This window comes from Saimiri boliviensis, chromosome 3 (genome assembly GCF_048565385.1).
Source record: "Saimiri boliviensis isolate mSaiBol1 chromosome 3, mSaiBol1.pri, whole genome shotgun sequence".
Taxonomy (NCBI): Eukaryota; Metazoa; Chordata; class Mammalia; order Primates; family Cebidae; genus Saimiri; species Saimiri boliviensis.
Genome location: NC_133451.1, coordinates 84,755,018 through 84,827,106, shown reverse-complemented (window position 1 = coordinate 84,827,106; position 72,089 = coordinate 84,755,018).

Sequence of the window (72,089 nt, the reverse complement as noted above, 5' to 3'; positions counted from 1 at the left end):
TTGGGTAAAGGAATACAGAAGTGTATATAAACACTTTTGATCTGAATATGAAGCATCAGTAGTGTATACATTTATTTTATTAAATTGACCATTGAATACATTATTCAAAATTTCCACCTCACTTCCATAATTCTGAGCAAAAAAAACAGATTTCTAATATATTTTCTTACCAAAAAAATTTTCCCTGGACTCCATTATTAAAAATATTTGTAAGTAAATATTTGCTTTGGACCTTTGAAAATAGGCCCAATGAATGAAACATTTTTAGGACTGACCACACAAACTGAATTCATTAGTTTTCTTTAGCTGTGTTAGTAAAACACTTTTAATTCTAGTTTCTTAAAACAAACATTATTTGTTATTTTCCATGTTTCTCTGTGCTGAGTACACAGTTCTGCTGATGTAAGCCAGGCTCTTCTGATCTCAACAGAGCTTGCTTATGCATTTGCAGTCAGCTGCCAAGTAATCTGCAGCTGGTTTATCTAGGATGGCCTCATTCTTACGTCTGGCAATTGGGGGTACATATTATTTGGAATGATGGGAGTGATATGATCATTGCTTTTCATCAGGCAACAGATACCCTGGGGGAAAATATTTCAGTGGCACCAACAAGGGATGAATGTCAATGCACAAGCACTTTTTAAGCCTCTGCTTTTGTCACATTTACTACTTTCCAATTACCAAAGCAAGCCGCATGGAATCTATGCTCAGAATCGGTATGGAGGGGAAATCTGTGAGGGCATAGATAGAGCAGGAATGGACTACATTGTAGCAATCTGTAAGAAATTGTATGCCTTTAAGTAATTTTGATTTCTCCCACAAAGATGTATAATATCGATTTTTTTTTTCAAATGACTAGACTGGTATAAAAAGTAAAGCTGAACAAGGTCTTGATTTGACTACAGAGATAATGAAACTAATAATAAAAAATGAAGCCAATGTTACTGGGTATTGTCCAGGGCTAGTATATGTTTTCCTTCAAAAATTGTCTTCATCTACATTTTGGTCTCAGTGTAAACATTTATAAGCTATTAAGTGCCTGAGTGATTTGAAGTACAAACAGATCTAAAATATCCAGGCCAACAGGCAAGGAAATAACATCTGGCTGATGAGACATGATATGTAGCTAGAGCTAAGCTATGATTTCTGAAAATCCTGTAAACAATTAAAAAAAAAGTTTCAGAATGAAATGGAGCATGTATCCAGATGACATTAGACAATTAATAATGTCATAAATAATTTTTATATTAGGAAAAGGCTTGCTCCAGCCCAACACCACTACTGTTTTCAATAAACAGTAAATCTGAGAATGGTAAATCATAGACCAAATAACACAACAACTCTTTTATGTTTAAATATTCAGACTTTTTCAATTTATTGAAGTTATTTAAATTCTTCATGCATCATTTGTATAATGGAGATATTAAAAGTGACAGGATAATTGCAAGAAATATGTAATGAATATTTTATGACATTTTAAAACTGGAAAATACCACATACCTTCTGTTCCACTGCAGTTGGATTGGTGCATTCTTAAGTAACCATCTATTATCAAATAATATTATAATAAAGTTGTTTTAGTAGAAAAAGAATGTATAGGCATTCTAGAGATATTTTCACCCATTGCTTTAGTAAAGAATGAATAAAACCTATCCACATAATATACCTATGTGGCAAGGTATGACATTTTATTCAACCTAGAATCAGATTTCCAGAAAATTCTCCTTCCAAATTGAATAACGATGAAAGTTTTTAGTGTAATTAAGTTGCATTCCATAATTAGTTGATAATATCATAGCTCAATTTGCATTATAAAGCTATATATATATTCAAAAATACAAATTTAGAAGTAACCACATGAAATGTTTGTTTTTATTACATACCACTAAGAAAAATTTCTGGTGTACAAAACCAGAGAACACAAAATAATATTTCAGAGAACACAAAGTACTCTGTACATCAAATTTCTACAATATGCAATTTACCCTTGTACTAAACCTGCACACGTACATCCTGGACTTAAAACTTGGAAAGGGAAAACAAATTCTAGTAATTGTTCCCAAATATATGCCATAGAACATTATGAGAGCACCCATTTTTGTACATCTACAGAAAAACTTTATATAGATGAAATTTTGTGGTGAACCAAATCTTTAGTTTGTCATCCCTCTGGTTAAAAAACTAAAATGCCTCTAATGGAAATTAGACTATTGGACTTAACTTTTTGTTCTTGTTTTCTCTCTGTAGCTGGCATAAAAGTCCTTGATGATTAATATCTTCAGATTTTTAATTCACATTTTGCCTATTTTTTTCTAGCTGTCCCCTGCAATTAGGTTTGTCTACAACAAATTTCCTTATCATTCTTGGCAGCAAAAACTCTTCTACTCTATTTATACAATAGGAAAAGCATTTAATATTTTAGCCAGGCCACATTTCTCAGTTACCACTAATTCCACTATTGCAAACTTACGTCTAATATCCATGAATGTAATTAAGCCACTGCATCATCTCAGATCCTACTTACAGCAGACAGCAGCAAAAGACTGCAATAAATTATTTGGGGATATTCCTGTGCAAGTTAGAACAGAACTAGGTAGGAAGAGACACACACAGCAGTGCTGGTCTGACATTTGTTAAAGAAGAGAAGGTAGGAACACTGAATAAGAAGTGTCTCAGACTGCAGTGCAGCTCTGAGAATGTCTCGGCCAGAACAATAGGCAGTCTGGGGATTTAGATGACTTATCATAGTAGTCTCAAGATGGGTAGAGAAAGGTCAGCTCTCGGAAGCCCACCATGCTCAGTCACTAGGTGAAAGCTGTTCAGGGAAGAAAAGCATGGCCTTGGCATGAGGACTGCAGCAAATCTAGATGCAGAGGAGGTGGAGGCTCTCGGCTCACTACAATCCTCACAGCAAGTCTCCTCACAGAAGGAAGACCTGAGCAGTGCACTCCTGTGCATGCCACAACCCCTAATTTTACCTGTTTTCTTCTGTTTTACTTTATTTCTCTGTTATATCAGTTTTCTCCTCTAAATAGGTAAAATTAAATCCAGATTTTTAAGATTTATTTAACTATCAAGACAAACATAAATGTCTTATGAAACACTTAGTGGTGTATGCAAATATTAATTACTATGTCACTCCTAAGATATAGTTTCTTATCACAAACATTTATTCCTTTAACAGACAACAAAATAGATAATAAAGTTGAATTTAGAAAGGAAAAATCTGTCTTAATGCATTGATGACATATATCTTAGGATTTTTCTATTAGAAAAAAATAGTACTATTGAAAATAATACATTGCCCAGCACTTTGGGAGGCTGAGGTGGGAGGATCATTTGAGGTCACGAGTTCAAGACCAGCCTAACCAACATGATGAAACCCCATCTCTGCTAAAAATAAAAAAAAAAAAAATTACAAAAATTAATCAGGCATGGAGGTGCATGCCTATAGTCCCAGCTACCCGGGAGGCAGAGGCAGAAGAATTGCTTGAACCCAGGAGACAGAGGTTGCAGGGAGCTGAGATCATTCCACTGCACTCCTGTCTGGGAGACAGAGTGAGATTACATCTCAAACTAATAATAATAATAATAATAGTAATGCAATGATCTAATGTTAATATTATAATGTTACTTGCAAAAGCATCTATATTAGTTATCTTCTCTTTTTTGTCTACTCTAAGCATTCTGTTACCATTTGAATAAAACTTACCCTTGATGCTTATGAGCACTTGACGTCATAAGTTCTTCTTCTGAGTTCCATCTTGATACTAAACCAAATTTTTCACCTTCAACCACAAGTAGTGTACCAGTTACCTCATTACTCTAGTGGATAGGTATCAGTTGAACAGTGTGCATATTTACTATAGCAAAAGAAAAAGAATTTGACACACTGATTAAGAGTTAATTCCAGGTTATGTATTCAGCTATGCTTCACTAACTTTGAATATTATATCTTGGCATCATGTAGCCTTCATAGAATCAATCTTTCAATTGACATGACAAAAATTAGTGTAGGGGGCACATGGCAACATATTCAAGCTTATGCACAAGGCATTTGAGGTCCAAGCATGGAAGAATTCTGAGGCACTGTGCATGTTATTTGTGCATGGGAATAAAATTCTTTGACCCTGAAAACAGGACAGGGAGTGTGGTATGTGGCGTATAAGAAACGATGAAAACAGCCTCCTGATAATGCAGTTTGAGTGTGTACAAGGTCACAGGTGCCTCAGCAACCCACCTCAATTGACCATCTAGTGGATATTTGTAGTTAATGCAAGCCCTTTCAATAAATACTTGATGGATGGTTGCCGGGAGGACTCTCTCGAAGAGCTACCCCCTAGCCCCGCCCAGCTGAACTGTCTGAGTACTGCATTCTTGGCATTCACTGCAAGCTGTAAACTCTGCCACTGGTGATCCCTACATGATCATCTTGAATTTACAAGTGAAGGAGGAGAGCTTATCAATTTTCAAGGAATCTCGGTAAGGAACAGTCCTGACTCTCATCAGGAGGATGGGGCACATGCGTAAAATATCAGGGGCTAGGTTATCATGGGTCATAAAATGATCAAAGAGCAGAAAGCATTTTTTTTTTAAAACAGTGCAACAGCTACTTAAGACTGTCCAGTGCACTGTAGAGCCTGGAGCTCTACACAAGATTGTGCTTTTAATTCAGCAGGAATGTCCTTGGTTTCCTGATCAAAGAATCTTAGATTTAGAGTTATGGGAGCAGGTAGGTTGCTGCCTCAAAAGAGAATATGAGCAAGGTCATTTTACTAATGTCATTATTTTGACCACCTGGGTGCTGGCACGCTCTGCTTTGTATCCTCTTTATCTGCCAGATTGTGTTGAGTCAAACCACCCATCTTCTCCACCTGAAGGGAATTCAGGAGATGTAAAGAAGAAGGAAAAAACAGGAGCCAAGATCAACGCGGGGCGGCGGGGAGGTGGGGTGCTCCTGTCCCCACTTCATTCTTTGCTATGAGGAATAAGGAAGAGATTGTTTTCTAGTGAGAATAATGACAGACAGGAGCCTTTTCCTGCCCCTACAGAAAAGCCATGTTCCTCTTTTCCTCCACCCTTAAAGAGACCTGCATCTGTAGGTCCTGTTCAGCCAACAGCACCTCCCATTCCCCTTGAAGAGATTGGAGGCCGCCAAGGGACAGTTCTTGGATAAGAACCATTCCCCCTGCCCCCGCCACCAGTCAGCAATCACTTCTGCAGTTCAAGGAGCTGCATACCATTGACAAGCTCCCCTGCTGAAGGGGCGCCCCCGGAAGGTAAGGAAAGTGGCTGATTATAATTGTCTTCTGAATATGCAAGTTCTCACATCCTGCTTCTAGACGGCCTTTCTGGCCTTGCTTGTCTTTCTTTTTGTTTCCCTGGAGTATAAGGGCAAGTTGTATGCTGCTTCCTCAGTTTTATCCCAGATAGCTCTGGCTTTCTTGCTGCCCACAGAGGCCTGGGACAGGAGAATTGCTAAGATGCCATAGAGTGCTCATTTAGTCACTGACAGTAGAGGCAAGTTGCCCCTTTCTGGGTTTGTGGTGAGGGAGGGGAGGCCAAGAGGCACAGACCAGGTCCCTGGGGTGGTTGCAGGCTGCTCCAGCCTGCTCCTGAGATTCTTTCTCACCATGGTCGCATGCCTTAGTAACAGTGCCTAGAAAGTGGCCTGCTGCCTGCTGTGCTGCTGCTTTTCCGAATTCTGCCCTTCCCTGCACCCCTCCTATGTCTCAGTTAGCAAACAACTCCTTGTCTTCCCTGGTTCCCTAGGGAAAGGGCTAAGAAACAGTCCATGTGTACCCTGACCTCATTATCCTAAGGTGGGTAGAGGAGTGTGGAGCAGCTTAAGAGTACACAGCTCTGGGGGAAAACCCTGCTAATAAGGGGCACTTTTCCACAGCCACATGTTAAAAGCTAACTAGGCTGAAGTGGATGAGCTCTACCAGCTGCTGTCATCTTCAGAAGATAGATGCAGCAGTAAAGAATGTTTGTTTTGCTTTTTTATAAAATGTTTAAAAACACTGTGGCTGACAAACTTCAAAGCTGCGTGTCCTCTCCTCCCCTGAGCCTCTCTGTGTGGGGGTGGAAAATAATAAAAAGCCCAATATATTTTCAGTACCTTATCTAACAGGGTTGGCTCCAGGCCTAGGCGGCCTGGAAGATAAGGGGAGTGGCCTTCTCCCTGACTGTTACCCTCTTGCCTTCTGCCTCCACACTTAAACACACACGTTACCCCCTGGTCATTTTCTGGCCTCTTGCTGCCACTTGTAGTCTTCCTTCTTTCCTCTTAGGGTAAGGGCAGCAACAGGTGGCTGGCTATTAAAAAGAGAGGCTGCCTAAAGAGCCCAGAGAAAATGGGAAGAAACTGGCCACAGACCTACTTTCATAAGCTCACATCTAAAACATTCCAGCTAAAGGCTAATGTGAGAAAATGGCTAGCGCCTAAGGACATTTAAAAAAAATTTTTTAACCCACTTAAGCTAATTCAACGCAGATTTATTATCCTAGCAACTTGCAGTCACATTCTAATGACTTTCAAAGGCCAGATATTATGGTAAAAATCACTTAAAATGTTCATCCCTTCCATGCCTTAGTTTAACAGGTGGGCTTTATTTTTTGCTATTTCTGTATTTTATGCGCTGTGCACCTGTCTCATAACCCCTCTAAACACATACAAAAGACTACAGATTTTAAAACTTCTCTCCTCATAAAAGAATGCCAATGTTGCGTCCAATTAGCAAGATATAACCTTGCTACTCTTTTCCTACTGTTAAGCAAGGAACAATTTCATACTCTCTTAGCTTTTGATCTTAATTGGCAAATAGCAATGGATGACTGTATTGGTAATATCAACTTCCATTTACCAGAATCTAAGCTCCTAAGCCTTTTACAAACTGTGCCTGCTAAATTTGTATCTATTGTCTCTGAGTCCTTGCTTCACGTCACTAATGTCTTTGCAAATGGTTCAGAAAAAAACTGAAAAGAGAGCTGTATGTAGCAAGATGCCATGCAAAATTGGCAACACAAAATCCAGGAACATTTTAAAACTATGCAACAGGTAGAGTTAGGTGCCCTAATATTGACTTTACAAACTATTCCTCACCAAAACATAAATATAGTTAGTGATTCTGCTTGTGATATATAGTATCACTCATTTAGATCTTGCACATTTGAAGGGTATTACTGATGAATCTCTACTAGCTTTGTTTCTTACAGTGCAAGGGCTCATCTGTGCCCATCATCACTGTCTTTACATCACTCACATTCACTCTCATTCTAGGTTACCTGGTCCCTTATCAGAAGGGAATGCTCAAGCTAATGCTCTGGAATGAACACGTATGTGGTTTACAGACTTTTCTGCTTTCGTGTGAGCTCAAGCTGATCATGCCTTTTATCAACAGAATGCTAGCAGTCTTAAACAACAGTTTCATTTGACACATGCTCAAACTCACATGATTATTAAAACTTGTCTTAATAGCCAATGACATTCTCTCTCTCCTCTTTCCTTAGGGATTGGTGCCAACCCAGGTGGTCTAGTGTGTAATGCTATCTGGCAAACTGATGTTATTTGTGCAAGGAAATGAAAGTCCTTGACCCTGAAAACAGGACAGGGAGTGGATTGTACACAGCAGTTTGAGTGTGTAAAGGTCACAAGTGCCTCAGCAACCCACCTCAAATGACCATCTAGTGGATGTTTGTAGTTAATACAAGCCCTTTTTAAAAAATTTTATTTTATTTTATTTTATTGCATTTTAGGTTTTGGGGTACATGTGAAGAACATGCAAGATTGTTGCATAGGCACACACATGGCAGTGTGATTTGCTGCCTTCCTCCCCATCACCAATATCTGGCATTTCTCCCCATGCTATCTCACCTCAACTCCCCACCCGACACTGTCCCTCCCTTATTTCCCCCCAACAGACCCCAGTGTGTAGTGCTCCCCTCCCTGTGTCCATGTACTCTCATTGTTCAACACCCGCCTATGAGTGAGAACATGTGGTGTTTGATTTTCTGCTCTTATGTCAGTTTGCTGAGAATGATGGTTTCCAGGTTCATCCATGTCCCTACAAAGGACACAAACTCATCGTTTTTGATGGCTGCATAATATTCCATGGTGTATATGTGCCACATTTTCCCTGTCCAGTCTATTATCGATGTGCATTTGGGTTGGTTCCAGGTCTTTGCTCTTGTGAACAGTGCTGCAATGAACATTCATGTGCACGTGTCCTTATAGTAGAACGATTTATAATCCTACAACCCCTTTTAGTAAATACTTGGTGGACAGATGCTAGGGCGGACTCTCTCGGAAGAGCAGCTACCCCATAGACCCAGTCAGCTGAAACTGTCTGAGTACTTCAATTTTGGCATTCACTGCAAGATATAAGCTCTGCAATTACAAATTTGAAAACATCTCTACTTACTCATTATCCTTCCTCTTATAAGGAGTGTTCCTGTAAGCTGATTGCCAAATGTATAAAAGCTGTTAAGCAATACATAATAAATTTCAAATTTAGGTACCAGTGTATTCTTAATAGGTTAGTTAAAAGTATTTTCAAAAAGGTGACTAAATATCAGAAATCCAGATATCCATATTAACAAACTGATTAGTGAGAAAAATGTAATTCTCTTTAAAAGTTCTCTATAGATGATGGCGCGGTGGCTCACGCCTGTAATCCCAGCACTTTGGGAGGCCAAAGTTTGTGGATCATGAGGTCAAGAGATTGAGACCATCCCAGCCAACATGGTGAAACTCCATCTCTACTAAAATACAAAAATTAGCTGGGAGTGGTGGCACGCACCTGTAGTCCCAGCTACTCAGGAGGCTGAGGCAGGAGAATTGCTTGAACCTGGGAGGCAGAGGTTGCAGTGAGCCAAGGTCTCAAAATTGCATTCCAGCCTGGCTCCTGGCGACAGAGCGAGACACTGTCTCAAAAAAAAAAAAGTTCTCTACAGAGTGAAATATTTTGAAAGTCAGCTAGAACATATATTTAATGAATATCCTCTGTTTCCACAAGTGTAGTAAGAGGTGGGGTGGTGTAAAATGTATGTTAAAATTTTTAGCCCACTAGTAATTTATGCTATAAAATATTACCATTCATGAAATTAATGTGGTGAGTCTTTCAAGCACATACTTATATGTATGAATCATTTCTAATGGTATCTTTTTTCTTTCCATTTTGTAAGAGAGATGTGAGTAATATTGATGAACAAAGAAAACGTAAGACATCATGGAAACATGTTGATATAAGTCCTGATCATGGAATGAGTTAAGAAAAAAAGGCTTTTGAGTAATGGTGGTATCACAACAAGAGTAAGTTAAAAGTAACAGGAAGAAAGTAATTGATTTTGGCATAACTAGCTTCTATCAGTAACTGTCTCTAAAACTTGGCCCTAATTTATTACATAAATTCTATTAAAAATGTTCAAATCAGGTATCACCAAACTTTTTACACAGGGGGCCAGTTCACTGTCCTTCAGACCGTTGGAGGGCCGCCACATACTGTGCTCCTCTCACTGACCACCAATGAAAGAGGTGCCCCTTCCTGAAGTGCAGCGGGGGCCTGATAAATGGCCTCAGGGGGCCGCATGCAGCCTGCCGGCCATAGTTTGGGGACACCTGGTTCAAATACTTGGTTATAATCAACTCCCAAACTGCAAAAGAAAGCTTTTCTCCTAGTGGTTTATTATCTAGGTTTCTAGTCTTGTGAGTAAGTTCAAGGGGTATGGAGAGAGCTTCTAAATTGTCAGTACTTTCAACAGCATATGCTGTCTATGTAACTCTGAGACCCTTGATGATATAGTAATTTGTATTAGAAATGTGATCAGATAAAACACCAAGCCAAATAAATAATTTAAAAAATGAAAAAAAGAATCCTACCTTTAGTTATAAGAAAAATATATCACACTTTCAGAGCACTAAAGTATAGTCAGTCTGAATTGTTTCACTCCCAAATATATATAAAATTTTATGGTCCTATTTGATATGTGTGATGTAATTATATAACCTATTATTGATAGTGTTTTTCCTTATCTGGATTTTATATAGCCAAAGCCAAAAATGTTCTTGTGAGTTTGAGTCGGTTAAACAAATAAATTTGACATTGAACTATATTTCTTTCTGGGTGCACAATTCAGTTTATTTAGGGTTAACAACAACTTTAAAATGTAATTGACAACAGTAGCCTTTCACAGAGTAATAGGAATTATGCTGTTATCACCACAGATTTCAGTACTTGACCCTGAACCCTGAAGAGAAGGTTACAACTGACATGGGAAAGTATTATTTAAGTGCTCACAGAGAAGATATATATTGCTAAGAAACAATTTTTGAGTGAGGAGTTTGTATTGTATCTCTTTATAACCTGTACTAAATTCATGATTGTGACTGTCATACTTCTGGAGAGCTAAAATATTGTGGACTGGACTCTGATTACTAATACACTTCAAGTAGAATATATGTAGGTTATAGTAATATTTGTAGTACCATTGTTTTCTTAGAAGAGACTACTTATCATGTAAGGTAGTTATAAAAGAAAATTATAACAATTTGTAGTTTGGAAAATGAAACACAAAATATAATATGCCATCTAAAGTATTTCTAATCAGGCATTTTCCCCTTCTTAAACCATGTGTTTTTATGGTAATAACTGCACAAATTTGCAGACTGCAAGTGAAGCACATCATAACAACAATCAGATTTTCTCTCATTGTCCTTAGCATCTTCTCTCAATCTAATTTCCATTTATGTAAGATGAAAATAAAAGACAGCAATTATAAGGAATGGGAGGTCCACTTTTCTTAGCTTGTACATGTTTGTCTGTGGGTAGCTTGTTTACTATGGGGATGCCTTGCATACAAAGACAGTAGCATAAATCCAGAAAGTACCCATCCATTTTGTTAGCTGTAAAATAAATAATTTCTATACAAGTGAACTTCATTTTATAAGGCTCTGCTAAATTGAAGGAATACTTTCAGAGAACACTTCTTAGAAAGTTACTGGGAAAGCTCATGTCAACTGACAAGAGCTAAGTCAAAGCCAAGGACCCAGGTTTATGACCTAGGCATTATTAAAAAAAGTAATAGTGATGAGATTACTAACTAACACATATTTCATATATTACATATGTTACATAGTTTCCTATATAATTAACATTATCTGAGTGCATACTATGTGGCAAGATCTGTATTAAGCAGCTACCATGTATTTTCTTACTTAATAATCTTAATTATTATATTTGAGTTGTGGTAGTAGCATCTCATATTTTAAGTGAGAATAATAAAACAAAGAAGCAATAAATAATTTACAAAAAGTTGAGTAAGTAGTAGAGCCAAGATTCCCAAAAGCTCATGATACTTTGGGAGGTGATACAGGATTGTCTTACAGTCAGATAGTAATTTTCACAATTTGTATAATAACCATAAATTTGAAAAGTTTCCACTCCCCCCACCTCAATTGACAACTACATGTAAAACTTCAGAAGAATGGGTAAAAACATGTACTGAATATTAGGATTTTATCACAGTGCCCCTTTTTCTCATGAAATTTTTTTCTGAGTACTAGATTCAGAATACTAATAAAACAAGAAAGATTAATAATATCTCATCAATAAAAAGTCTTAGCTAACAATATGGTTATTTCAGAAACAAAAAAAATAGAAACAGCAGCCAATTCTTAGTGGTAAAGGGGTAATGGGGACAGTGACTCTTTTTTCCTTCTTTTTTTTTTCATAATTTCAATCTTATTTTAGATTCAGGGGATACATGTGCGGGTTTGTTACATGGGCATATTGTGTGATGCTAGGTTTGGGAATAGCAAACTGTGTAGGGATATTATGTTGGCTACTTCAGCTATAGAATCATCCCATGCCCCACTTCTCTCCAACTCTAGTAGTCACCAGTATCTATTATTTTCTTATTTATGTCCATATTTACTAGGTGTTCAGCTTCAACTTAAAAGTAAGAACATATCAATATTTGGTTTTATGTTCTTGTATCAATTTATTTAACAAAATGGTCTCCATCTCCATCCATGTTGCTGCAAAGGACATGATTTCTTTATTTTCATGGCTGAATAGTATTCCATGGTATATATGTACCATAATTTCTTTTTCCAGTCCACAATTAATGGGGACCTAGGTTAATTTCATGTCTTCGCTATTGTAAATAGCACTATGATGAACATAGGATTGCATGCCTTTTTGGTAGAACTTTTTTTTTACTTTGAGTATATGCCCAGTAATGGAATTGCCGTTTCAAATGTTAAAATGGTAGCTGTTTTAAACATTCTTTGAGAAATCTCCAAACTACTTTCCATAATGCCTGAACTAATTTACATTCCCAAGAACAGTGTATAAGTGTTCCCTTTTCTCTACAACCTCACCAGTATCTATTACTTTTTGACTTTTTAGTAGTAGCTATTCTAAGTGGTGTGAGATGGTATCTCTGTTTATTCTGTTGATAGTTTATCTGGCTGTGTGGAAGCTCTTTAGTTATGTCTCACTTGTCAATTTTTGTTTTTGCAGCAATTGCTTTTGGGAACTTAGCCAGAAATTATTTGCCAAGGCAAGTGTTGAGAAGGGTATATGCTAGATTTTCTTCTAGCATTTTTGTTAGTTTGAAGTTTTACTTAAATCTTTAACCCACCTTGAATTAATTTTTATATACAGTGAAATGTATGGGGTCTAGGTTAATTTTTCTGCATATGGCCATCCAGTTATCACAGAATCATATATTATACAGAGAGTTCTTCCTATTGCTTGTTTTCTGTTAACTTTGCCAAAAAAATCAAGTGGTTGTAGGTATGCAGCATTAGTTTTGTGTTCTCCATCCTGTTACATTGGTGTGTGTGTACCAGGACCATGGTGTTCTGGTTATTGAAGCCTTATAGTACAGTTTTAAGTCCTTTTTCTTCAATTTTTTGGAATAATTTCAGTAAGATGACTATCTCTTCTTTGTACGTCTGGTATAATTTGGCAGTGAATCCATTTGTGTAGGGCTTTTTATTTTTATTTTGATTTTTTTATTACTGATTCAATTTCAGAACTTATTATTGATCTGTTCAGGTTTTCATTTTTTTTCCTGGTTCAAGCTTTGGAGGTTTTATGTTTCTGTGAATTTATCCTTTTCTTTCATATTTTCTAATCTGTGTGCAAAGAGGTGTTTATAATATATCTGAGTATCTTTTGTATGTCTGTGGGATTGGTTGTAATGGTATCTTTATCAATTCTGATTAAACTTCTTTGAATCTTCTCTTTTTCCTTGTTAGTTTAGCTGATCATCTGTTGAAATTATTTATTCTTTCAGCACCAAACATTTGGTTTCATTGATCTTTTGTATGGATTTTTGCATTCCAATTTCATTTAATTTATCTCTAATTTTAGTTATTGCTTTTTTTCTTCTAGCTTTGGAGTTGATTCTATTAAGTCACTTGGGAAAATGGCCTCCATCTCTATCCATGTTACTGCAAACGACATGATTTCTTTATTTTCTGTTTCCTTTAGGTGCAATGTTAGACTAATTTGAGATCTTTCTAACATCATGCTGAAGGTTATTAGCACCATAACTTTTCATATTGACACTGCTTCATCAGGAACCCAAAGATGTTGGTAAGTGTATGTCTCTCTTTTCTTCAGTTTCAAATAATTTTTTAATTTATGCCTTGATTTCGTTGTTTACCCAAGAGTTTTTCATGTATATTTATGTTGTTTTGAGAGATCTTCTTGAAATAATTTCTATTTTGTTTATACTCTGTTCCAAGGGTGTGCTTGCTATAGTTTCAGGTTTTTTTAAATGAATTGAGATTTACTTTGTAACTGAGTGTGTGGTCAATCTGAAAATATATTCCATGTGTTGATGAAAAGAATATATATTCCTTGGTTATTGGGTGTAGTATTCTGTAAACATCTATCAGGTACAATTGGTAGAGTGAATTTCTTTGTTAGTTTCTCCCTCAGTGATCTGGCTAATACTGTCAGTGGAGTATTGACCTTTACAGCTATTTATTCTGTGATTGCTGACATCTTTCTATAAGTTGAGAACTTTTAAAATAAACTTTGGGGCTCCAATATTGGGGAGATATATATATATATATATATTCCACAAAAATGCTATATATATATATATATATATATATATATATATATATATATATAGCATTTTTCTGCAATTGAAGCCTTTATCATTATATAGTGCCCTTCTTTTTCTTTCTCATTAGATGTTGGTTTAAAGTCTGTTTCATCTGATGTAAACATAATGACTCTTACTTTTTATTTGTTTCCATTCTCTTGGTAGATATGCTTCCATTCCCTTGGTAGATATTTTTCCATCTCTTTACTTTGAGCTTACAGGTGTCATTATATGTGAGATAAGTCTCTTGAAGACAACAGACAGTTGGGTCTTATCTTTTTATCCAGCTTGACAATAAATGCCTTTGAAGTGGCGGCATTGTGACCATTTACATTCAAGGTTATTATTGATATGTGAGATTTTGATTCTGTCATTGGTTTTATAGAGTCAATTTTGTGGTTGCTTTATAGTGTGTGTTGTCTATATGATTAAGCATATTTTTGTGGTAGAAGGTATCATTCTTTCATTTTCATGTTTAGCCCTCTCTTAAGGACCTCTTGTAAAACTGGTCTAATTGTAAAGATTCCCTTATTATTTACTTGCCTGATAAAGATTTTGTTTCCTCTTCACTCACGAGGCTCAGTTTGATGGCATATGACATTCTCAGTTGGAAGTCCTTTTTTTTTTTTAAAGAATGCTGAAAATAGGTCCCCAGTGTCTTCTGGCTTGTGATGTTTCTGCTGAGAAGTCCACAGCTAACCTGATGAGGTTTCCTTTTTACATGACCTGACCCTTCTCTGTAGATTCATTTAAGATATTTTTCTTTTGTGTTGATCTTGGTGAATCTGAGGATGATGTGCCTTGGCGATGGTCACCTTGGATATTATCTCACATGGGTTCTCTGTATTTATTGAATTTGCATGTCATCCCCTCTAGAAAGAATGAGGAAATTTTTATAGATTATATCCCCAGATATGTTTTTCTTGTTGTATACTCTTTCCTCTTCTCTCTCAGGAATACCAGTGATTTATAGATTTGGTCTCTTTACAAAATCCCATATTTTTTGGAGGTTTTGTTCATTTTTTTGAAATTTCTTATTTGCATCTGACTGAGCTGATTTGAATAACTGATCTCTGTGTTCTCAGAGTCTTTCTTCAGCTTGAGCAATTCTGTTGTTAATTATTCCTACTGAATTATGAAATTCTTGTAGTGAACTTTTTAATTCCTGAAGTTCAATTTGGTCCTTTTATTAAAATGATTATTTTGTGTTTCAGCTCTTGCATCAATTTACTGGATTCCTTGAATTGGGTTTTGTTTTTCTCTGAGATAGTAATGAGCTTTCTTGCCATTCAGATTCTGAAGTGTATGTCTTGTTATTTCAGTCATTTCACTCTGGTTAAGAGCCATTGCTGGGGAGCTAGCAAACACTCATTTGGAGGTAAGGGAAAATTTTGGCTTTTACAGTTCCAGAATTTGTGCACTTGTATTTTCTCATCTTTGTGGACTAATATTCCTCTAGCTTTTGAAGTTGCTGTCCTTTGGATGGGGCTTTTAGCTTTTATGTTCTTTATTTCCCTTGAGTGTTTGATTGGGGTATAATTTATGTCTAGTTGATTGGCTTCATTTCTGGATGCTTACAAAGGGATAAGGCTCAGCTTGGCACTTTAGAGCTTAGTACTGGACCCACAGCTTTGTTCTCTGGCTCCTCAAGGTTAAGCACTGTGTGTGCTGGAGAGCAGGGGCTGAGGTGCTCTCTGTCTGCTGGAAGCAGATGGAGTTTCTAACGGAGCACGGGCAAGAGTGCTCCAGGGGTTAGGTAAATACACTCCAGCAAGGTCTTTGAAAGGCTGCAGGCCAAAGTGCTCTGGGAGGGGCCTGTCCACAAAAGTGCTCTGGCAAGGTGGTGGGGGCTGCCAGTGAAAGAGCTCTAGCAGGGGCCACTGGCAACACACTCTGGTGGGGCAGTGGGGGAGTTGTGGGCAAAAGTGCTCCAACAGGGCAGTTGAGGCTAGGCTATAAAGAGGTGTAGCCAGTAAGGAACACAAGGGAAGGCTGGGAGAGAGGGGGGCATGCAGATTAGACTTACATTGATCCCTCAGGTAAGCCATGGCTTACTATGGCTCTCTCTATGTCCAGAAATTAACAAAGGTTAAAGACACCTAGTGGAGTACAGAGAGCCTTGGGAAATGGATGCACACAACCATGTTCCACCGCAGCCACCACCATGCCAAACCCTCTGGGCTTCACACAGATTTCAGTTCTTCTGTCTATGCCTATTTTCCAGGCAGTTCCCCCTGAAACACTTGGAAGCCCTATGCAAGGTTTCCGGTTTCCTTCCACTTCAGCCCTAGTGTCTACATTATCTCTCTGTCCACTCACAATACCTTCTCTTAGAAGTTCTGTTCACAACATGCTGGTCTACTTGGAGTTCTGGTTTGTCTTGGTGGTAGAAGCTCTTCCTGGTTGCATCTAGTCAGCTGTCTTTAGCTTATCTTATGAACTATTTAACTCTACGGCTGCAATGCCAAAAAATATTCATGCAAAGGGATACCTGGTATTAAAAGTTCCGTAATAGTTAACATTATGATGAAACCATTATTAACAATGTCCAAGAAATGGCAACTTAGCCACAATAGTTGCAACATTTTCATGATTATATTAAGCACATGAAGGAATGAACTATAAAGAAATTTTCCCTTTAAAAGCAAAAAGAGGAGTTGCCACAACATGCTCCCAAGACAAACTGATTTGGTGACTCATATTTTGGAAGATAGTGATTGTTTTTCATTGTTATAGTCTAGTTTGCATCATTTCAAGCGGATTTAAAAAGATTTAAAACAATATGAAGAATAATATCATGAATACAGATTACCTTAGCCCACCATTTTCCTCTTTCTTTATGTAATCTCCCACTTATATTTCCATTTCTTTTGGAAGGTATTAAAAATGTCTTCAGACAAAACAAAACAAACAAAACAAAATGATGATGGCCTAAAGTACAGCAATTACTAAATAAATGAAATATATTATTTGTCATATTAATGTGTATTTATGTGACACGTAGACTATAATAAACTTCTAATAATAAGGACACCTCTTAATTGTCAGAAATGGCATAATTAATAAAACTCTCCTTATACATAATGTTGAACTTAAGTATAAATACAAAAATAAGGAATTTGATTTTTTATCTATATAATTGTACTTTCAATGCTGTTTAATTTAATTGCATGTTATATGTTACAGTATAAAATTACTGTGTATTACATGAAATGTTAATCTATAACAATTTTAGTTTTTAAAAAAATGACTAGAGCCAAATGAAATTCACTAAAACTTCTCTTAAATTTTAATTTTTATTCTTTTTTTTTTTTTTTTTTTTTTCTGAGACGGAGTTTCGCTCTTGTTACCCAGGCTGGAGTGCAATGGCATGATCTCGGCTCACCGCAACCTCCGCCCCCTGGGCTCAGGCAATTCTCCTGCCTCAGCCTCCTGAGTAGCTGGGATTACAGGCACGCGCCACCACACCCAGCTAGTTTTTTGTATTTTTAGTAGAGACGGGGTTTCACCATGTTGACCAGGATGATCTCGATCTCTCGGCCTCGTGATCCACCTGCCTTGGCCTCCCAAAGTGCTGGGATTACAGGCTTGAGCCACCGCACCCAGCAAATTTTAATTTTTATTCTTAATTGTTTTCAGAAATTTGTCCCAGCATCTTTATTCAGTCTTCAGGTCTCATAATATTCAAAGATCACACAGTTTGTTAAACACAATTAAGTGCATATTATGTGTTTTAAGGTTATTAATGTTTTAACAACCATAATGCTCAACTAAATTTTTTATTGACACTTACTGTTTTCTCATAAAGATCAGTTTTTCACCATAAATGATATAGTGTTTTATATTACATCACATGAATTGAAATAAAATTGTTTGTAAAGCAATTAATGGAAATCACTAATAAGATTGGAAATAACAGACAAGATATAAAAAGTCAGTATAAAATGTTTGTAAAACAATCTATTTTTAAACTTTTCATGAATCCTTATGTAAATATGTAATATGCTGTGATTAATATAAGAAGATAACAGTTGTTATTGAGGGATGTTTTTCCTAAGAAGAAGACATTGTTTATAAAAAAAGGAAGCACTACCATAAATATATTATTTTAGTTGTTAGGAAACATTAATTATATCAAACAAAGTTTCGAGGCAGGGTGATATTACAGTACACTACAATGCTACAGAAATTTAAAAATTATAGAAAACATGCACACACCATTTTTCTTCCTTCCTTCCTGTCTTCCTTCTTTCCTTCCTCCCTTCCCTTCCTTCTTTCCCACTTCCTCCCTCCTTTCTTCCATCCTTCCCTCCCTCCCTCCCTCCCTCCCTCCCTCCTTTTATTCTTCTTTCCTTTCCTTCATCTTTCTTTCTTCCTTTTTTCTTTCTTCCACTTTCCATTCTTCCTTTCTTTTCTCTCTCTTTCTTTCCTTTCTCTTTTTCTTTCTTTCTTCTCTCTCTCTCTCTCTCTCTTTTTCTATCATTCTTGCCCTTCTATCTTTGTTGTCTTTCTTTCTGTCTTTCTTTTCTTTCCTTTCTTTCTTCTCCTTGAAGAGCAGGGTTACCCCATAGTCAGTGTGCCCAGAATAGCCACACAATTTTATTTCCAAACCTGTATTGTTTGGAAATGTTTAAGTTGGAGAAATACTCCCAAGATTGATGTATTTATTTCATGAACACCCACACTTTTAAAAACATTAGTGTTGCCTATGAATGTATGAATTTATAAATAACACAAATACAGGAAATCCCTTATAAATGGAAAAATTTTATGTGGAAAGAACATAGAATAGGGTTAACAGAAGAAAGGAAAACAGTATCCATTGAAGACACACATTGTTTAATGAGTTGAGAGAATCATTTTAGATTTGTTAACTCATAATCTTTACCATTGGGCAGTGAATTAGCCACTAGTTCATAGTTTAAAGAAAAGAAACATGAAGATGATTTATAAAGAGATGACTGGCAAGTAATATTATTCGGTCTCATGGTTCTCTGCCCATCATTGCCAATACTCTCTTTTTACACCATCGCCTCTATCTTTGCTCCAGAAGACAAGGTACAAGGTGCTTAGAAGGATATAGAGTGTGTGTGTGTGTGTGTGTGTGTATATATATATATATATATATATATATATATATATATATATATATATGACATTAATAGAACCTCAAATAACTAGCATAACTATATGTCAGCATGTGTTGATCTTTTTGTTTAATCCTGTAAAGAACATTATACCATTAATATCCTCATCACACAGATGAGAAAACTGAGGCCTAGGAATGTCAAATAAATGACAGAACCTAGTTACACAATCAGATATTCTTATTCTAGTATATGGGTCTGTCTTCCTTGCCTGTGATCATAGCTTCAGAATGACCACTAACAGAGTGTATTCCAGTTCAGAACTTCTTAAACTTATATTGACGGTTTCTCTGTTAGAACTAGACATAGATCTTTGAGATAATGTAGACATTTAAAATCTCTTACTATAATCTTGGTATCAGTGACGTGATGCATTGCACCCTTTCCAGATAAAAATGCAGCAGTAGCAGCAGCTACTGTGGGTAGCACAAGACTATAGGATCTCTGCCTCTGACTGAGTATATAATCACTGCTATATACAATTGGTACAACATGGCATGAGCCATTCATTTATTTCACTAATTTCTTTTTTCTCATTTATTTGCATTTTAATTTATTAGTAGTATTCTTAAAGGTGAAAATATTTGTAGAAATGGAAGAAAATGAAATTGAAACCCCACATTACATTACACATAATATTTAAATATAAATAGATGAAGGACTAAAATATCTTTATTTAAATGTGAAACAAATTAGTAAAATGTCTAGTGAACAACACTCCTCTGTTTATTGGGGCATTGTAGGAATTTTTTTAAATAATCAAACATTTTCTACTTGATTATATTAAAATTAAGTTTAATAATATTAAAATTAATAAATAACAATAGCTCTTCTTCAAATTATAAATTACAGTAAATGAAAATGAATCCACAAACTGGGAAGATATATTTGAAATAATCTACAAATGATTGGTATTAGTAATACATAAATGACTCATGCAAATCTGCAAAGAAATAATGCAATGGAAAAATTGGTAACTAATATATATTGTCTTCCACCTTTATAGAAAAGACACTATGGCACATTAACACATTAACAGATACTCTCACTTATTAAAAATCAAGAAGATACAAATTAATACCATGGTTAAGGTACCATCTCTAACATCACTGGCCACAATTAGGGAGTCTAAAAAAATATGGATAAACAAAATCTCTTATAAATTGCTATTTGCAAATATAAATTGATATCATTACTTTGGGGAAATAGTTGCTTATAAGATTCAACAGTCAAATTCCCTCTTAACTGACATTGAGTCCCAGGCATATACTCAATAAAATTATTTCACTTATATACTAGGAAACACAAACAAAAATACTTGAAACAACACTATTCACACCAGGAAGATTCCATATATGTGGTACCTTTTAAAATAATTTGAATATAAAGATAGGCATTAAATATAAGATAAAACATTTTTTAAATTAAATAAACTATAATTCCAAATTTGGATTATTTCTGACATGGAGAAGTAAAAGTTGAGATTAGCAGAAGAAGTTATTTTAAGTTATTATCACTGTTCTTTTTTTCCAAGCTTGGTGTAATTTCCAATGTGGCACATCAGCTGTACCTTGCAGAGGTTATTTTAAGATCTTACCAGGTTAGAGTTTCTGGGTGGTGTGCTTACGGATGTGAAGACAGTGTGGCAATTCCTCAAGGACCTAGAAATAGAAATCCCATTTGACCTAGCAATCCCATTACTGGGTATATATCCAAAGGATTATAAATCATTCTACTATAAGGACACATGCACACGAATGTTCATAGCAGCACTGTTTACAGTAGCAAAGACCTAGAACCAACCCAAATGCCCATCAATGATAGACTGGACAGGGAAAATGTGGCACATATACACCATGGAATATTATGCAGCCATCAAAAACGATGAGTTTGTGTCCTTTGTAGGGACATGGATGAACCTGGAAACCATCATTCTCAGCAAGCTGACACAAGAACAGAAAATCAAACAATGCATGTTCTCACTCATAGGCGGGTGTTGAACAATGAGAGCACATGGACACAGGGAGGGGGGCATCACACACTGGGGTCTGTCAGGGAGAAATAGAGGAGGGACAGTGTAGGGTGGGGAGTTGGGGAGAGATAGCATGGGGAGAAATGCCAGATATAGGTGATGGGGAAGAAGGCAGGAAATCACACTGCCATGTGTGTACCTATGCAACAATGTTCTTCACATGTACCCCAAAACCTAAAATGCAATAAAAAAGTTAAATTAAAATAAATTAGTTAATTAAAATAAAGTACAAATGCATTCTTAAGTTGAGTTCTCCCAAAAATAGACCTTGAGTCTAAGATTTGAAAAGACTGTATAGTTCCAGCTACTCAGGAGGCTGAGGCAGGATTATCGTTTGAACCTGGGAGGTGGAGAGGTTGTGGTGAGCCAAGATTGTGCTGCCACTGCACTCCAGCCTGGGCAACAGAGTGAGACTCTGTCTAAAAAAAAAAAAAAAAAAAGAAGATTTAAAAAGACATTGCTACTTAGAAGGTAATCCCAAGAAGCACCAGCAATGGGATTGGGACAGTAGGATAGGGAAGGAAAATTAGCTAAAATTGGTGTATTCATGAATATATTGCCTCTATGGGAAACTGTGTATTAGTCCCACTGTCTACTTCATGGAGTAGACACATCCCAGAGTTGTTCCAAACTGTCCAAATGTGGGCTATACACACATCCGAGAGTTGTTCCGAATTGTCCAAATGTGTGTATAGCCAACACTGGCACAGGATTGCATTTGATACCATTTACTCTAAAATTTGAGCTGCACCACCCACATGTAGCAAATCTTTCTTATGTACCTAGAGAAATCCCTCAGGTAAAGAGTTAGAAGGCCTTGATGTGAGAAGCCATCAGCTTCCAAGAAACAGTGAGTATTGAACATGGGGGAGATATGAGTCACATAGCAGTAACATCTACTATGGTTCACTTCTTGCATCTCTAAAATAGACATGTGCTACACATTAAATTCCTTCTTTTCTCCCTGATTCTTCAAGGTTGTGATCAGTCAAAATTTCTAAATTTTGAATTTGGACAAGCTGTATTCATCACTGTTACACTTGTTTCTGAGGTTATAATTGACAGACATAAACTCTATTCTTTATCATGTATTCTGGAGTTTAGTGAATAGGACAAGTTGGATTCATTACTATTACACTTGTTTCTGAGGTTATAATCCATAGTTATACTCTGTTCTCTATCATGCTTTCTGGAGTCCATTCATCTTTGGTCACCATTTGTGCTAATTTACATTCACTACCTAATGACATAACCTATCGCATCATTGAGGTGTCTAAGCCTTCTGGATACTGTGCTCTTCTCTGGTTGATTACTATAATTACCCATTTGTATTCCTATCATCAGTGATGGAAGTATAAAGAGGAGCCCCAATTAATTTCTTGAGTTTACATCAGACTCTTTCCTGTTTCCATTATATAGCAACCACTCTATTCTCTCATGATAGTCAGGGTCAATTAATCATGCCAGCATAATAAATCTTTTCTTTTCTTGACAATCTACCTTATGAAGAGCTCAAATTGACCAGGCCTGAGTTAGAGTTTTAAGTTTAGAACCCTTTTTATGTTACTTGGAAGAAGTACTGCTCCCATCACTGGAAACCAGGAATTTGAATCATTACAAGCCTAAAGTTTTACAGATTGAAAACACAACTTTCCCAAATGTTGCACTAGTAAAGATAGTACACTTTTACTTCATAGACTAATATATTTATTAACACAGCTATTGCTGTATACTCTTCTTCTTCTTAGAAAGATTCAAACAGCTTTTAATTTGCTTTCTAATATCAATTGAAAATCAAAAGCACTAAGTAGATTCATATCAAGAACTAGGTGCTGCATTACTGATTATTCAAATAAAGAAACCGTGTGCAGCTTTATAGCAGCAATTAGTTACCACTTATTTAAATTTATAGAATTCCACCATAGATTTACATAAGCATTCGATTTTTGCTTCGTCTGCTTAATTAAATGGAAATATAATGAAGATAGAACTAACTTTGTATCATTTGGGTCTTTGAAAGTGGTGTTAATTTCTGTCATTCTACTCAGGATGCTATATTGCATGTTATTTACAATCTTGGCACAAGTTAGGAAACTGTTGTGATAATGCCAGCTATTAGCTATGTCCATCATAATTATTCACTCAAGACACTGAGAAATGGCTGCAGAGTATCTCTATGGACCCATTGGATCTAGGGTAAGATAGACTTTTGCCAGAACTCCATTGTCACCTCACCTCTCACCTGAGGTCATGATGGTGTCTGGTGTCCCCTGGTTCCAGTGTCAGCACACAACCCATACATATCCAATGGCTTTTAAATAATCTGAGTATTCTCCTTTTCCTAATCTGGTAGTTTAAGGATTAGCTGTTGTTTATACACACTATAGCTTTTACCTCCTCTTCTATTGTATGTCTCTGGATCTAAGACAATGCTTAGGCCTGAAAACTCCCTTAGCAACAGTGATTTTCTGAGTGCCACCAGTCATCTGCTCAACTGGTTTTGATTATATTTAGCTATATAAGTCAGGTAATACAACACTTTCATTGACAGTTCATATATGTTATCCCTAATAAACAACATTGTATATTAGCCATTGCCTCAGATCCTTAAGGATCAAGACTACCTTCTTGCTATTACATCATTGCTGCCCACATAGTTATTACATGAACCTTACATGTGATGGTTAAATGTTACCACCTGGCCTCTGTTATTTCAGAATCCTATCATCCATGATTGACAGTAAAGAACCCAATATGATAGCAATACCTCTTAACATTGTATTGCTCTCTAAAAGGCAGTCAATGCTCCATGTCTTAGTGATGTTAGAACCCCACACTAGAATATTTCTTATTAATTTGGTGGACGGAGGTATCTCTTAGACTTCCCAAAGATCATAGCCAGGTGATACTTTCTTTGGTTTCACTTAACTGATCTATTTGAGCATTCCCAATCCTAGAAATTATTTGACCTATTTCTCAATATGCTACCTAGACAGTTACAGTGTCTCAATTTCCTGTAAATCACTGTTTCCAGTTTTTGTAGATCATTCTTCCAGGGTATTAGGACAGCTCCAGGAATTCTTTCTGTAAATGTACACTCAGTCACAAAACAGTACCTCTATATTCCTGAACTTTTCCCTATGTGGTAATGTATTCTGCATTTTTGTCCCAGTTCCCTCAATAACCATTGCCATATGCTCAATCCTGTGAGTACCTTTTAGTCAGATTCTGCAGATCTTTTTGTGAATGAATTATTTCTTCTTTTAGAAGGACCATGTTGATAACTGACCTTAGCTATTCATCTTAGCAGGAAGTGGTGGAGCTGGCAGACATTGAGGAGATCAAGCATGGGCTGTTTTCTTGCAGAAGTAAGAGGACCTCTTTTCCTAAACCAGATTCTTTATAGAGGGACCTGAACGCTCAAAACTGTCAAGTGTTTGCACTCTAGTATTCATTCTGGTCTCAGGATAGTATTATTTCCCAGAGGACCTGGGCTTGTAAATCTGGAGCTGTGATTGTAGTTTCTTTTGTAACTCAGGCACTATTACAATGAAATCTTGTGCCTGAGCTTTAGTAGAGTCTATTTAATTCAAATTCTTTTTAAAGAATTTAAAAAGAATTTGAGCCTATATTTTTCTTCTACTCATCTGAGCCTATATTTTTCTTCTACTATAGCAGTTAACAACAGCCAGTTTATATTCAATTCTTCTAAATATAATTGCCTCCATGTTTTTTTCCAACAGCTAGAGCTACTTGAGTAATCCAGTGCATTCTCTTCCACCAGTACCCTATCCTAGTCCAACACAAATGGAAGTCTTAGTAAGTCTTAGTAATTAAGAAGCTGCAGCTCTCAAGGGTTGTTACAACCCCAGTAATCCTCAGTGAAAGTGTCCTTGTTGAATACGGCTGATGATTCTTACAATTCTGGAATTCCGTCCCATCTACTTCCTGAAACCTTATGTCCAGTAATGACTGTCTTAGTTACATGCTCCTGTACCTTGAGAATACCATCATGCAGAGAGTAACTGATGCTTTCAGAGGCAAGCTATTTACAAGAACTAAAAAGGTCAGTGTTGAGGGATGTAAGTGGGGTGCCTGCAGTGATTGCTACATATGGCTTCAATGACCTTGTATATTTCATGAAGGACTACGTGATCTAATTCTGCAAAATTAAAGTACAAAATAAAAATAGTCTAGAAAATAGCATTTAGATATTTTGTAACAACATTTTTGATGACACTTAAAGATGGGACTAGGGATCAGAACTGTATAGATTGTCAGCTTTCATTTAGCTACTTGGAAAAGATACCAATATTTACTTCAAAAACTGCTGCTTCCACAATGTACATAGCACAGTTAATTCAATGTGAATAAATAGCCAGTTGGAAATTTCAATTTTTCTGAACTTTTATGGGTTCTGTTTAGGTATTTTCTTCCAAAAATTTTAACCACAACATCAAAGAGTTATTCTTTTTCCAGTATATTTAGCCAGCTCAAATGGATTTAAGACTACACTATAAAAAGTAACTGCAATCCAAGAAAAATGTATTTTTCCAGATTCTTGTGTGATCAACACAATTCTTTTAGCATGTTAGGGTATCTGGTGCTTCCAAGCTTTTTGCAATGATCCCTGCAGTAAAAACCTATTTAACAACACAGAAAAGTAGGGGGGAAAATGATGCCCCCTCCAGAAATCCACAATAGGTTTTCAGCATTGTAATTTCACATTGTAATCAAGGCAACATACTTTCCAAACTATAGAAAGATCAGTTGTAAACTGAAGTCATTATTTTTCATGTACTTTTGAAAGAAGAAGGGAGAAAAAGATAGAGCCAGTACATGTGATTCAGATGTTTAAAAATATTTCCTGATCACTGATCCTACATATTACTCTTTTTCTTCTTTTGACCTCAGTTTTTATCTTTGTCTTCAACTTCTCCCCAATTATCTCAATTATATCTATGGTATTACAGAATGATTTACTTTTCTCCCAGATGTATTCTCTCTGTGATTCACTATTTTAATGCCTGAAAATACTGTTGCTAACCAAGCCAGTGGCTAAGAAAGCCTTATAAAAATAGATTCCTCATGTTTTAAAACATTTATTGAGTCTTAACACCACTTTATTGAAACCTAAGGAAATTATAGTTTGTGAATTTAGTTGTAACTCTTTTTAAGAATAAAATTTTGAGTTTAATTTTTTTTTAATTTAGATTGTTGGATTTCTGGTTGGTAAATTTTACCTGTGTATCTTCTTTGTAATGAGAAGACAACTTGTTTTCTGAATACTCTGTTGCTCTGCATAATAAAGTAAAATTTGACACTCATCTAAAGTTATATTTTACTCTCCTTTATAACTGTATCAGTTAGAAGTTTGGAGGCTTCATTACCGATAAACACGTAAAGCTTAAAAATTTATTGATCCATTATGTTACCTAAAAATAATACATTTGCTGATTTTCTATTAAACAAAAGTGTTAGAAGATATTTTGGAATAGTATATTAAATAAAGACCTGGCTTAGAATACTTTTACTGGAGCAACTAAACTAATGATAAACCTCACAGTAGATGATCAGAGTCCTAATTTCGGAGTCTAGAATGAGGCAATACCTCTCATCTGTTAAAATAATTATTTTTAGACAGCTATATTAGTTGCTGACAGTGTAGTGTAAAATTATAAGTGATGTATTTCCTTAGGTCATTTTCTCCATAGAAGACATTGAATGTCTCTTCTAGATCTATCAGGCAACTAGACAACAGTTAGTTAGCAATAGGGTTCCCCCAAACCTTTCTTTTGTAAAAAGAGTAAAACATTAGCAAACTGAAATTTCCTGTGTGGTATAATAATAATTACTTAATCAATTTCTTGATAAAAATTATATTTTGGATGTCTGTCACCTCAATTGTACTACCACCATGATCATTGTAAAGCAGAACTGTCCCATTCTCCCCTGCATATGTATCCAGGAAGATAAATGATATGACTTTGGTAGTAGTAGAAACTTTTTATGAGGAGACCCTAGGTCCTATACCCTTTTATGCATAGTCTCAGGTAATATTCTGGGCCTTTGGCTGTGTTACTAAGTGTCAGCAACAGATGGCAATCGTTTCAGCGGGAATTTATTTGTAGATTAGGAGAATGCTACAGCTTTCAAAATCTTAAAATAAATTGATTATTTAAAATCAACAATATAATTATGTATAGACATCAAAATGACAGGAAATCTTTACAAGAAACAATAGGTGTCCTTTTAACTTGCTTTCTTTCCAATAATTTTTAAAGATACAATAACTCTAGTAAAAGTAATTATTTTTGGGGTTCTCACTATACATTACTTAGAAGTCTAGTAGACCAAGATTTTCACACATGCCTGAAAACTGTCACACGAGATGCTTATTAAAAATGTGGTTTCCTGTGCCTTTTCCGACTATCTGAATTACACTCTCCAGGAGACAATTTTACAATCTCTATTTTTAACAAGGGCACTTGGTATACTTTGTCATCCAGTAATTTTGCAGAATACTGCATTAGACTATATGATTCAAGTGACTAGAGACCATTTTCTGCCCGTAGTAAGTGCTCAATTGTACCTTAGAATGAATATTAAGACATATAGTTCCTTTTCCCAGGCTAATACTGCTTCTAATTAAACACTACCTACATAAGTAGTGATTGGCAACTATAAGCTGCAGTAGAACAATTCTGAATTTTTAGGACTTTTATTCTGTCTATTGGATGATATTTAGATTCTGAGGACATTCAACTGGGCACTAAGCTCTAGTCTTTACCACTACCTCTCCAATATATATTCTCTTTAATTTAACTCTTATTTTAAGTTCAGGACTACATGTGCAGATTTGCTATATAGGTAACCTTGTGTCATGGGGTTTGTTGGACAGACAATTTTATCACCCAGGCATTAAGCCTAACACCCACTGGTTATTTTTCCTGATCCTCTCCGTCCTCTTACACTCAATCCTGTGATGGGACTGTGCACTGCTTCCCTCCTGTGTTCTCACCTTTCGGCTCCCACTTAGAAGGGAGAAAATGTGGTATTCTGTTTTGATTTGCATTTCTCTAAAGACCAGTGATGTTGAGCTTTTTTATACATGATTGTTGACTGCATGTATGTCTTCTTTTGAAAAGTATCTGTTCATGTCCTTTACCCAATTTTTAATGTTTTTTCTTTTCCTTGTAAATTTGTTTAAGCTCCCCTGGGTGTGATGGCTCAGGCCTATAATTCCAGCACTTTGGGAAGCAAAGGTGGGTGGATCACTTGAGTTCAGGAGTTTGAGGCCAGCCTGGCCAACAATGTGAAACTCTGTCTCTACTAAAAATACAAAAATTAGCCAGGTGTGGTGGCACATGCTTATAACCTTAGCTACTGGGGAGGCTGAGGCATGAGAATCACTTGAACCTGGGAGGCAGAGGTTGCAGTGAGCTGAGATCATGCCACTGATCTCCAGCTTGGGCAGCAGAGTGAGACTCCATCTAAAAAAATAAAATAAAATTTGTGTACATTCCTTACAGATTCTAAATATTAGACCTTTGTCAGATGCATAGTTTGCAAAATTTTTCTCGTTCTGTTAGTTGTCTATTTACTCTGTTGATAGTTTCCTTTGCTCTGCAGATGATCTTTAGTTTAATTTGATCCCATTTGTCTCTTTCCACTTTTGTTGCAATTGCTTTTGCTGTCTTTGTTATGAAACGTTTGCCTGTGCCTATGTCTAGAATGGTATTGCATAGGTTATCTTCTAGGGTTTTTATAGTTTTGGGTTTTACATTTAAGTCTTTAATCCATCTTGAGTTAATTTTTATCTATGGTGGGAGGAAAGGGTCCAGTTTCAATCTTCTGAATGTGGCTAGCCAGTTATGCCAGCACCATTTATTGAATATGGTGTCTCATTCCCATTGCTTGTTTTTGTCAGCTTTGTCGAAGATATGATAGTTGTAGGTATGTGGCCTCATTTCTGGGTTGTCTTTTCTGTTCCATTGGTCTGTGTGCCTGTTTTTGCACCAGTACCATGCTCTTTTGGTTAATGTAGCCCTGTAGTATAGGTAGAAGTCACATAGTGTGATGCCTAAAGCTTTTTTCTTTTTGTGTAGGATTGCCTTGGCTACTCAGGCTCTTTCTGGGTTTCACATAAATTTTAAAATAGTTCTTTGTTTCTAGTTCTGTGAAGAATCTCATTGATAGTTTAATAAGAATAGTATTAAATCAATAAATTGCTCTGGGCAGTATGGCCATTTTCATGATGTTGAGTTTTCCTATCCATGACCATAAAATGTTTTTCCATTTGTTTATGTCCACTCTGATTTCTTTGATCAGTGTTTTGTAGTTCTATTTGTAGACATCATTAACCTCCCTGGTTAGCTGTATTCCTAGGTATTTTATTTTTTTGTCTGGCAATTGTGAATGGGATTATATTCCTGATTTGACTCTCACCTTGACTGATATTGGTTTATAAAAGTGCTAGTAATTAAAAACCAATGTATCTTTATTTTACAGTATTGCCTCAAGGTTTTTGTTCATTTATGTTATTTATTTCTCTTATATCCTTAGCTTAGTTTTTTCTGCTTAAGTGAGAAATTCCTGTACTTAATTTAAACACTGAGATAAAGATTAGATAAGATTAAATAATAGCATACATAGTATATGAACTTCAAAAAGTATTCATTCATAAGCTGTTCTTGCAATGAGAATTGCTTACTAATTCTGTCATCTACAAAGTGGCATGACCCTCATCAAATGCTAGGATCTGGGCTATTATTTCACAAGTTTCTTCAAGGAATATTGCTTTTAAAAATATAAGAAAACAATCATAAACAGTTAAACAGTGTAGTGTTCTGTAGAGGATGTCAACTTAAAAAAATTCCAACCCATTCTCAAATAATTTTCATGACAGAACAATATTGTCAGTACCTGATTTGACTTTGAAAAGGTGGATCATCTGCCTCTTAAATCTTCTATATAAGCATAGATAACAACAATAAACGTAGTCTTAGTACAGCACAGCATTTTCTTAGCCATCTGTTATATTTACATAACCAGAGTCCAGGCTGTTCCCAGGTGCTCTACAACTTAATCAAGTACTCTATTTACACAGTCATGTATTCACCAAGAGCTGCCTCTAGTGAGGAAGTTTACTCTGCTAAAATTATCAATTAGTCCTAGATACTAGCCAATCAGTTAAAAAAACTGGAATGCTAGGCCAGAGAGGAACATCTTGAAGTTTCAGTGACTGCCTTAATATATTCTTCTAAAATGCTCAAATTGACTAATTCCTTCATTTGTTATTATTATTTTTTTTCAGTCTCAGAACAATTTGAGTCTATTATAGAGATTCAACCAAAACAGTTGTATACCAAAGTGAAAAGACATTCCCTTCCCTGAGATCATTTAAAACCAATAAAAACCCTAATAAAATTGCTCTTTTTAAATTACCATCGCTAATTCCAAATAATTTTAGTGATTAAATGCTCATTTCCAAAAAACAAAAACATTTGTGATCTAAGTTCTAATTAAAACAATTGCTGTACTTACTGCTGAGTTGATGTATGCATATATGTGTACTTTCATACTTGTATACATATATATTTAATATATTTTATTTCTATAGAATTTATATTAGAGATGTTAATAATTAATATTAATATTATATGTGTTTAATACATATTTGGTATGCATATATATTTCAAAGTAGTACAGCATTAGTACTTATTTCTTAATAAATATTGTATTCTACATGAAAGATATTAGAGAATTCAGTTAAGTACTCCTCCTCCACTCCTATTCCCAGACCTAGATCTGTGTATGTGTTTTCTTGAAGTAGTACATTAAAATTAAAAATGATCGTAAAAACAAAGAACAAAAATTGAGTCACTTCAATTTTATCATTCTATGGTACCACTTGGATTTTTTTAATTAATCAACTTTACTTTTAGAATAATTTTAGATTTGCAGAAAAAAATTGAGCAGATAGTACAGATAGTTCTGATATGAACCACTCCCCTACACAGTCTCCCCTATTATTAATCTGGTATTAGTGTGGTACCTTTGTTATAATTAATGAACAAATATGGACTGATTATTATTAACTAAATTTTATAGTTTCATTAAGTTTCACCCTTTGTGTTATAAAGTTCTACGGGTTTTGGCAGATGCATAACGTCATGTATTAACTGTTACAGTATCAAACAAAATAGTTTTTCTGCTTGCCCTAAAAATCCCTATGTTTCACCTATTAAGGCCAATATCTGTTGCTTGGGCAAGCATTGTTTTTTTTTTAACTTTCTCTATACAACAGTATTATATTTTCTGATTTTTCTATAGTTAGAATCAGACTGTATGTAGCCTTTTCAGACTGCCTTCTTTCACTTACAAATTTTTATTTATGATTCTTCCATCTTTTAATGGCTTCAAGCTCACTTTTTATTGCTGAATAATATTTCATTGCATGGATGTATTACTGTTTGTTTCTCCACTAACCTTTGAAAAGAGTTTTTATTGATTCAGTTTGGGGCAATATTGTAAATAAAGATGCCTTAAACATTCATGCCAGTGTTGTTGTGTGTGTGGTAATAAATTTTCAACTTATTTAGATAAATATCTAGGAGCAAAAGCCTTGGGTCTTATACTAAGACTATGCTTAGCTTAAAAAAAAAAAAAAAAACAAACAAAAAACAAAAAACAAAAAAACAGCTATACTCTCTTCCAATGTGGCTTAGCCATTTGGCATTCTCAACAGCCTTGAAAGGATTCTCTGTGGTTTCTTATCTTCATCAACATTCAATATTTACAGTTCTAATATATTTTTTAAAATTTTTGCCATTTTAAGGGGTGCACAGTGGTATTTCATTGCTGTTTAGTTTGCAATTGCTTAATAACATATGATGTACCTTTTCTTATGCTTATTTGTCATTTTAGATAATAATATTTATAGAGATTTCAGACCTGGGTTGAATGATTGGAAAGTGGGTCTTATAAGTTAGGGAACTGATTGAAATTGGAGAGAGTTTTCAAGACTATAGATCTGCATTGATTTTTGCCATATGGCAGAGGCCTAGAAATGAAGGAAACTGGATGAACAAGAATGTTACAACAGTTTAAAGTTCAAATTTCCAGGGACAAGTATTTTATACTAACAAATATATTGATTTCAGTTAACATAATATATTCTTAAACTTTCATATTTGGAATCTTCTCAGAATTGCCTGACATTCACAGAAACTCTGGAGAGAATCACACAATTTCCCAAGCTAAAATATTTTTCAGTGGGTCTTTTGCTTGAAATAGTATGGCCTCTTGAATTTGCTAAGATCCACGAACAAAACAACACAAGGCAATACAAAACAATTCTTTAAAAAAAATAGAAAATGGGAACAATAGAGGAGTGGTCACAAAAAAAATAATAATATTTTGACAGGAAATTCTTTCTGACACTCCTCACTCTCTTTTCCTCGTTTTGTTAGCATCATTTAAAGAAAAGCAGCGATACATGTGGATACAGTTCAAAGAGGAAAACAGATGAAATAAGAGCCAAGATCACAAATTAAAACATTATCTGTTTGGTAAATGAACAATAGCTTCAAGGAGCCATGCACATAAAAGTTCAGTGACCTTGCCTCACTTAGCAAACCAGGAAATATTTCCTTCACCACAGCTCTCTCTGCATGCCCTAGAGTACTTACTGCTATCTCTAGAATATAGTTGTCTCAATTTTCACAAACTGTCAGACAGACATTGAGATATGCCATTTTCTTTTTATATTTATGGTAGCTTAAATTCCTGAGGGGATGAATTACTCAAGATTATTAAAGATGGTAAGACAAGAAGTAATGGCCCGAAACATGAAGAGAGAATGCTTAACCTAGATAAGTTGAAGAAATTCTTAGTCATGAGGTCAATGAGGCAATCAAATAGGGTACCCAGGGAGTTAGTAAAGAGATCATCACCAAACACTATTCAGACTCAAGGGAAAATTAAAGAGATGGCTCTGGATGGGAGAATAATAAATCATATGATTAGGCAAGGAAGACATAATCTGCTATAAAGAACTCAAGATGCAGCCTTTGAATAGTTAGCCTATGCAAAATGTTAATTCTAATTGGGGTTAAAGTATCACATTTTAAGAACTAATAATACATTTTGAAATGACTTTTAAAGGTTTCAATCCATACTGATTTTACAAATATTCACAAAGTGTATACCAGGTGCAAGGCACTTTTCTAGGCTTATTTAATACATACTCAGAAATTCTCATAGTTATATGAAATATTGGTTTCTGATAGTGTACTGGTAATCTTAGTTGGTGACTTCAATCCACATGCATACACTAAACCCTTCATTTGTTTAGCATCACATAGAAATATGTGTTAGTACTTGATACACATTTTTCTGCAAATGGCATGCTATGTCTTAATTGTTATAAATAGTTCCAATCAAGTTGCCTGATTTTTCCTACTGTTTCATTATGCTGTTCAACAGAGATAATTAATGGTTCATGCTTTATTTGTACATATTAATTTCTATATCCTATAATGATTAAATATAAATACTATATTTTTAAAAAACTACACTGTGCAAGTCATATAAGCAGCATACCACTTATAGATTATATTAAATAAAGTTAAAGTAAAATTTGAATTATAATTGATGGACAAATCATTGCTATTGATTAATTTACACTTCGCTAAATTTTGATATTTACATATACCTTGAAACCATCACTACAGTCAAGATAAGGAGTATATCTTTCACATTCTAAAGTGCTCTTTTGTAATCCCATTCTCCCTCCTTTCCCCAAAATATAGGCAGTGCCAGACAACCATTAGCCTGCTCTCTCTCACTATTGATTGGTTTGAATATTCTGAAATTTTATATACATGGAATCATAAAGTACACATTCTTTCTCTTCTGGCTACTTTCACTCACCATAATTATTTATATGATTCATCTATGCTATTAAGTGTATCCAATAATACTCCATTACATTTTAACATTGAATAGCACTCTATAGTATAGATATGTCATAATTTGCCTGTACATTTACCTACTCATGGATATTTTGGCTGTGTTAGTAGTGTGGGGCTATTGCAAATAAGAATTCTATGAATATGCATGAAAAACTTTTTGTATAGACATATATTTTCACTACTTTGCATAAATACTTTGGACTAGAATTACTGGGACCTATATTTAAAGTTTTAGAAAACAGACAAACCATAACAATTATGGTTTTACATTTCCACCACCCGTGGGACAGTCTTGTATGGAGGCCTTTTTATTTTTACCCCTTTTACTCTGTGTTTAGTGATATCTCACTCTGGTTTTAAATGACCAATGGTGTTGAATATCTCTTATGTGCTTATTAGCAATTTATGCATCATCTTTCATGAAGTCTCTGTTCAAATATTTTGCACTGGTTTAATGATTTATGGGTTGACTAGTGAATTACTTAGACTTGTTTTTACTTTCTTAGTGTCTTTCCAAGAGCAGAATATCTTAATATTAATAAGGTTATATTTTCTATTTTTAAAAATTTCATGGATCATAATTTTGGTATCTAAAAAATTATTAAGCTCAAGGTCATAAAGATATTCTACTATGTGTTATTCTAGAAAGTTTATGTTTTAGATTTTACACTTAAATCTATAATCCATTTGAGTTAATTTTTGTATATTGTAAGATGCATGCTTTCAAGGTTATTTGTTTATTGCATGTGATTTCCAATTCTTCCAGCACCATTTACTTGCTATTTTTTCTTCAAATAGTTGCTGTTGTACTTTATCAAAAATAAATTGACCATCTATGCACGGTTCTATTTTGCAACTAACTATTGTGTTCCATTGATTTGTTTGTCAGTCTTTAGCATAGAACTCACTTTCTTGATATCTGTTGCTTTGCAATAAGTCCACTTGTCAGTATCTTTACAAAGACTACAAGAATTTGAATTGGAATTACACTAAGTAAAAAGAAATCAATATTGAGAGAATTCTCCTTCTAACTATATTGAGTCTTTTGATGCATGAATTCCCTATCTCCAAGTATGTAAATCTTTAATTTATTAAAGCAACAGTTTATGTATTTTAGTGACTATGTCTTTCACAACTTCTACATATTTACTGTTACATACTTCCAATTTTTTCATGCTCTTTTATTTTTTTTTTAACTTTTAAGTTTAGATAGTACATGTGTGGGCTTGTTACGTGGGTAAACTGTGTGTCACTGAGTTTGGGATTAAAATGATCCTGTCAGCCAAGTAGTGAACATAGTACCTGAAAGGTAGATTTTTAACTCCCTTCCTTCTCTCACCTAGGCTTATTTAATACATACTCATAGTTGTATGTGATATTCTGAGTATGTATTAAATATGCCTAGGTGGGAGGGGGAAGGGGGTTAAAAATATCACATAGTTGTATGTGATATTCTGATTGTGAAACATAAACTTTCACCTCTCTTATAGTCCCCAGTTCTATTTTTCTCATCTTTATGTCCATGTGTATTCAATATTTAGTAGGCACTGGTCTCCATTGTTCCAGCTGAGAGATCCTGCCCTCTCCAGTGAAAGGTTCACAGTACAGCTGCCCTACCATCACCTGATAATTTAACTTGCAGCCCAGAGCCCTTCTGAAAACCAAATTTCAACAGGCCTGTGATATTCCCTTGGCCTCCCACCACCTAAATGTTCTGCCTGCCCTTGCCTGAGAGTTTGGCCTGTGACCCAGAGACCAGCCCACCTCTCCTGTCCCAGCCAGCACCTTAATTCTGTGCTAGCCTGACTGTGGTCCAACCCATTCAGGACTCATACACACTGTCCAACATGCCATCTAGGCTCTGAGAACTTAGGAACCACTTACTCTCATTACACCTCTCCTGACACCTCAGTACTTCCCCCAGGGACTGACGTTGGACTGACTCAACCAGCCAACACCACCACAGCCAACCCTCATTCACATGGACCCAAAGGTAGACCCCGCCCTCCGCATTTACAAGAGGGAAGAGTACTGCCATATTAGAGAACAGCTGAGTTTTAAAGTTTTCTGCATTGAACTGAATATCAAGCTTGCATCCTGGAAACTCTCCCCTGGAGAGTTGCAAAACAGGCATTCTCATGACTCTCAACTACACTGTGGTCTGGAGATGAAATTAGGAGTCACAAGTCCTGGAAGAGAAATATGGGAGGAAAATGCATTACATTCTTTCATATTGAGGACAGGGAGCCAGCACACTCCCATAACGGCCTCTGAAGAGACCTCAGCATGCTTCACCAGGAGCACTTTGCAGATACCCTCATCAGGGCTGGTGCCTGAGCTCACCATTGGGGTATTCATGGATAAGCTAGGGGCTCTAGCATTGTCCAGCTGTCTCTTCCCACCCATGCACGACAGCAAGCAGGACACCAGGAATCTCACTGTCCAGCCCTTCACCTGAAAAAACACAAAGCACCTCACAGAAAATAAAAATAAAGTCCATACGTATTTGCTTGAATGGCAGCTGGCTCTTACCTGAAAACACCACCTATTGATGTATAGGTCAAACTGCACAGCCCTTTATAAAAACCTGCTGACAGAAGTGCATAGGACTGTAAAAAACGAAGCCAAACAACCCTACCCAACACAGCCCTCTCCAGATGAGAAGGAACCAGGATAAGAATTCTGTCACCATAAAATATTTGAATGTGGTGACATCACCAAAAGATCACCCTAGCTCTCCAGCAATGGTCCCTAACCACAGCGGAAACTGAAATTACAGATAAAGCATTCAAAACATAGATTGCAAGGAAGCTCAACAAGATCAAAGACAAGATTGAAAGTCAACACAAATAAACTTCTAAAGCAATCCAGAAAATGAGAGAAGAGATAAGCATCTTAAAAAAATTAATCAGAGCTACTGGAACTGAAAAACACACTAAAAAATTTTCAAAATACAATTGAAACCCTTATCAATAGACTAGACCAATCAGAAGAAAAAAGTTTCAGAGCTAGAAGATCTGCCTCTCAAACCAACTCAGTCAGAGAAGAATAAAGAAAAAAGGAATTTAAAGACTAAACATTTTCCAAGAAATATGAGATTATGTGAAGCACCAAAATCTATGATTTATTGGCATTTGTGAAAGAGAAGTAGAAAAATCAAACAACCTGAAAAACATATTTGAGGAAATAAGTCAAAAAATGTTTCTATCTTGCTAGAGAGATAGACATTGAGATACAAAAAACCCAGAGAATGTCTACAAGATACTACACAAAAGGAACATTACTAGGACAGCAGACAGTCTAATTCAGGGGACCCCAATCCCCGTACTGTGAACTGGTACTGGTTTGTGGCCTGTTAGGAGTCAGGCTGTACAGCAGGAGGTGAGCATTGCTATCTGAGCTCCACTTGCTGTCAGATCAGTGGTGGCATTAGATTCTCATAGTAGCATAAACCCTGTTATAAACTATGCATGCAAGGAATCTAGATTAAGTACTTGTTATGAGAATCTAATGTCTAATGATCTGAGATAGAACAGTTTCATCTCAAAACCATCCCCTTCTCCCCAGTTTTTGGAAAAACTGTCTTTCATGAAACCTGTCCCTGATGTCAAAAAGGTTGGGGACCACTGGTCTAAGGCAAATATTGAAGAAAAAAATCTTAAAGGCAGCTGGAGAAAAAGATTAAATCACTTACAGAGGGAACATCATTAAGCTAACCTTGAACTTTTCAGCAGAATTCTTACAAGCCAGAAGAAAATGGGGGACTATTTTTGGTATTCTTAAAGAAAATAAACTCCAAACAAGAATTTCATATTTCACCAAATTAAGCTTTATTAAAAAGGAGAAATAAAATACTTTTCAGACAAACAATCACTAAGAGAATTTATTACCACTAGATCAGCCTAGCAAGAGATCTTACAGGAGTTTTAAACATGCAAATGAAAGAACAATACCTGCCACCACAAAAATAGCACCTAGCCCACAGACCTTTTATATCAACTCCACAGTAGAAACTACAAAAAAAAAAAAAGCTAACAATTTTACAAGAAGATCAAAACTTCACATATCTGCATTAACATTGAATGCAGATGGTCTTAATGACCCATGTAGAAGGTAAAGAATAGCAAGTTGTATAAAAAACAAGACCCTTCCATCTACTGTCTTCAAGAAATCCATCTCATAATGACACTCACAGACTCAATATAAAGGATTGGAGAATCCTGGAAGCAATGGTGCATCCCTGTAATCTTTGGGAGGTAGATGTGTGTAGATCACCTGGGTCCAGGAGTTTGAGACCAGCCTGGGAAACAAAGGCATCTCTATACACAGACACACACACACACACACACACACACACACACACACACACACACAGACAATATACATACATATATATAAAAGCCTGGAATGGTGGTGCATGCCTATAGTCCCAGCTACTCAGAAGGCTGAGGTGGGAGGATTGCTATCCCAGGAAGCAGAGGTTGCAGTAAGCTGTAATTTTACCACTGTACTCCAGCATTCCAACCTGAATGACAGGGTGAAACCCTATCTCAAAAAAGAGGGGGGCAAAGTTGCTTAATGATCTATCACACAAACAGAAATCATACTCTTTTTTAGAAACATTGATTTAATTTCAATTTTGTATTTTTTATTGTTTGTTTTAGAAATCTATAATCTGTTTAAGTTAACTTTTGTATATTATAAGATGTATGCATTCAAGTTTATTTGTTTCTTGTACATCGTTTCCAATTCTAGCACCATTTACTAATTTTTCTTCAAAAATTTGCCATTGTACTTTATCAAAAATAAATTGGTCATTTATGTCAAGACAAAAACTGTAAGAAGAGACAAAGATGATCACTATATAATAATAACAGGATCATTTCAGCAAGAGGACATAACAATTTTAAATATATATACACCCAACATTGGAACACTTAGATATATAAAGAAAATATTATCAGAGCTAAAGAGAGAAGTAGTCCCCAATACAATAATGGCTGGAGACTTCAACATCCACTTTCAGCCCCTGAACAGATTTTCCAAACAGAAAATTAGCAAACAAATATCAGACTTAATGTACACTATGAACCAAATGGATTTAATAGATATTTACAGAACATTTCATCCAAGAGTTGTACAAAACACGTTTTTTTTCCCTCAGCACATGGATCATTCTCAAGTGCAAATCATATGTTAGGTCACCAAACAATTCTTAAATTATTCAAAAAGATTGAAATCATATCACACATCTTCTTCAACCAAAATAGAATAAAACTAGAAATAAATGACAGGAGGAATTCTAGAAACTACACAAATACATGAAGATTAAACAATATGTTCCTTCATTGACCAGTAAGTCAAAGATGAAATTAAGCAAAAAATTGAAAAATTTTATGAAATAAGTGAAAAAAGAAACAACATACAAAAGCCTATGGGATATAACTAAAGCAGTGTTTAGAGAAAATTTTATAACTATTAAGTGCCTACATCAAGAAAGAAAAAAAAATCAAATAATCCAACAGTGCATGTTAAAGAACTAGAAAAATAGGAGCAAAGCAAATCCCAAATTAGTAGAAAAAAGGCAACAAAAAAGATTACAGCATAAATAAAATTGAAATTTAAAAAGACAATACAAAAGTTCAATTAAACAAAAAGTTGGTTTTTTGAACATTTAAACAAAATTGACACACCTTTAGCCAAACTAAGAGAAAGAGAGAATACATAAAAAAATAAAATAAGAAATGAAAAAGGAGACATAACAACTAATATTGTAAAAATTCAAAGGATCATTAGTATCTACTAAGAGCAACTATATGTCAATAAATTTGAAATCTAGAAGAAATGAACAAATTCCTCAACACATACAACCTATCAAGATGAACTGAGAAGATGCAAAAAACCTAAACAGGCCAATAACAAATAATATGACTGAAGTCACAATAAAAAGGCTCTCTGTAAAAAAATGCCTAGGACCTGAAGACTTCACTGTTTAATTCTATCAAATATTTAAAGAACTAATTATACTCAAATCATCCTGAAAAATAGAGATGGAAGGAATACTTCCAAACTCATTCTATGAGACCAGTATAACTCTGATACCAAAAACATAGACACATCAAAAAAAAAAAAAAAAAGAAAAAAAGAAAAGAAAAGAAACTATAGGCCAATACCTCTGATTGATGCAAAAAAAGAAACTACAGACCAATAGCTCTGATTGATGCAAAAATCTTCAACGAAATACTAGAAAACTGGATTCAACATGTATCAGTCCATTTTTGCACTACTAATAAACACATACCGGAGACTGGGTAATTTATAAAGGAAAGAGGTTTAATTGACTCACAGTTCTGCATCGCTGGGGAGGTCTCAGGAAACACAGTCATGAAAAAAAGGGGAAGCAAACATCTTTTTATTCACATGACGGTAGCAAGGAGGCGTGCAGAGTGAAGTGGGGGAAAGCCCCTTATAAAATCATCAGATCTTGCAAAAACTCACTATCATGGGAATAGCATGGAGGTAACTGATCCCAAGTTTCAATTACTCCAACTGTATCCCTCCTACAACATATGGAGACTATGGGAACTACAGTTCAAGATGAGATTTAGGTGAAGACAGAGCCAAATCATATTATTCTGCCCCTGGTGTCTCCCAAATCTCATGTCCTCACATTTCAAAACACAATCATGCTTTCCCAACAGTCTCCCAATGTCCTAATTTATTCCAGCATTAACTAAAAAGCCCAAGTCCAACATTTCATTTGAGACAAAGCAAGTCCCTTGTGCCTACAGGCCTGTAAAATCAACATCAAATTAGTTACTTCCTAGATACAATGGGAGGCACAGGAATTGGGTAAATACAGCCATTTCAAGTGGAAGAAATTGGCCAAAACAAAAGGGTTCCAGGCCCCACACAAGTTCAAAATCCAGTAGGGCCGTCATTAAAACTTAAAGTTCCAAAACCATCTCTTTAATTCTATGTCTCACATCCAGGTTATGCTGATACAAGAGGTGGGCTCCCATGATTGCGGGAAGCTCTGACTCTATGGCTTTTCAGGGTACAGCCCTTCTCCTGGCTGCTTCCATGGTTGGTATTGAGTATCGATGGCTTTTCTAGCTGTATGATGCAAGCTATCTGTGAATCTACAATTCTGGGGTCTGGAGGACTGTGGCCCTCTTCTCACAGCTTTATAGGTAGTGCCCCAGTAAAGACTCTGTGTCAGAGCTTCAACCCTAAATTTCCATCTGCACTGCCCTAGCAGAGGTTCTCCATGAGGGTTCTGCCTGTTACCCAGTTCCAAAGTTGCTTCCACATTTTCAGGCATCTTTACAGCAGCACCCCACTACCTAGTGCAAATTTACTATATTAGTCCATGCTTATGCTGCTAATAATGATATATCTGACATAATTTATAAAAAAATAATTTAATTGACTCACAGCTTAGCATGGCTGGTGAAGCCTCAGGAAACTTAAAATCATGGCAGAAGGGAAAGCAAACATGTCCTTCTTCACATGGTGGTAGCAAGAGGAACTGCAGAGTGAAGTTGAGAAAGCCTCTTACAAAACCAACAGATCTCCTGAGACTTCACTATCATGAGAACTACCCCCATGATTCAATTACCTGCCACTGGGTCCCTCCTATGACACATGGGGATTATGGGAACTACAGTTCAATATGAGATTTGGATGGGGACACAGCCATACCATATCAAACAATATATTAGAAAGATCATCCATTATGATCAAATGGGACTTAATCCTGGGATGCAAGGATGGTTTGGTATACACAAATTAATCAATATAATACATCATATCAACAGAATAGAGGATGAAAACCATATGATTTTTTCAAATGACGCTAAAAAATCATTTGATAGAATTTAAAATAACTTCATGATAAAAAGCCTCAAAAAATATCATATTGACAGGATAGAGGATTAAAACCATATGATCATCTCAAGTGAGGCTAAAAAAGCATTTGATAAAATATTCTTTCATGATTAAAAAAACTCAAAAAACTACATATCGAAGTAACATACTTCAACTTAATATAAACCATATAAAACAGATACACAACTCATATCATACTGAATGAGCAGACACTGTAAACCTATTCTCTATGATTAGAAACACAACGATGCCCATTGTAACCACTGTTATTCAACATAGTACTAAAACAAATATGAAACCACAAAAGACCCAGAATAGCCAAAGATATCATAAACAAAAAGAAAAAATATATATACCAGAGGAATCACATTACCTGACTTCAAATTACTAGGCGGAGGTATAGTAACAAAACATCATGGTACTGGCATAAAAAGCAGTCACATAGACTAATGGAACAAAATACAGAACCCAAAAGGAAATCCATACACCTACAGTGAACTCATTTTTTACAAAGGGACCAAGAACATATGCTGAAGAATAGATAGTCTTTTCAATAAATTGTGCTTGCAAAACTAGATATCCATATGAAGAATGAAACTATCACTTACCATATATAAAAATAAAACCAAAACTTATTTAAAAACTTAAATCTGAGACCTCAAATTATGAAACTACTACAAGTAAACCTCATGGAAAATTTTCAGGAAATTTGTCTGGTCAAAAATTTATGAAGAGTACATCATAAACACAGGCAACCAAAGCAAAAATGGGCAAACTGATTTACATCAAGTTAGAAAGCTCCTTCACTGCAAAGCATATAATCAACAATCTGAAGAGACAACCCACAGAATGGGAAAAATATTTGCAATCTACCCATCTGACAAGGAATTAATAACCAGAGTATGAGTAGCTCAAACAACCATATAGGAAAAAGTCTAATAATTCAATTTAAAACCTGCATGTGGTCACTCATGCTTGTAATCCCAGCACTTTGGGAGACCAAGGCAGGTGGATCACAATGTCAGGAGATCGAGATCATCCTGGCCAGTGTGGTGAACCCCTGTCCCTACTAAGAACACACAAAATAATTGCTAGGCATGGTGACACACACCTGTAGTCCCAGCTACTCAAGAGGTTGAGGAAGGAGAATCACTTAAACCCAGGAGGCAGAGGTTGCAGTGAGCAGAGATCACGCCACCATTCTCCAGCCTGGCAACAGAGTGATGGTCTCAAAAAAAAAAAAAAAAAAAAAAAGAAAGAAAGAAAGAAGAAAAGAAAAGAAAAGGAAAAAAGAAAAAGTTTAAAAAATGGGCAAAACATTTGAATAGACATTTTTCAAAAGAAAAACATTTTTCCCGTATAGGAAACAGGCATATGAAAGGTGCTCGACATCATTGATAAGCAGTAAAATGCAAATCAAAACTACAATGAGATATTATCTCACCCCTGGTAAAACCGTTTATATCCAAAAGACAAGCAATAACAAATACTGGCAACAATATGGAGAAAAGGGATCCCTCATACATTGTTGATGGGAATGTAAATTAGTTCAATCACTATGGAGAACAGTTTGGAGGTTGCTCAAAAAATGAAAAATTGAGCTATTACATGATCCAGCAATCCCACTGCTAGGTACATACCCCAAAGAAAGGAAATCAGTATGTTAAAGAGATATCTGCTCTCCCATGATTGTTGCAGTACTGTTCACAGCAGCCAAGATTTGGAAGCAACTGAAATGTTCATCAACAGATGAATGGATAAAGAAAATGTGGTATTTATAAGATACCGTCTTTAACAAAAGAATGCAATCCTGGTTACAACATGGATGGAACTTATGTTAAGCAAAATAAACCAGGCACAGAAAGACAAAATCACATGTTCTCATTTATTTGTGGGATCTAAAAACTAAAGTTGCTGGATTCTGACCCACAGACCCAGGCTTGCACGATGCATATCTTGTCTCAGATATCTTGCCTGTCAGTCTGACTAAGGGACTCTGCTGCCTCAGTCTGCAGTGTCACCTCAATCAGCCAGCAAAGGTTCCATTTATTTAGTACAGATCAAATTACAAAGGTCGTAAGTAAACACCACTAGAAGGTAATTAATATTGCCAACCCCCAAGAGAGCCATCCTGCCCATGAGTGATTAACGGTTACTTTTAGGACTACATGAGTAAACCAGTTATTTAGATAAACTAATCTACATTTCCTTGTTATTTGCTTTGCTTCTATTAACTCAAGGTAAGGAGGACTAGGCTGCCTTCAGCCAGACCTTTAACTGAAATTATGCAAACCTCTCAGCCTTCTAAGAACGTGTGTGACTATCTTCTATTACTTTATAATTTCTCCCACTAACTTGACTGAACTCCCACATCTCTGCCTTTTCTGTTTTCTGCATCAGGCTCTGTTGACTGAAGGGTGTGAATGTGTACAGCAACAAATCTATCAGGAGAGATGGACATTGCTTTTATTCCACCTCTGAATTCTAAAATTAACAAATAATGTAAGATAATCATGAGTATAATTAGCAACATTCTTTTCCAATCAAAGAGTGACCTGTAGTGTTACTTGGCACCTCAGTTCACTGTATGCCATTACTGAGGATCCTCACTGGGGGTATGTTAATTTTTTTAACCAAACAGTCACATTGTTAGAAGCTGGGAATGGGGTATTTGTATAAGTAACAGGTGAAAAAAAAAAGGTAGATTAGAAGAAGGTCTTAATAGAGTATAGCAGGTACAGGTTGCAGGCAAAGTGACAGAGTAAAACAGGAACAAATTATCTGGAGTGAATGGTGTCTGTGTCATCTGAGGAAGCTGCATCGTACAGGCTGCATGTCCTGTAGAGTCTTTCCTAGCCTGTCTCAAGATTTTTATTCTTTCCATCCTTTGATGAGGACATAGCCTCCAGGCTGGTGCTAGTGGACTGAAAATTCTAGAGGTGGTGCCTGTGCTAAAAGACCTTTGATAATCTTTGTTAAAGAGTAGGTTAGCACTTTAAGGAAAACCTTTTGTACTTTATTTTAATGTCTAGTTTACAGAAAAACTAGATAATACTTCTTTAATGCTAGCCAATATGTTTACACTCAGTTTTTTTTATGGTTAACATTTTAAAACTTTCTTAGACGTGAAAAATTAATACATTTCTTGCATAAATTCCTTTTTATAATATTTTCCATGAATTTCACAATCTTCAACATGTCTTAACTTTCTGACTTTGTTTTATAACCATCTTTACTAAAGGTACATTCTTATATCTGTAACTTTCTTAACATTTCTTTCTCTTCATACTTTACCTCTCTCTTTTGTCTTTTTGTGTCTCTGTCTGATCTTGGTCTCTTTAGTCTTGCTTTTACTCATTTCTTCCCTCTATTTCTCTCTCCAATCTTTCTGTTTCCCTCTGATCTTGGAAGCTAAGCAGGGTTGGTACTAGACAGCACGTGAATGGGAGACCACCTGGGAATCATGAGTGCTATAGGGCCAGTTTCTTCATTTCTGGTACCTGGTTGGGTCCTAGACACATCATGGTAACTTAATGTGTTGTGCTAAAATTCAAAGAGAACCTGAGGGAGTGTGAACACAAGCATATCCTCTTCCCCATTTTAGCAAATCATTTGGACCACACTATACATTACTGTTTACATCTTTCCATAAAACTGTGGGCTTTATGCCTTGAGAGGTTTTAGCAAAGTGCTTTGCTACAGCTGATTGAAACTTATCATCTAAATGTAAAAAATTAAGAGTAAATAAGGCTTGTGCTAATAGTATTGCAGGGTTCTTATTCATACTCTCCTTTTTTTGCTTTTTGAGTATATTTTTAAGAGTGGAGTGGGCATGTTCTACTATGGCCTGTCCTTGTGTGTTACATGGGCTGCCTGTGGAATGTTGAATGTTCCATGTGTGACAAAATTGTTGGAATTGTGAGCTGTCATAAGCTGGACCATTATCAGTCTTAATTTTTGTGAGCCCTCCCATAAATGCACAAGTTAAAAGATGTTTAATGGCATATCGAGTAGATTCTCCAGGAAGAGCATGTGCATTAATTATATGAGTGTTGGTATTAATGAATACATGTACATATCTAAATTTTCCGAATTCAGGGATATGTGTAACATCTTTTTTTTGCCATAACTGATAAGGTTCTAGACCTCTAGGGTTAACACATTGAAAGAGGGGATGTGATTATGAGCTGGCAGTCTAGGCACTGCAGGATAATTTGCTTAGCCAGTCTCTGAGTAAGATGAAATTGTTTAGATAAGTTTCTCCAATTTGATGGAAAAAAAATGATACAATTGGGTGGCTTGGTTAAGCAGTGATGTCGTAATTAGAAGGTCTGCTTGATCATTGCCATAAGCCAGTGGGCCAGGCAGTGAGTGAGCTGTGGACTTGAATATGTGTGATAAAAATAGGATGTATGTATTGATCCAGCAATTGCCGAAGTGAAAAAAAATAGTGCACACAGGATGAGCTTGAGAGTAGACTTAATGAGGGCTGTTTCAAGGTTCTGCAATAATAAACAGAGTAGGCATAGTTGCTAACAATGTTAATAAACTAAGTGGAAAAAGTTTCCAAGGCCAATATCAGTGCCCCATTCTCAGCTTTATGAGTGTTAGTAAATCCAGATTGAGTGAGTGAATTATGTGGTCTCCACCAGACTGCCACTTTTCCATGTTTATGTGACCCATCAGTAAACAGTGTTAAAGCATTAGGTATAAGGGAATGAACTATTTTTGTAGGTAAGGTCACAGAAGTATGAGATAAAAACTGAAGGAATTTATCAGCAGGAAGGGCATTCTCTATTTGACCTGTGTAATTGGAGAGTGCTATTTGCAGATATAATGATAGGGACAAAACTGCCTCAAATTGTTTTTTACTTAAAGGAATCCTGGTGATATCAGGATCATAACCTAACAACTGATTGCATTGTCTGTGGCCCAAATACATTACTCTACTAATTAACTGAATATAGGGAGATAATATTTTAGTCCTGGTATGTGAGCAAAAAACCCATTCTAGAAATCACATTTCTGAGGTCATCTGTCCTATTAACCCTGGGAGTGTTTGGTGGCAAAAATAAACAACCGAATTGAATAGACTGGATCTATGTGATCTTGCTGTGTCTGAGAGATGGCTTGTTCTATTTCCTCAGTTTCCCTTTCTGTTGCAGGGGTTAAAAATCTGGGATGATCTAGGGCTGTTTGATGGTTCCATATGGATGGCTTTTAATTGTTCCTCAACTAATTTATGGATTCTTTGTAATTTCTCTTCCTTCAAAGGCTACTGTTTTACTTAAATAGAATTACAAGAGAGCTCTTTCAGGGGTAGGGTTAGAATAACAACAGTGGCTATTATCAGAAAAGAGTTTCAAATTCTTAAATTTTACTTAAATTTTAGCAGAGAACTATAATCTGGGACATCGTTTGTATACAAGGAACATATGAAATTTTGCTGTGGGCTGCCTGTGGAGCCAGACAGCAGTGGTGCAGGTCATGCGGCGGTGGCCACATTGCACTCACCTGAATGCTGCCTTTTATCTGTGCCCTTTTTCGTTTGCTCTGCTCCTTCCTTCACTGCCAGGCAGCTGATGCCAGCCCAGACCATTCCTATTGGACTAGGATGCCACAAGCTCCCCTGCCACTGAGCATTTTCTTCCACCCACTGCCCACTTTGCTGCACAGTTTTGGCCTCTACTGCCTTTTTTCTTATCTTTTTGTAATCATATGCCTGATTGTCTTGTTGATCTTGCATTACAGAGTCCCATTGCTGTAGCATCTACCCTATCCTTTCTCCAATTTATTGAGGGAAGGGGCTCAGGCAAAATCTCCATTTATGCTTTGGTATTTTTACCTGGTAATTTCTGGGCTGAGGGAAGCAGTATGGTAGGTGATGGTTCCTCTTCCCTTCTGTTTTCTGTGTAGAGTGGGACCATAGCAGCCTTAGATCTCATAGCATTAATGATGATACTGGGACCTGTTGCCCTTGTGCATGATGCTGTTTAAGATTTCTCCCTACTTGTTCCCAGAGTTCTACTTCTAGCATACCTTCTTCCGGGAACCATATGTTAAGTGATACAACAATTTGCATTAGGTCCCTTAATTGAGCCTGTGGAACAAAGGCTCTACTAGCTTTAAGCAGCTATTTCAACACTTTTATATGCTGCTTCTGATGACTTGATAACTTCGTTCCATGATGAAACCTTAGTCTGAACAATGCCCTCGAACTTGGAGATCCCAACCAGGCACCAATGACTTACTGTCTTATCAACTTACTGACTTATCAACTTCACAGTCTTCCTCACTTTTATTTTCAAATGTTCTGTCATGATCCTTTGTAATGTTCATCACATCAGGGTCAGCACCTATTGGGGTCTGCCCCACATATCCAGGCTTGCATGACAATTGAATAATGTACACTGACTCAGATATCTTGCCTGTCAGTCCAACTAAGGGGCTCTGCTGCCTCAGTCTGCAGTGTCTCCTCAACCAGTGAAGTTCACATTTATTTAGTATAGATTAAAAGACAAAGATCATGAGTAAACACCACTAGAAGGTAATTGACATTGACAACCCCCAAGAGAGCCATCCTGCCTGTGAGTGATTAAAGGATACTTTTAGGACCACATGGGTAAACAAGCTATTTAGATAAACTCTTCTACATACCCTTGTTATTTACTTTTCTGCTATTAACTCAAGGTAAAGAGGATTAGGCTGTCTTCAGCCAGATCTTTAACTGAAACCGTGCAAAACCCTCTGCCTTCAAAGAAGGTTTATGGCTATTTTCTATTACTTTGCAATTTCTCCTACTATCTTGACTGAACCCTCACATAAAGCAATTGAACTCCTGGAGTTAGAGAGTGGCAGAAATGCTTCCAGAGGCTGGGAAGGGTATTGGAGGTTTTGGGGATAAGGTGGGAATGGTTAATAGGTACAAAAAATAGAAAGCATAAGACTTAGTATTTGATAACACAATAGGGTGACTAGGGTCAATAGTAATTTACCTGTACATTTAAAAAGAAGTAAAAGTGCATAATTGTATTGTTTGTAACACAAAAGATAAATTTCTTGAGGTGTTGAGTACCCCATTTTTCATAATGTGATTATTACACATTGCATATCTGTATCAAAACATCTCATGTACTCTAAATAAATACACCTACTATGTAGCCACCAAAGTTAAAAATTAAGAAACTAAAATAAAATATGATTATTTTTGTTTATACATATCAAAACATATTACATAAATAAATATTACTTATCAAGTTTGCAAGTGCTTTTACTTATAATACACAGTGTTGGTGTGGTTGGAGTAAATAGTTATGGAAACACTGGGTAAGAGTGCATATTAGTTGGAATTTGAGGAGACAATCACAATATATTATTTAATAAAAGTACTGATTATAAAAGAAAACATACAATATGATCATGTTTTCATAAAAGTATTAGTACAATAAAACATCTCAGAAAAATTATTAAGGATAATTTATGTATACCTATTGATTTTCTGAATGACAAACTATTTGAATTCTTTTTCTACTTATCTTTTTCAAAATTCATACAACAGCCATATGGTAGAATGAGTTTCTTAGAAAGCAGACTTTCAGCAGATTAGTGTGCAGGAGATGTATTCAGTAGTGTTGTGGGAATTAATGCTTATGAAGAAAAGAAAGGATTCAGAATTGAGCAAAGGAAAGAAAAAACCTGGAATTCAGTCATAAATGAATCCTGAACCATTGTGCAGACTTTCTGAAATGGAATATTCTATTTGCCAAAGAAGATAGCCATGGAGTATTTTCTGCAGTTAACAACATGATTATTTATGGCACAAAAATCATGCTTTCGATATAAGCAGGATAAGGACTTAGCTGAATCCCCTGAAAAATATTTAAAGGAGCACTCAGATAACATGTTTAAATTAAAATTACTTCAAAATAGCTATTACAAACATAGTTTAAAAATTAAAAAATAAATAATTAAAGAACAGTATTATGGCAATCTCCCATCAAATACACGATATCAATAAAGACATGAGAACTATAAAATAAATACTAAATTAAAATTCTCTCATTGGATATTAAAAAAATGAAAATTTTACTATAGTAGCTCAAAAGTAGACTTGAACTAGCAATAGGAAGAATAAGTGAACTTAAAAAATAGATTAATTGAGAAATATAATCAGAAGAACAGAGAGAGAAAAAAGAATGAAGAAAATATTAGGGCCTCCAATAAAGGTAGGATACCATTAAATGCATCATCATGTGTGTATTCACATGAGAGAGTACTCACATGATAGGAAAGTGGAGTCAAAATATATTTGAAGAAATAGTGGCAAAATCATCCAAAATTTGATGAAAATAAAAATCTATATAACCAAAATATCAAAAAACTATAAGTAGGATAAAGTGAAGGACACCTAAAAATGTCATTGTATAAATACTGAAGGACAAAGACAAAGATTCTCAAAAACAGAAAGAGAATAATAGCTTTATAAAAACTATTAAAGGACACCAGCAATATACAAAGACAAAGATTCCCCAAAACAGAAAGAGAATAATAACTTTATAAAAACTATTAAAGGACACCAGCAATATTGTGGGATTCAAGATCAATATACAAAAAGCAGTTATATTTCCGTACAGAAATAATGAGCAACCTAAAATGAAACGATGAAATCAATTTCACTTAAAATAGCACTAAATTGATAAAATATTTAATAATAAACTCAATAAAATAGTAAGATGTACACTGAAAACCACAAAGTATTATTGTAAGTATTAATGATAAAATAAGTGGAAATACATCCATGTGTATTTGGAAGAGTAAATATAGTTAAGATTATAATACTTTCCAAATGTATCTATAAATTCAATGCAATCCTATCAAAAATCCCAACTGCCAATTATATATAAATTGACATCTAATCTTTTAAAAGTCCATTAAAAATGCAGTTAGCCAAAATAATCTTAATAAAGAAGTACAGAGTTGGAGGAGCCACATTATATAGTTACTGCTTTAAATAATCTCACACATGATATCTATAGTTAGCAGAAAAGAGAATATTAGAATAAATCTGTAAACTAGAAAAATAAAAATGGAGAAAATCAATAAAACTAAAAATGCATTGTTTGAGAAGAATAATAACATTGATAAATGACAGCTATACTAAAATTAGAAGACATAAATATAAATTACTTGAATGAGAGACAAGCCACTACTGATTTTACAATTATTTTAAAAAGAAGGAATACTATGAACAACTTTATTGTAATAAGTTTCAAAACATACCAGCTAAACAAATGCCTATATGAATAAAAAATAACAAATTTACTTAAGAAGAGATGTATAACATGAACAGCTCTATAGCTATTAAGGAAATTGAATTTGTAGTTAAAACTTTTTCTCACTTCAAACACACATAAAAAAATCACAGATACAGATATCTTTACTGTGGAATTATACAAAACATCTTGGGAAAAGATAATACTAATTTTACAGAGAGATTTTCAGAAATTAGAAGAGCAGAGACCATTTCTCACTTTATTCTGTGTGGTTAACATTACCGTATCATAAAAAAATAGGAAAAAAGACATTAAGAAAATAAAACTGTTAAACAATATTTCTTATAAATGTAAGTGTAAAACTTTATCATAAATTTTAGCAAGTTACAGCCTACAATATTTGAAAACCGTAATAAATCATAACCTAATGAAATATATCCCACAAAGGAAACGTTGGTTTTACAGTGCTAGTCAGTCAATGTAATTTGCCACTTTAATGGCCTAAAAATGAGAAACAAACAACCAATCAATATAATTGTAACTGTGCTCCTTGAGATCTCAGTACCCCAGCATTTTCAGTGACTGAAATAATGAAAATTCAGGTCAGGCCCTGGAGGTGACTGGGTCATGGGGGCAGTTTCTCCCATGTGATTCCTATGATAAGGAGAGAGGTTTTTTTTTTTTTTTTTTTTTTACCAGATATGATGGCTTTAAGTGTGGCACTTCCTCACTGTTTCTCTCACCTCTCCTGCCACCTTGTGAAGAAGATGACTGCTTGCCCTTTGCCTTGATTGTAAGTTTCCTCAGGCCTCCCCAGCCATGCAAAACTGTAAGTCAATTAAACCTCCTTTTATTACAAATAACCCATTCTCATGTATAATTCATAGCAGTGTGAAAAAAGGCTAATAGTCCTGGTAACTGGTAGTACCTAGAAACAGTCACGTGATTGAAGTTTCCCTAAGAAACTTGAAAGGAAGAATTTACATTTTATTTTGGAAGGATTTTTTTTTCATTTTCTCTCCATCATTTCCTTTCAATGTACACAAGAAGACAAAACAAACCACACTTTCACAGACAGTCATCTTGCTATCATTAGGATTACCAGCCTTAGAATAACAGAGAAAACAGAAAAAAATAAAGACACATAGATGTTTGATGTTTGCATTGATTGACTGTACTATAGGCAGTGCTTAGATTTCCAGTTATTTGAGATAAAATACATATTGCTGCTTAAGCTACTGAGAAAAAAATCTTTTTCCTGTGTACAGTTAATCTCAGAATCTCTTAGCAACAACTTATTTTATTTGCTATGAAAAGTTAAAACATTTTGATGATAATAATGTTTCATTTGGCCATGTTTTCTCAAAGCATTGTAAATTACACAAAAGAATGCTTTTAATGAAGTTTGAAACAGTTTAATAAAGGATTAAATAAGTAAAAATCACTTAATTCCATAAATTCACTCTGTGACTTAAATCTGTTTAAATTTAATATTAAATAGGTAATATTTATAGAAATCTATATTTTAATATTTTTGCCTAAACAATTGAGATGACCTCATTGTTGGCACCAAATTGTGTATGTTTGTAAACACTGTATATACATTAGATTATTTTTTACCATTTAGAAAATATATTTTCATTAGTGTAAATATCTCATGAAAGAAATCAATGTTTATTCTTCTTTTAGCAATTAGTTATCCCACACTGTATGTAAGTTTACAAATATACCACTCCTTAATGAGAGTTTAATTTAGGGCAAATCTCTGTTATAAATAAATCATTAATAATTATCTCATGACTTGATGCTCTACCAAACACATAATGATGTTCAATTAACATATTCATGTTTATGGTAGGTTGAGAGTAAGAACTTTAATACCCATTCCTGGTAGATTATAGTCAATACATTCAATAATTTTTATAAGAAATACAATTTATTCTTTTATTATCTAAGTATTAATTTAATAAATATATTTTACTATGCAAAGAGCGTAACTGAAATTATAGTTAATTGTTTTGATCTGAGAGTCTTCCTAAGGGAATTCAGAAACAATTCATTATTAGTTAATTAGTCTGTTTTCACACGGCTGATAAATACACAACTGAGACTGAGCAATTTACAAAAGAAAGAGGTTTATTGGACTTACAGGTCCACATGGCTAGGGAGGACTCATAATCACGGTGGAAAGTGAGAGACACATCTCACATGGCAGCAGACCTAAGAAGTGAGCTTGTGCAGGGAAACTTTCATTTTTGTATAACCATCAGATCTGGTGAGACATACTCGCTCTCACCAGAACAGTGCAGGAAAGATCTGCTCCAATGTTTTATTTACCTCCCACTTGGTCCCTCCCACAACACATGGGAGTCAAGATGAGTTTTAAGTGACAGCCAAACCATATCAATTCGGTAATTGTTATTTCTCCTTTTCTGAGATTACTTGTAGAATATTTATCCATTATTAATGACAAAGCTTTTAGACTGTTTAAATTTTTTGGCAACTTTTTTAGAACTTCTATTTTTATTTGCCAGAGTTCAATGAAAATAAGATTGGTACTTTAATGATTTAATGACATTATAAAGATCGATGACACCTACTTTGACAAGACGACAGGAACTCAAACAAGGAAAATTCATGTTTACTTGGTCAAAACTAAAACAACTAATTTAGATATGTCCATTAAAATTATACCATCAAAAATGTTCACATATAAAGAGAAATGATATATAATAACTATAGATTTGGAAATTAGAATGTTTATAATTAACTTTGATACAAAATTATGTGATTAATAAAACACTAAATAATAGTTTCTCTTAATCTCCATCAATTCAAGACCTATCTATCTTAGCTATTTATTCTTTCATTAAGCTTATGTTTATTGAGTTTATTATGGGCCAGACACTACTACAAATGCCAGGGAGATAGCAATATAGTCATGAAGTTTAGATCCTGATAATAAACTATATTCTCAATCACTGAAAATAAAATGTTAATAGTGGCACCTGTTATGTGAGATGGAATGAGGCAGGAATATATTTAATAATATACTGAGCATATATTAGCAACTTATATAAATACCCTTGGTACACTGGAAAGCACACTATCTCTCAAATGTTTGCTATGAGAAATATCAAATTCTAGAAATTCCCATTTTTGTACCCCAGAAACACAATAAAATTTTTGAAAGACAGATAATATATATAATTTAGAATATTTTCTTATTTTCTTTTTTTTTTGAAAAAAGAAATAGAATGTGATTTTCTAAACATGTGAGTATGTACACCAGAAATTAAATTCATTATGCATGAAAATGGTACGAATTGATTTATAAATACATAAAATATTTTCAGAAAAAAATGACATTGTTGCATTCTATTATTGATCTCACAGGAAATTAACATTAAAAAGCCATATTTTACACTTAAATACTGTTAAGCCTTGTTTTAGATTCCAGTTGTGTACTGTATTGAATAATTCATGTCTAAGTGGAACCTCAGAATGTGACCTTACTTAGAAATAGAATCTTTTCATATCTAGGTAATTAGTTAAGATGAGGTCATATTGGATTAAGGTGGGCCCTAAATGGAATGACTGGTGTCATTATTTAAAAAGCATATGCAGGGAAATAAGGCAAGAGAAAGGAATAAAGGGCATCCAAATATAAAGAGAGGAAGTCAAACTATCCCTTTTTGCAGATGACATGATTCTATATTTAGAAAACCCCATAGCCTCAACCCAAAAGCTTCCTTTTTAAATTTTTATTTCTTTATTTAATTTTTGAGATGAAGTCTTGCTCTGTCACCCAGGCTAGAGTGCAGTGGCTGGATCTTGGCTCACTGCAACCTCTGCCTCCCAGGTTCAAGTGATTATCCTGCCTTTGCCTCCGCAGTAGCTGGGATTACCAGCACCCACCACCACACCTATGGTGCTAATTTTTGTATTATTATTATTATTAATTGGTAGAAACAGGGTTTCACCATCTTGGTCAGGCTGGTCTTGAGCTTCTGACCTCAGCAAAGTCTCAGGATACAAAATCAATGTGCAAAAATCACTAGCATTTCTATACACCAAGAACAGTCAAGCCAAGAACCGTACTAGGAATATGCTCACATTCACAATTGCCACACGCACACACACACACAAATACTAAGAATACTGCTAACTAGGAAGGTGAAAGGTCTCTACAAGGAGAACTACAAACAACTGCTCAAATGAACAGAGATAACACAAACAAATGTAAAAATATGACTTGCTCATGGAAAGGAAGACTCAATATTATGAAAATGGCCATACTGCCCAAAGCAATTTAGATTCAATTCTATTTCTATTAAATTATCATTGAGATTCTTCACAGAACAAGAAAAAAACTATTTTAAAATTAATATGGAACAAAAGCAGCCCCAAAAGCCAACACAATCCTAAGCAAAAATAACAAAGCTTGAGGCATTATGCTGCCCAACTTCAAACTATAGTAGAGAACTACAGTAATCAAAACATCATGGCAGTGGTATGAAAACAGACACATAGACCAATGGACAGCATAGAGAACCCAGAAACAAGACTGCACAGCTACACCTATCTGATCTTCAATAAACCTGACAAAAACAAGCAATGGGGTACGGATTCCTTATTCAGTAAATGATTCTGGGATAACTGGCTAACCATATGTAGGAGACTGAAATTGAAATACTTTCTTACACCATATACAAAAATTAACTTAAAATGGATTAAAGACTTAAATTTAAAACCGCAAAATGTAAAAATCCTGAAAGGCAACCTAGACAACACCATTCTGGACAAAGGCACAGGCAAAGATTTTATGACAAATACACCAAAAACAATTGCTATGAAAGGAAAAATTGACAAATGGGATCTAATTAAACTAAAGCACTTCTACACAGCAAAAGGAGGAAACAAAGTCTATAGAATGGGAGAAAATTTTTGCAAGTCATGCATCCAACAAAGGCCTAATATCCAGAATTTATAAGGAAATTAAACAAATTTCCAAGAGTAACAACACCATAAAAAGTGGGCAAAGGACATGAACAGATACTTTTCAAAATAAGACATACATGTGGCCAAGAATCATACAAAAAAAGCTCAACATCACTAATCATTAGAGAAATGCAAATAAAAACCACAATGAGATACCATCTCACACTAGTCAGAATGGCCATTATTAAAACAACGAAAAATAACAGATGTCTGTGAGGTTGTGGAGAAAAAAAGAATGCTTATGAACGTTGGTGAGAGCATAAATTAGTTCAACCATTGTGGAAGACACTGTGATGATTTCTCAAAGACCTAAAACCAAAAATTCTATTTGTCCCAGCAATCCAATTACTAGATATATACCCAAAGGAATATAACTTGTTCTATCATAAAGACACATACATGCATATGTTAAATGCAGCACTATTCACAAGAGCAGAGACATAGAATCAACCCTAAATGCTCACAGAGGTATATTAAGTAAAGAAAATCTGGTACATATATACCATAAAATACTATGCAGCCATAAAACATTGAAATAATGGCCTTTGCAGAAACATGGATGGAGCTAGAGGCCATTATCCTTAGCAAACTAAGGCAGGAATGGACAACCAAATACTGCATGTTGTCATTTATAAGTGGAAGCTGAAAGATGAGAACATATGGACACAGAAAGGGAAACAATACACACTGGGGTCTACTCCAGATGGATTGTGGGAGGAGGGAGAGGATCAGCAAAAATAACTAACAGGTCCTAGGCTTAAGAACTGGGTGATGAAATAATGTGTTGTACAGATCCCCATGACACAACTTTGCCGATATAACAAACCTGCACATGTATCCCTAAACTTAAAGGTTAAAAAAATAAGAAAGCCATATGAAGACACAGAGAATGCACATGGGGGGTGTGGTGGGGGGGAATGTCATGTGATAACGAAGGCAGAGATTAGAATGAAGGGTCTACAAGCCAAGAAATACCTAGGATTGCTGGTGACACCTGGGAACTAGAAGAGAGGCATGGGAAAGATTCTCCCTCAGAACCTCCAGAAGAAACTAATCCTACTAACATTTTGATTTCAGAATTCTAGACTCCAAAAATCTGAAAGTATAAATTGTTTTACTTTTAGACACCTATTTTGTGGTCGTTACAGCAACTCTAGGAAATTTATATAAAGCTGATACTAAAAATCCCAAACATTTTCTTATTAATCTTAGATTAGAAAGTATGTTCTTAATCAAGAAAAGAATACTATTATTGTATATAAAAGTTTTTGTTTAAATAATACACTTTAGACAATACAGTAATCTTTCAATGCCATCATGAGATTTTCTCAAAGACATGTATTTATTATTCTCATCAGTGTATAGTTTAGTAAGAATAAATTTTCATCTATAGTGATTTTCTTTAGTTTTAGAAGAGATAAACCTTATTCATTTGAATATATTAGCAGAGGTAGTCATGAAAATCTCAAGATCAAATGAGAGTATAATAATCCATACAATTATCATAAAAATATTAACTAGGAAAAATTAGAAAATAACAGAGTTTGATATTTAGGAAGCAAAGCACAAAGCACATGCTTTCTCATGTTACACTGTTGTAATTAATATAGAAAGTAAGAAACATATGAAGATAGAAGAAGTGCTGAGGTGTGTCTGTCTCAAAGGACAGAATGTGATATTAATAAATGGAAATAAGATCTAAGCCAAACTTTAGTAAAACCCAATTAAATTTTATCCCAAAATTTAATTTAGCTTTATAAAAATTAAGATACATTGTATAAAGAAATATAAAAGCACAAGAAATGTAATTAAAAAGTGAAGCCTGTTTTTAAGAAAGCATAACTTGAATAAGCAGAATAACAAGTTATTAGTGAATAATTCTTTTGAAGCAAAGGATAGACTACTGAGTTTGTATATAGAAAAAATAGACTTTAAAATAAGTACAACATTTTCAGATTGTGAGCTTGTTTTAAAATGATGAGAATAGTGACAGAATTTCTTAGGCTGTTTTTCTTAACTGTGGTAGTCAGTTGTCATGGTAAATGCTATAGTATTAACAATACACCTAGCAGGAGAGAGACTTTAAATGACAGAGAATACACTGTAGAATATGTGAGACATTAAGAACAAATTGGTAATGCAAATTGACTTCAAATTTAAGATGAAATTTGATAACAAAATTACTAATCTAACATTGATGTGAAAAAATTGATAATATTGAGATGCATTAACGTTTTCAAACACAGTTATCTTGCCTTATAAACTTGTAGCAAGCTCTGAAGTACTTTAAACTTGTTAAATATTACAATATCTTACAGTGTTTTAACTGGATTACTTAGCTCACGCTCTCTGATTTTACAAACTAGGAAAGATTGCAGTATAATCAAATATTTTTCTAATGTCATCTGATTCACTTATATTTGACACTCTACATCATGTCAGTAAAGATTACCTTTAGAATTTGGAAGAGTCTTTGAAATAATACATTTCCATTATTCCAAATATACACATTGATAAGAAAGTAATACATTTTAAATATACTGGATTATAATTTCCAAACTCCCATTCTGTGGACCAATATATTATTCAGACGCAGCCCTATGAGCTGTGTTTCATAATCTAATGTATATAAATTAACTAGAGGGCATAAATACTCATTCATTCATTCTTCCACACCCACATTTTGCCCATGAAAATTTAGAGTTATGAAACGAGCTACTTCTTGGCATTTCCGTTTCCATTATGTTAATGGTCATTCTCATGTTATACAAATCATACTTCTTGATAAATGAAAATGAGACCTACAACATCATCAATAATTTTATAAACATAGTATTAGCATGTTCTTTCTTTGAGAAAAAAATTCTGGAAAAAAATCATACTGTTCCTGATAAATCTTTGCATTTTTTCAAAATTAATTCTACTTCATTTATAATTGACAAGTACATCTTTAAGTTACAAAGAAAGCCTATAGGAAAAGCAGTATATAAAGTACTTTCTATGCGTTTAATAGATTTTATCTAGATTTCTCTATCATGATCAATATCTCCTAAATGATCATTTAGTACTTTGGATTCTACAAAGTGTAGAGAAATTGAGGTTAAAATAGAGGTTTGCTCAGTATGTTTGTATGAATGAAACACGCAAAGATTGATGCTAAGAAATTATTTAGGGCTACAAGGCCAGATCATCTATTTAACCCCTTCAGAGATTGAACATGAAAAGCAGAGTGGCATGCTCACAGTTCACAAATTTGTGTTATCTTTCATAAGATATGAATTTAAACAGATAAAAGAAAGTGCCTCAAAGATAACTGGTATAGGATTACATTAAGAAAATTAGTAAGAAAAGCATTTGGTTATTGTCATGTTACACTGCTATAATTTATACAGAAAGTAAGAAACATGAAGATAGAAAAAGTGCTGAGGTGTGTATGTCTCAAAGGACAGAATGTGATATTAATAAACAGAAATAAGATCTAAGCCAAACTTTTGTAAAAAGCAATTAAATTTTAGCCCAAAATTTAATTTAGCTTTACAAAAATTAAGATAGATATATATATATATTCTTATGTTAAATATGTATATATTTATATATTCAAGACAGAGTCTCCCTCTGTTAACCAGGTCAGAGTTCAGTGGTACCATCTCAGCTCACTGCAACCTTCATCTCCCAGATTCAAGTGACTTTCCTGTCTCATTCTCCTGAGTAGCTGGGACTACAGGCATGCACCACCACATCCCACTAATTTTTGTATTTTTGGTAGAGACCGGGTTTCATCATGTTGGCCAGGCTGATCTTGAACACCCGAGCTCAGGTGATCCTCCCACCTTAACCTTCCAAAGTGCTAGGATTACAGGTATGAGCCACCACACCAGGCTGATAATTTCTTTATATCATTTGAAACTATCACCTATTTTGAAGTATATTCTGTTACAAAATAATGCCCTAATTTTCCTTGGAACTTTTTGAATTTTTAGTTCTTTTGGCTTGCTTCTACTGCTCTTCCAAGTTACCTTTAGAACCTAAAACCCAGCATTAAATTATTTAATTATGATGTTAGATATAGATAATTTAATATCTACCATGAAACGAAGTGCCAAGGATTTATATCTAGAATGTATGGGGATTCCAATAAATTTAAAAAATAAACAGAAACTTAGAAGATTCTCTTATAGAAACAAAGATAATCCAATGCCAACCAGCATATGAGAAGTTGCTTACCAACACCAGTCATCAACTCATATAAAAATGACTTTATAGTTCTAATGACATACCTCTGCATACCAATTTTAAATATCAAAAAATATATTTAAATATTTCAAAAACTAAAATTTAATAAAATGAAATGCTGGCTTGTATTTAAGAAAACTAACCTACCATGGGTAATAATTAATACATGTTTTTGGACTTCTTTGGTAAACTGTTGGTATTTTTTACTAAAATTGAACATATGTTCACCCAATGATTCAGAAGTTCAATTGCCAGGTAAATTCCCAATGGAAATAAATATACAAGTAAATTAAAAGACATGCACAAAATGTTCATATCAGCATTACTCATAAGATCCAAAAATTTGAAAAGAATCGAAGAACCTATCAATGGCACAAGTATCTAATAATTGCACAATGGCATACCATTCAGTAATGTAAAAAAGAATAACTTTCTGCTATATACAATGCATGAATAAATCTCAAAACACAAGTGCTTAACACATGGAGTCAGGGATAGGAAGGAAATCAGAAAAACAGTGAATAAAAAGCCCTAGTCCTTATTGCCCCACGGAAACAATGACTTGACATTATATAGCCCAAAAACCTTTATTAGACCTTCAGAAATCAATAAGAAACAAGTAGCAACCCAAGAAAGCTCAAAGTCCAAAATAACTTTATTAATTTGTATAAGAAAAACATTTCATTTCAACTGCATTAATCCCTTACCCACACTCACATAGCTCATTACTGGGAGGAAAAGCCCAACTCATAATTTCTCCCTTGGGAAGAAAAGACAATATGGGAACATAAAACTAATATTCTGTATTTTTTGTGCGGCTACACAAAGATTGATTTCTATCTCTCATGACTCAGAGTGCTGACAGGGAACTAGCTTACTCTGAATGCCTGTGGGCCTCCCAGAACAAAAGAAGTCTCAATATCTTGTATAAGTGCCAGATAATTTGTAATAATGCAAGCAAATGGGTGTAGCTCATCACTATTGGAAGGTAGTACCCAGCATATATCTTTTTCCCTTGGGAAAGAAAGAGTGGAAAGTTTTTTCAGTGTTCTGGATTTTTGTGTGCTGGGGAGAGTGATGATAGTCCATCTCACCTAACTCAGTGGACTGACAAAACAGTTAAGTATACCTTGAATACCTAGGAACCACAGAGGACAAAAGAGAATTCAGTAGCTTAAGGCAACACCAGAGAACATGTATTACTACATGTAGACACCAAAGAAACAAGAGATAAGAAACTACTGGAACAAAACAAAACAATAAATCAGATAAGTAAATCTCTCTAGTTGGGAAATTGCATGCAAAACCCCCTGGAAGGTGCATCCCCATAAAAAGTTTGAGAGGATCCTAGAACCTCTAGGCAGGCTGATTGATGAAGTTCTTTCCTTTTACAAAGTCAGCTTGTGAAGATTGGGAGGTGGCATTTTTTTTCAAATGCATGCATGCAAATACTAATTTATGAGACACAAAGAAAAAAGAAAATATGGCCCAATGAAAGAAAAGAAATGAATCTTCAGAAACTGACACTAAGGAAATGGAAGTGAGAGGGGTTCTTGAGGAACTGGATTCTGTCTCACCAGGCAAGAAATTACCTGACAAAGATTTCAAACTAATGATAATAAAAATGGTCAATGAGTTCAGAAAAACAATGTACAAACAAAATGAGAATATCAAGAATATGAGGTAGAAAACTTAAATGAAAAACCCGAAATTTTAGAGCTGAAAAACACAATAAAGTAAAAAAATTTACTAGAGTTTTTCAGTTGCAGACTCGATTAGAATAAGGAACATGTAAATATGAAGGCAGATAATTTCAAATTACCCAGTCATAGGAACAAAAACAAAAAGAAAAGAAAAGGAGTTCAGAGTTAAGAGATCTATGGAATATCATCATGTGAGTCAATATATGTATTATGAGAATCCTAGAAAGAAGAGAGACAAAGGTACAAAAAGCTTATTTGAAGAAGCAATGACTGAAAACTAAATGTGGAAAAAGAAGCATATATCAAAATTTAAGAAGCTCCAGGCACTCCAACTAGAATAAACCTAAAGCAGATTCCATGAAAATATATCATAATCACAGTATTCAGAGAGAGAGAGAGAAAGAGAGAGAAAGAGAGAGAGAGAGAATGTGAAAGCAGCAAGAGAAATGTGGCTCATCATGTAAAGGGGAACTCTCATAAGACAATCAGAGAATATCTCAGCAGAAATTTTGCAGGCCAGTGAGAATGAAAAAGATGTATTCAAAGTTCTAAATGAAAAAGTTGACAATTAAGAATACAGTTATACAGCAAAACAGCTTTTCAAAAATGGAGAGATCGAGACTTTCCCAGATAAATCAAACCTGATGGAATTTGTCACCACTAGAACACCTTTATAATAATGCTAAAGAAAGATTTTCAAGTTGAAACAAAAGGGTACTAGGCAGAAATACAAATACATATATAAGTATAAAGCTCGCTGTAAAAGGAAAACATACACAAGTAAAGATATAAGGTAACATTGTAGTGGTCATGCATAAGTCACTGAATTATGACAGAAGTAGAAAAATAATTACAATGAAAAATATTTTAATGAATGTTAATACAGATGTTACAAGACATTTTATGTAAGCCCCATTGGAACCATAAAATAATCTATAGATAATACATTAAATAAAATGAGAAAGGATTTTTATTTAATATATTAAATAAAATGAGAAAGGAGAACTCCTTTCTTTTGTATCATTGATACTCCTTTCTTTGTGTATCAATGATACACAAAGAAAGATAAGATGGAAAAAAAGAGATAAAAAGCTACACAACAGACAGAAAACAACAAAAGGGCACTAGTAATTTTTTCCCTGGTAATAATTATTTTAAGTGCAAATGATTAAATCCCCAACCATGATACACTAGCTGAATAAATAATGGATTTTTAAAAATCCAACTCTATGTTGTCTATGAGAGATTCACTATAATTTAAGAAAACAGGCTAAAAGTATGCAAAAAATGATGTTCCATTCAAATGGTGACAAAATGCGAAGAGCAGTCATACTTATATCAGAAAAACTATACTTTAATAATTATTTACTCACCCAATATCATGTATACCCAAATATATAAAGCAAACATTGATAAAACTGAATGGAGAAATGGCAATGCAATAATATTTGTCAATTTCAATATACCACTTTCATTAATGGTTAGAACATCCAGGCAGAAGGTCAATAAGGAAACAGAGGATAGAATAACACTATACAACTAATAACTAATGGAAATACTCATAATATTTCACCTAATAGCAATAGACTACAAATTCTCCAGGTGTGTTGGTTAATACTGAGTGTCAACTTGATTGAATTGAAGAATGCAAAGTATTGTTCCTGGGTATGTCTGTGAGGCTGCTGCCAAAAGACATTAACATTTGAGTCAGCAGACTGGGAGAGGCAGACCTACCCTCAATCTGGGTGGATGCCATCTAATCAGCTGCTAGTATGGCTAGAATAGAGCAGGTAGAAGTTTGAAGGACTTGATTTGCTGAGTTTTCCAGTCTCCATCTTTCTCCTGTGCTGGATGCTTCCTACCCTCATCATATCAGACTCCAGTTTCTGCTTTTAGACTCTTAGACATATACCAATGATTTGCCAGGGGCCCTTGAGCCTCTGTCACAGACTGCAGACTGCATTGTTGGCTTCCCTACTTTTGAGGTTTTAGACTCAGACTGGCTTCCTTACTCCCCAGCTTGCAATGGCCTTTCATGGGACTTCACCTTGCGATAGTGGGACTCAATTCTCCTAATAAACTCCACTTTATATATACATCTAGCCTATTAGTTCTGTCCCTCAAGAGAACCCTGACTAATACACCAGGATAGATCACATGTGTGACCATAAAAAAGAGTCTTAAAATCTTTAATAAGATTGAAATCATACAAACTATCTTCCCTAATAACAATGGAATGAAACAAGAAATCAATAGTGGAAGGAAAACTAGAAGATTCAGAATTATGTGAAAATTAAACAACACATTCTTGAACAATCAATGAGTCAAAGAAGAAATCAACTGAACTTATAAACAGAAAGTAAAAGAATGCAAACCAAAACCACATTGAGATACCATCTCACACCAGTTAGAATGGCGATCATTAAAAAATCTGGAGACAGCAGATGCTGGAGAGGATGTGGAGAAATAGGAACACTTTTACACTTTTGGTGGGGGTGTAAATTAGTTCAACCATTGTGGAAGACAGTGTGGCAATTCCTCAGGGACCTAGAAATACCATTTGACCCAGCAATCCCATTACTGGATATATTCCCAAAGAATCATAAATTGTTCTATTATAAAGACACATACACACGTGTGTTCATTGTGGCACTGTTTACAATAGCAAAGACCTAGAACCAACCCAAATGTCCATCATCAATAGACTGAATAAAAAAGAAATGTGGCACATATACACCATGGTATACTATGCAGCCATAAAAAGAAAAATGAGTTCATGTCCTTCATAGTGACATGGATGAATCTGGAAACCATCATTCTCAGCAACTGACACAAGAACAGAAAACCAAACACCATATGTTATCACTCATAGGTGGGTGTTGAACAATTAGAACATGTGGACACAGGGAGGGGAGCATCACATACTGTGGAGGGACAGTGGAGGTGGGGAGGGTGGGGAGGGATAATGAGGGGAGAAATACCATATATAGGTGATGGGGGAATGAAGGCAGCAAACCACCTTGTCATGTATGTACTATACAACAATCCTGCATGATCTGCACATGTATCCCAGAACCTAAAGTACAGTAAAAAAAAAAAAAAAAAAAAAAAGAAAAGAAAAGAAAGAAGGCATGATTATTAGAGGCTGGGAAGGTAGTGAGGGGCTGTGGCAGAGGTGTGAATGATTAATGGGTACACAAGATAGTTGGAAAAAATAAATAAGACCTACTATTTGATAGCACAACAGGGAGCTATAGTCAATAATAATTTAATTGTAAATGTTGAATGTATGTTGTATAATTGGATTGTTTGTAACTCAGAATGAATGCTTGAGGGGATGGATATCCCATTCTCCATGATATACTTATTTCACATTGCGTGTCTATATCAAAACATTTTATACCTAAGATATTGTCTGTGAGCCCACCCAAACCTCAACTTGAATTGTATATCTCAGAATTTCATGTGTTGTGGGAGGGACCCAAGGAGGGGGATAATTGAACCATGAGGGCTGGTCTTTCCCGTGCTATTCTTATGATATTTGATAAGTCTCACAAGATCTGATGGGTTTATCAAGGGTTTCTCCTTTTGCGTCTTCCTCATTTGCTCTTGCTGCTGCTATGTAAGAAGTGCTTTTCACTTAACACCATGATTCTGAGGCCTCCCCAGTTATGTGGAGCTGTAAACATCTTTTTTCCCCCAGTCTCAGGGATGTCTTTATCTGCATTATGAAAATGAACTAATACAGTAAATTGGTAACAGGAGCGGGGTGCTGCTGAAAAGATACCCAGACCATGGAAGCAACTATGGAACTGGGCAACAGGCAGAGGTTAGAACAGTTTGGACGACTCAGAAGAAGACAGGAAAATGTAGTAACGTTTGGAACTTCCTACAGACTTGTTGAATGGCTTCACCCAAAATGCGGATAGCAATATGAACAATAATCCCAAGCTGAGGTGGTTTCAGATAGAGAAAAGGAACTTATTGGGAATTGTAACAAAATGACTCTGGTTATGTTTTAGCAAAGAGACAGGCAGCATTTTGCCTCTGCTCTAGAGATTTGTGAAACTTTGAATTTGAGAGATGATTTCAGATATCTAGCAGAAGAAATTTCTAAGCAGCAAAGCATTCAAAAGGTGACTTAGGATCTGTTAAAGCATTCAGTTTTATAAGGGAAGCAGAGCATAAAAGTTTGGAAGATTTGCAGCCTGACTATGTGATAGAAAAGAACAACCAATTTTCTGGTAAGAAATTCAAGCCAGGTACAGAACTTCTCATAAGTAGCAAGAAGTCTAATGCTAATCCCCAAGACCATGGAATAAATGTCTCCAGGCCATGTCAGAGACCTTCAAGGGCAGAACCCCCATCATAGGCCCAGAGGCCCAGGAGGAAAAAGTGGTTTCATGGGATGGGCCAGGGTCCCTGTGCTGTGTGCAGCCTAGGGACTTTGCCAGCTTCCATGTGGTGTTGAGCCTGTGGGTACACAGAAGTTAAGAATTGAGGTTTGGGAAACTCCACCTAGATTTCAGAAGATGTATGGAAACACCTGGATAACCAAGCAAAACTTTTCTGCAGCGGCAGCGCCCTCATGGAGAACCTCTGCAAAGGCAGTGCAGAAGGGAAATGTGGGGTTGGAGCTTCCATGCAGAGTCCATACTGGGGTACTGTTTAGTGGAGCTGTGAGAAGAGGGCCACTGTCCTCCTGATCTCAGAATAGTAGATTCACTGACAGCTTGCACCATGCACCTGGAAAAGTTGCAGACAATCAATGCCATCCCATGACAGCAGCCAGGAGGGAGGCTGTAATATGCAAAGCCATAGGGGTGGAGCTGCCCAAGATCATGGGAACCTACCTCTTGTATCAATGTTACCTGGATGTGAGAACTGGTATCAAAGGAGATCATTATTTTGGAGCTTTAATATTTGACCTCACTGGATTTTGGACTTGCGTGGACCCTGTAACTCCTTTGTTTTGGCCAATTTCTCCCATTTGGAATAACTGTACTTACCCAATACCTATACTTTCATTGTGTTAGGAAGTAACTAGCTTGCTTTTGATTTTACAGGCTCACAGTTGGAAGGAACATGACTTGTCTCAGTTTAGACGTTGGACTGTGGACTTTTCAGCTAATGCTGAAATGAGTTAAGGCTTTGGGTAACAGTTGGAGAGGCATGATTGGCTTTGAAATGTGAGAACATGATATTTGGAGGGGGCAGCGGAAGTATGATATTGTTTGGTTGTGTCCCCACCCAAATCTCTACTTAAATTATATTTCCCAGAATTCCCATGTGTTGTGGAAGGGACCCAGGGAGAGGTAATTGAATCATAGGGACTGGTCTTGCCTGTGCTATTCTTGTGATAGTGAATAAGTCTCAAGAGATCTGATGGGTTTATCAGGGGTTTCTGCTTTTGCTTCTTCCTTGTTTTCTCTTGCCACCATCATGTAACAAGTACCTCTCATCTCCCACCATGATTCTGATGCCTGCACAGCCATATGGAATTGTAAATCCAACTAAACTTTTTCTTCCCAGTCTCAGGTATGCTTTTATCAGCAGCATGAAAACAAACTAATACACCATAAATATATACACCTATTAAGTACCCACAAAAATAAAAAATAAAAATAAATAAATTTTAAAAATTCAAAGGGAAATTCAAAGATAATCTTTAGGAAAAGAAAATGAAAATATAACCTACCTAAACCTATGGGATGTAGCAACATCTTTATTGAGGTAAGCTCATAGTGATAAATTCCTCCTTAAAAAAGAAGAAAGATCTCACATGATGGAAGTTTGCACCTCAAACAAAGAAGTAAAAGACAAACTATGTCCAAAGCTGGCAGAAGGATGGAAATAATGAAGATTAGAACTGAAAGAAGTAAAATAGAAATTACAATTTTAAAAAATCAACCAAACTACAGGTAGGTTTTTTGAAAAGATCAACAAAACTAACAGGTATTTATCTATACTAAGAAAAAAAAAGAGAAGATTCAAATGGATAAAAAGATATATAAAAAAGGGGGACATTACAACTGGTGCCACAGCAATAAAATGGATCATAAGAGCCAATTCTGAACTGTTATATGTCAACAAACTTAATAACCTAGAAAAATGGATATATTCCTAGAAATATAAAACCTATTGAGACAAGACTGAATCATGAAAAAATAAAAGTCCAATTATACCAATATCCAAAAGAAAGATTGAATCAGTAATAACATACTTTTCAACAAAGAAAAACCCATGATTAGATGGGTTCACTGGAAAATTCTACCAAGTATTTAATGAAGAATTAATGCCAAGTCTTCTCAAAATGTTTTTTTAAAAAACTGATGAGTAGGGAGCACTTCAACATTCACTATGTGAGGCCAGCATTAGCCTAATGCCAAACAAGGACTAAGACTGGAAGAAAAAATGAGGCAGCCTAATACCTCTGATGGATATACATTAACAAGAAAAATTCAATAGCATATGAAAAGGATCTTGTTATGATCAAGTAGGATTTATCCCTAAATGAAAGGGTATTTGAAAATACCCCCCCAAAATAAATAAATGTAATTTACCACATTAACAGAATGAATGATTAAAATTATATGATCATTTCAATAGATGCTTGAAAAGTATTTGACATAATTCAACATCTTTTCATAACAAACTGTGTTTATAAATTAAATATAGAAGAAATGTATCATAACATAACAAAGCCATATATGTCAAGCACACAGCTAACAATAAGTTCAATGTTGAAAAGTTTAAAACTTTTCTTCTAAGATCAGGAGCAAGATAAGGATCTTCATTCTCAGGACTTTTATTCAGCATATTACTGGAAGTCCTGGTCAGAGCAATTATACAGAAATAAAAATAAAAGTCTCCCAAGATTAAATGGAATAATTAAAATAGTCTCTGTAGATCATACATATAGAAAACTCTAAAGATGCCACCAAGAAACTATTAGAAGTAATAAATAAATTCTATAAAGTTATATATTAAAAAATTCACATTCAAAAATCAGGTCCACTTCTATACACTAACATCACTCTATCTGAAAAATAAGACAACAATTCCATTTATAATAGCATCAACACTTACAAAATACTCAGGAATAAATTTAACCAAGCAGGTAAAAGATTTGTACACTAAAACTGCAAAATATTGATGAAAGAAACTGAAGGACAGACAAGTAAATCAAAAGCTATCCTGAGTTCCCAGATCAAAAGAATCAATATTGTTAAAATGTTTATACTACTCAAACTCAAAGTGATCTTCAAATTTAATGCAAAGTTCAAGGGCATTTTCCACAAAAGTAGAAAAAAAAAATCTAAAATTTGTATGGAACCACAAAAGACACGAAATAGGTAAAGTAACCTCGAGCAAAAAGAACAAACTTAGAGGCCTCACACTTCATATCTTCAAATTATATTACAAAAGAATATGGTACTGGCATAAAAACCAACACAAAAATAAGCCCATGTATATATATGTCTACCTGATCTTCAACGAAGCTACCAGGGATACACAATGGGAAAACCACAGTCTCTTAACAAATGATGTTGAATAAAACTGGATATTTACATGGAAAAACGTGAAATAGGATCCCTATCTTATCCAGGTGTTGTGATGAGTGCCTGTAAGGCTGAGGTGGCAAGATCACTTGGACCTGGGAGTTGAAGTTTGCCGTGAACTAAGATTGTGTCATTGCACTCCAGCCTGGGCAACAGGTCAATACCATGTTTTTGAAGAATAAAAAAACCAACAACTTGTAATCAACTATTTAGCAGAAACTTTTATTTAAGATGCTAACCATAGCACATGAATGTACCTACATGCTTTACCTAAAACCTCCATTATATTGATAGAAAAAAATTAGAGAATAAGAAGATTCAGCAAGTATTGGCGTAAAAGATCTTGCAAGAAATTTCTGAAAACGTGAGGAGATTAGGACAATGTTAACTGTTAAAGAAAAGCAGAAAACATGGAAGCTTACATGGGGGCTGTAGTCAGGGAGGACACAGCGTTCCACATGGAATCCTAAAGGCCCATGTTTTTAAAATGCCAGATAGGACATGTTGGATAAAATCAGATAGCATCAACAGAGACTTAATTACAAAATTTCACTTATAATTGTAGGTAATTCATCATCAACACATATGCAGAATTTACATAAGCCAGTTTTCAATTTCAGTCAAAATTAAGAAGGATTTTCTCAGTAGACTAGGCAAAATTTCTGGAAGACACTATGAAAGGCAGCGTGGGTGGTAATTCTGAACAGCAAAATTTTAATTTTGTCAGTTAAGAGTTGTTTTTGTAGATGTTTTACTATCTCTTTGTTTGTTTATTTTTGTCAGGCTTCACCTATGTAACCAGGACTTCCAATTTGTTTTTTCTTTTTATTCTTTTCCATTTTCCTTCTTTTTCAGAGGGTTGGATTTCTTACATGAGCAGCTGCACAGCATATTATGGTAGTAAGCTGCTACTAAAGTTAAAACAGCATTCAGGCATTTGCCAAATTCTGTGATCTGTTAAAGCAATAAAGTTATTGCTTTAACAGTAAGGTTATGTCAGGAAAAGTAGGTAAGTACCCAAGCACACAAGCTGGGTGGTTGAAACTTGGATGCCTTACATAAGCTAGGACCCTCAGAGTTTACTAAGGTGAACTGAGACAAGTCTTCCTTCCAGTAAACAGACGGTGAAAACTTGAGTCTCAGACCAGGCTCTGAATGAGAGAGAAAGACAGCTTCCTAAAAATTTTATTAATGTAGGCTTGAATATACATAGGTATAAAATTCAGCTTTTTACTAACAGTATGGCCCAACACTTTACCCTCAAATTGAAACAATCCTTGATTGGAAAAAGTATTCTGACAAACAAATAAAGAAAGCCTACTGAATGAAAAACCCAACTCACAAATGAAGAAACATAGATGGGTAATAGACTCTCAACTTCTCTAATACTCAAGGGAATGCAGATTAAATCCACATAGTATTTCACAATTCTTATATTAATAAGCAATCGAAAGTGTAAAAATTAGAAGGATACAGAGGAGGTGAAGTTTTACGTACTACTGGATGTGGAGGAGGAATGCACCGTAATGCAACCACTTTGTAAAGAAAGATCTAAGTTAAGAATGCGCAAAACTCATGATTCAACTTTTCCATACTTAAGTGCTTATATCCTTAAAATATTCTTCCTCAAAATCACTCGGGGGCATATGCTGAAGTATTATTGTTCACAGCAGAATTATTTTAAAAGAAATATAAGATAAAGGAATAGTTTATTAACACAAAAATAGATAACAAAATATAGATCTCTCCAAACAAATAAATACTACTTAATAATGATTATGAACAAACCAGCTATTTATATTTATATGCTTTAAAGACCAAAGAAAAGAAATACTTAAAATCATGTTAATTCTCCCTTTTAAATTAAGTATGTATTTTGGTTTTTTAGACATCAGCTAATTTAGATTAGAAAAAGGGATTTGGTTGAAAAATACACGAGGAAATAAGAAAAAAGTAAATCTTGTTATAACCAGGCCTGTGAAAATCCCATCCACTGAAATAGAATTCAGAGCTGCCATAGTCATGGCCCTTGTGAATTAGAATAATAAAGATAAAGAGGATATTCAGGGCCTAGGGTTGCTCTAGAAACCAGGATATCTTATGATGATATGGTTCTGAGATGAAATCAGCAGTAAAAACTACTTC